Raw genomic sequence first — 70,171 nt, forward strand, 5'->3', positions numbered from 1 at the left:
TCGAGGCTTTATTTTGATGGGTTGTATGTTGGGGTTCAATATGAATGCAATTGGTGGACCTGTGTATTTTCCCAGCGTTCCATCGAACACGTCTGCAAAAGCCTTGCACACGGATTCGATGCTGTGCGCTTGGGACTGTGTCTGGTGAATTCTGATAATGCAAATTCCCAGCGTTTTGAACCAGCTCAACCCCAGCAAGCTAGTCCTTTGTCCCTTGACCACTAGGATGTCCAAGGGCCCCTGGAACTCCCTGTACCTCACAGGAAAGGTAGCCTCCCCCCGGACTTGTATTGGGGAATTCTGAAAATCGGTGAGGGTGATGCTAGATGGTCTCAGGGGAACCTGCTGGCTGCTCTGGCTGCAAATTAACTTATAGGTCTCATACGAAATGACTGAGACAGCGGAGCCGGAGTCCAGCTCCATTTTACAGAGAACCCCTTGGAGCTGCACCACTAGCTTAATTTGGGGGGTGAGTGGTTGACGAGCCCCCGTATTACACACCGCCCTTCTGCTCTGTGTGGCTGATGGACACGATGCGTTTCGGAGCCCCAGTACCTGACGCCAGGTGAGCTTCAGCATCCACCTCGTGCAGCGTGTCCCGGCTCCGGCAAATGGACGCGATGTGTCCCGTCTTGCTGCATGCTTGACATTTGGCCGTTCTGAACTTGCAGGCGGAACTATGATGGTTTCCCCCACAGCCGGCACATTTCTACTTGGTCAAGCCGCACTTGCAACCGGAACACTTCCTGTCCTGGCCATTGGCCGCAGCTGTGGTCCGTTGACCCCTTGGGCTATCACGCTGTCCCGTCAGATGTGGGGCTCTGAGCTGTAGTGCGTCCACCTCCGACTCCAGACCGTCCATGCTGCTTTCTCCGTCCCCGTGCATCTGATGGACGGTGATGCCCTGGTTGCTTCGGTTGGTCTCAGTTGGCTCTGGCTTCTCAGCTAACTCCCAGGACAGTACTTCCTCCTGTACTAGCTTGAGGGTCAGCCCTGGTCTGGTCAGCAGCTTCTGCCTCAGTTTTCGGTCCCTGAGGCCGAAGACAATTCTATCCTGCAACCTCCTTTCTAAGTTGTCGAAGTTGCAGAGGCGAACCGCCTGTCAGACTGCCGCCATGAATGCTGACCCCAACTCACCCGGCAGCTGGTTCCTCTTTACAAACTCGAACGTCCATGCCATTTCCAACATGTGCGGGTTAAAGTACTGATTCGCTTTGTCAATGAGGTCGTCGTATTTCACCTCCCCGATGGCCGTGGGTGAACACAGACCCACTGCCAGTTTATAAATGTTCTTTCCGCATGTGCTGAGCAGGGCTGCCACCTTTATCCTGTCCTCAGTAATGCGGTTTACTATGAAGTAAAACTCTAGCTGCCCCATGAACGCTTCCCATTCTTCGGGCTGGGCGCTATTGAAAATGGGAGCTAACCCAACCGGTGCCAAGGGAGCTTGATCAACCTGAGCCGTGGGAGCCTGACCGTCCTGAGACATCTCGAACGATCCGATCAATCCTGTTTCGATTCAGGCGATGATTCCCCTGCCAGACGGGGTGTCCTACCACCCTTCAGAACAGAATCCATCCTTGTCGCCAATTGTTGTGTCAGTTCGGGAATCAGAGAGACTCAGACTTCAGGTGTGCAAAGACTTTATTAGGAGGAAGCATGGTCCAGAACTGGGGAACAAAGGTTACCTGCCTTATTTTATACCTGAGCAGGTGAATGCCTGGCCAATAGGTTTAAACTCAGGTTTCCCGCTGGCTGGGCAGCCAATCCCTTTAAATCTGGCTTTCCCGCTGAACGCTGTTCCTGCACAGAGCTGTCCAGCTCCATGCCTCCTTATTCAGCTGTCACATGTGTATGCTATGCCAGCATACACTACAAGAAGAGGTGGCAAAATTATATACAAGAACGAGCTTAACATCCCTGATAACCACTATGAGGTGGTCACTGACCTCGAGCCAGACATCTTAGAATGTGAAGTGAAATGGGCCTTAGGAAAGCTGAGCAACAACAAAGCTAGTGGAGGTGACAGTATTCCAACTGAGCTATTCAAAATATTAAAAGACGATGCAAATTTGCCAGCAAATTTGGAAAACTCAACAGTTGGCACAGGATTGGAAAAGATCAGTTTACATTCCAATTCCAAAGAAAGGCACTGCCAAAGAATGTTCAAACTATCACACCATTGCACTCATTTCACATGCTAGTAAAGTTATGCTTAAAATCCTACAAGCTAGACTCCAGCAGTATGTGGATCGAGAACTACCAGAAGTACAGGCAGGATTTCGAAGAGGCAGAAGAACTAGAGATCAAATTGCCAAGATATGCTGCATCATGGAGAAAGCTAGGGAGTTCCAGAAAAACATCTACTTCTGTTTCATAGATTATGCTATAGCATTTGATTGTGTGGATCACAACAAACTGTGGCAAGTTCTTAAAGAGATGGGAGTACCAGACCATCTTATTTGTCTCTTGAGAAACGTATATGCGGGTCAAGAAGCAACAGTGAGAACTGGACACGGAGTCACTGATTGGTTCAAAATTGGGAAAGGAATCCGGCAAGGCCGTATACTGTCGCCTTCCTATTTAACTTATATGCAGAGCACATCATAAGAAAGGCAGGCCTAGATGAATCAAAAATTCGAATTAAGATTGCCGGGAGAAATATCAACAACCTAAGATATGCAAATGAAACCACTCTAATGGCAGAAAATGAAGAGGAACTAAAGAGCCTCTTTTTGCGGGTGAAGAAGGAGAGTGCAAAACGTGGGTTGAAACTTAACATTAAGAAAAACAAGATCATGGCAACCGGCCCTCTCAATTCCTGGCAAATAGATGGGGAAGAAATGGAGGTAGTAACAGATTTTATTTTCTTGGGCTCCAAGATCACCACATATGGGGACTGCAGCCAAGAAATTAAAAGACGCTTGGTCCTGGGGAGGAAAGCCATGGCAAATCTAGACAGCACACTAAAAAGCAGAGACATCACCCTGCCAACAAAAGTGCGTATAGTGAAGGCTATGGTCTTCCTAGTTGCAATATACAGTTGTGAAAGTTGGACCATAAGAAAGGCTGAGCGCCAAAGAATTGAGGCCTTTGAACTATGGTGCTGGAGAAGACTCCTGCGAGTCCCTTGGACTGCAAGGTGTTCAAACCGGTCAGTCTTAGAGGAGATCAACCCTGACTGCTCTTTAGAAGGCCAGATCCTGAAGTTGAAACTCAAATACTTTGGCCATTTAATGAGAAGGAAGGACTCACTAGAGAAGAGCCTAATGCTGGGAAAGATTGAAGGCAAGAGAAGAAGGGGACGACAGAATGAGGTGGCTGGATGGAGTCACTGAAGCAGTAGGCATGAGTTTAAATGGACTCCAGAAGATGGTAGAGGACAGGAAGGCCTGGAGAAATGTTGTCCATGGGGTTGCGATGGGTCGGACACGACTTCGCAACTAACAACAACAGTTCATCATTGCTTTCTGGTAGGCATTTGCTTTAGCTAGAATGGCTTTTACTTATGATCACTGAGAAAAATATTTTTGGCAACCACTCCCAACATTCTTTATTTCTCCCAAGAACACTCTCACCGCCACAATGGGGCAACATGTTACAATTATGATTAATAAAATTATTCCCCATGTATTTAATAATTTTACTTTGTCTCATTTACAATTACAGTGGGGTAGCAAATTTTTAAGCATTTTCAATGCTTTTGGAAATGAAATGTAAATGGTGGGATAACTTTAAATATCTGTTTGTATTAAAGCTGGAGAAATGGCAGAATTAATTATAGGAACAGGAACTAGTTTTGCTGCTTGTTGAATACTATTTTGCATGCGTGCTTGTACAAAATGGAAGTATATGTCAATCATTCTAACTGGCTTTGAATGTTTATCAATTTTACAGAATTAGATATTATCAGATATTTAAACAATGCCATTATGCAATTGTGATTTACAAAGAAAAAAATCAATCATCAATAACTTTTAAATTTGTTATTTTTATTCTTAAAACCTGAACACATAAATAATTCTAAGTGTTACAGGTCTTTTCAAAATTTCATTTTCTAGCAAACAAAGATTTGGTGCAAGTGTAGAATCAGTGATTTTCCTTCCCTATTTCTACCCATGAACATATGGGAAGAGAGAAAATAGAGTTTTCATTCATCCGGAAATAATTCAAATATTGAACACATGGATAGCGCGCCTTCCGGTAAAACCAGTCTATCTGATCTACCCAAATATGGGACGGAGCATACTGCTTCCGCTTTCGCCTTTCAGTCCCAATCGAGGAGCCTTCCTAGGCAGTCGCTTCTGCGACGAACTATTTCTGTATTACATTTAAATTTACTGACAAAGAATTAAAGGGAGACTAGTATGGCTATTTCGAGCTAGCTGATGAGAGCTAAATAGTTCGAAATAGCTAGTCTCCCTTTAATTCTTTGTCGGTACATTTAAATTTAAGACACGGATAGAAAATTTTTAACCTTGAGTTATAACCTGCTGCTGAAGCAGAACACTCAAGCACCTCTTACATCCAACAGGAGATCTCCGGGATTTGTATCTTATTTCCCTGGGACGGGCTCCTGTTTCTTCACCCATTTGGAAAATCCTTATCGCACCCTCCCCTAAACGACCACAGGAAATTTGGTGTTAAGAGAAGGCGCCCATTAAAGACCAGTTTAGAGATGAGCTCTACCCTCTGCTTTTTTGTTTCCTTTCCTTTCCTGTACTGTCTGGACCAGGGGTCGGCAACCTTGGCTCTTTTATGACTCGCGGACTTCAACTCCCAGAATTCCTGAGCCAGCATAGCTGGCTCAGGAATTCTGGGAGTTGAAGTCCGCGAGTCATAAATGAGCCAAGGTTGCCGACCCCTGGTCTGGACTGATAGCTCTGCCCCGCCTATTTTCTGCACAGAGCTCCCCTTCCTTATCGCCCTGTGAAGCTAAGAGCTTGCATCCGATGCTGCTGCAGAGGAGGCGCAAAACAGCCCTCTATTTAAACCTTGACTTCCGGAAGAGAAAAACCGGAGAGGCGGTGCTTCCGGCCATTCATTCAGCACTCGGTCAGAAGCGCGCCAGTGGCTTCCCTTCGCGAGTAACGGAAGCGGCCTAGTTTGGGGTGGCTGCACCAAGCTCAATTTTTGATCATTCCTTTTGGCTTCTCACCCTCGGGGAGGCCTCTGTCTCTGGTTTAGCGGCTTCGAGTTGCGCCTCTTGCCTTTCCGCCATGAAACTCGTGCGGTAAGTGTCAGCTCTTCGGGAAAAGCGGGAACAATTCGGAAACACGTTTGGCCAGGCCCTGGCTTTCTTTTCATGGCCGCCTCTCGCTTCACTAGACTCGCGTTCCTCCCGACGCGCTTGAAGACCTTTTGTTGTTCCGTTTTGTGCTCTTTAGCTTTGGCTTGGTTCTGCTTGGTCTTCAGGAGAGCAAGAATTTTCCCTTGGTTTTGGCCATCTGTTCTCAGAATAAAAGCCATTTCATCAGTTCCTGTTTTTCTTTGATACTGATAACCGATAAGGATTTGAGATCCACTCCATTTTGAAATGGAGAATCAGTATTATTACCCTGAAATGTCTTCAGAGACGGGACTTTGCTTTCATTAGGTGGCCGTTCACAAAGGACGGTGAAGCTATTATTTTTAGTACAGAGTAGATAGCGAAATCCTAACAGATGCAGGTAAAAATAAGGGGAAAGCTAGAGCTGCTCAAATAGCAATATTTTACTGATCTGATTTTAGACAACCTTATTCAGAAGTGTGACTGATTAGTATCTGCTCATTTTATATATATCATAACGCGCTAAGACTCAATCTGGTAATTGTAAACTGCAACTATTAATATTACTGGGCAAGTACAATCGAGGTTGGGACAGATTGTAAACAAACTGTATGTAGTAGCTGTATCGTGAATGCTCATTATGTACCTAATTAGACAATGTCAAGCAAGCAATTAAAACTGCATTGAGGACATGCGTATTATAATTTGAAATAGCCAAACCACCTGACTGTTTATTATATTAAGAGAAAGTCTAAAATGCTGTCCTGTGAACCACCAATTTATCTACTCTAAATATAGCTAGACTTTTTCCAAAGATTTTTAATGCCTTCAAGAGGTCTTAGAAGGGTGACATTTTTCCAGGCACACAGACGTTTGTCCATGCAAATCTGGGGAATTTGAAACATGTTTTTTAAATCAAGTTTTATATTGATATACTTATTAAACATTTATGAATTATGGACTAAGACTTCAAGAAAACATTGAATAGAATAGATAGCACTGGTGATATTACCTAGTTGCAAGAAAACCACCAAGCTTAGAGAACACCAAGGATTCCACAGTAGAACAAATATTTTGCTATTCAACTAAAACCTATTTTTATTTGTCACAAAATCGAAGAGAACAAGACAAAGCTGTCTCTTCCTCTCCTTCCTTATTTCTACTGGCATTAGATCCATTGGTTGAGAATTTATAACAAGAAAATAAAATTTTAGGAATCAAACTAGCAAACCAAAATAAAATTAAGATCATATATAGATGATGTACTTAATACTCATTGAAAGGATTTTCTAAAATTGACAACAAAACATAAGTAGCATGGCATGATATCTGATTAAGACTCAGATAATGATAATAGAACTTACCTAAAAGAAAAAAGCTGTATTTGCAGTAACAAAAATGGTATTTAACATTTCTGTTGAAAATATTTGGTACTTGAGAATTTATTTAATTAAATTTAAAAAATGAATTAAAAAAAGTAAAACATTTTTAAGAATACTTATTAGCAGACTAGCTGATAGATTATCTGATTTCCTTAGATGGAAACATTTTAAATTATTTTGAATAAGAGGAATTGCAGTGATAAAATGAACATTGTCCTATTTTTTTTTAATTTCAAATTATTTTGGAAAGAATTGAAGACAAAGTTTAAACAAATGAAAGACAACTAACTTTAGTTATAGTTATTTGTCTAGTAAAAGTATCAAGCTTACATTTTACAAGACCTGAAAGGTGGATTGAAAGTATCAGATTCCAAACTATTACCAATTAGTTCTTAATTTAGTTTATAGATTGGATTATATGTTTATGGCTGGATTCTTCTGTCAAGGAAACAGAACATCTGACTAATTTACATAAATATATTTGGCTTGAAAAAATATAAAAGTTTAAACAATAGCCATTTAATAATAAGCAGCATATTTAAACAGAAGAAGAAATTGATCCACTCTTACCATGCTTTGATAATAAATATGGAAGCAACTTGAGTGTTCATGATGTCATACATATTGCACAATCTAATTATTAAAAAGGCAAGCTGAAATACTTTTGAGATTCTTTCTTCAGAATTATCAAAATCATATCTCTGATTTCAGTATGTCCAAACAAATAATACAGTTGTAAAGAAAGTTCAAAAACAAGTGGAACACTTAGGTACTTGGCTGAATTTCAAAATTTATAACACAAAATTCTGAACATTCATGGCATGAATGTTATTTGAGGAACTGCCTCTCTCCAATTTCATCTTCCCATCCTACCAGGTCCAGCAGAGAGGGCATGCTATGGGTTCCTTTGCCTAGGGAGCTATGTTTCATAGGCCCTAGGTAAGATAATTTTTCTGCTGTTGTGTCCAGGCTGTGAAATTTTCTCCTCCCTGTAGTGATGTTGTCCTGGTCACTACTGAACTTCTGAAAGTCCCTCAAGACATAGTTGTGCCAGCTGGCTTGGGGCCCTAGGGGATGAATGAACTAGTGAGATGGTGCCACTCTTTTAGCATCGCTTTAATTGTTTTAATTTGATTGTTATACTTTTTAGTCTATTGTTTTAGTTCTATTGTTTTCTGCCCAGGGTCATTTGTTTGAGATGGGCAACTATACAAATTGATTTAATAATAATAACATGAAGTCATCGAGAGTTGATCTGAGGCAGACTTTACTTAGTGGCAAATTAAAGTAGCATTTATAACAGGCCTTAGTGTTGTATCTTCAAGAGCCTAAATCAGGATTTCTTACACAGGATTCCTCATCTTTCTGGGTTGACTTTACTTGGACTCTAGAAGGTTCCCAACTGTTACTACAAAGAATTACCTGCCTTTGCTTAATATTATTCATCATCCCATAGAATGAATCAGATGTCAAATGGTTGTTGACATTTGCTTGTGGAGACACTTGCCTTTTACATGAATTTCAGCTTTTATTGTCATTGTCTCATGTAAAGAAATTCATTTACATATAAACTAACATGTTTGTTCCAATTATGCAGATTTCTTATGAAACTTAGTCATGAAACTGTCACCATTGAACTGAAAAATGGGACCCAGGTACATGGAACCATTACAGGTATGAGGTTCTGGATGAAGAAATTGTCAAAAAGATTTGTAACTAAATAAAATTCTTAACATTTGGCAGAATTCATGGGTATCTTTATCTTTCACTTAAATCACGATTGTGTACATGTGGTTCCCATTTTATTGATGCAAGTATGTTTTGAAACAAAACTACATCAGTATGAGCACTGGGAAATATCTAGCATTATTAGAATTGCATTCCTGGATTAGACTGAAAAATCCGCTTACCCAAGCTCACTATTTGAATTTTTCTATAACTTCTAAAATTTTCCAGTATTTCCAGCTATTCTTTTGGAGCATTGCTTTCTGTATATTTTATGTTTCATAGAAATCAATGACAACATTTTCACAAAAGTTTTCATTGTCAAAATAAGGAAGAAATTGTCATTAATGGTTTGGACAGTTAGGCAAACATCCAAGTAAAAGATCTGGTTATATCTAGCAAACATTTATTTTTGATCTTATGTAGACCATTTGTGGTCAGTAATTCTTGAAAATAAAGTTTGGTTGTAACACAGATTTTCCCAACCTTTCTGGCTTTGCTGACCAGCCCGGGGGCGGGGAATGGTACCGTGCAAGTGGCATGCACACACACCTGTGCTTGTGAAATGAAGTGCATGTGCTCGCCTTGTGCTCGTGCAAGTGGGAATGTGTGTGCTCACCCGCTACTTCCATGGCCCAGTTCTGAATAGCTCAAGGCCTGGTAGTAGGCTGCGGCCCAGAGGTTTGGGACTGTGTTGTAGCATATCTGTGTTCCTTTTTAAAAGCATTTTTTAATTGAAGGACATTGGGTAGAACAAAAGGGAAGAAGTGTGGCCAGTTGGCTTACTTGTTATATTAGAGACCATAGTTCTAGTTAGAGAAAGTTTGTGATAGGGAAAAAAGTTTTGAATGACTGGAGGATAGGTCAAGTACATGAGTAGTGTATGGAAGAGAGAATTTCTGTATCTAGGCAATGTAATTGAGAATATTAAAAAAGAAAACAAATTACATGTTGCAAACGGCAGACAAAAGATTCTAAGAAAACGCAGTGTTTAAAATATGTCTTTTATGATCATGATTTTTTTAAGCTCTATATAGTGATGATCAAATATATAGCATTCTCACTTATCTTACACAAGGTAATTTATGCTAGTTGTATGACTATAGATAGGCAATTTTGGAATAACATAGCCTTCCATAAGATTAGGAAATGTTCTATATTTTATTTTCAGGAGTGGATGTCAGCATGAATACCCATCTTAAAGCTGTAAAGATGACTTTGAAGAACAGAGAACCTGTCCAGTTGGAGACATTGAGCATTCGAGGCAATAATATCAGATATTTTATTCTGCCAGACAGTTTGCCTCTTGATACTTTGCTGGTGGATGTTGAACCAAAAGTCAAATCCAAAAAAAGGGAGGCAGGTTAGTTCTTGATTTCAGACTTCAGCAGTAAATATCTGCTTCATTTAAGAACATTTTAATTTAACATCCTTGATGATGCCTAAATTGCAGCTTTAATTCTGGTTTTAAAAATAAATTTTAACAATGAAAGGTTTATCTCACATTGATTTGTATCACTTCAAAAATTGGAAAGTTGGAAGATTTCTCATTCATTTGTTGTTATTTTTGCATAATCATGTATTCATAATTTCTATAGTGATCTTTTATCATCACACCCCTTCAAATCAGCTTTGATTCTATAAAATTAAGTATAGGTTGTTTGGTACCTGGCTAGATATCATGTAAGACTAATTTTTGAATAAAGGAATCACATACTATCTTTCATTTCAAAAAAGTTAATTCCAATCTTAAATTCTCCATCTCTTGTCTTGTAATTAATGGAGCAATAACAATTGCTTAAATAATTCTTAAGTAGCAAATACATATTTCTTAAGTTACTTAAACAGTTAATTTTCCTTGGTGAGAAACGGACTAAGAGTAAATTCCGGGGCACAGATCACCAGACATGTCACTAGAAGGCAAAATCACAAAACTATCTCCCTTACTTTGGCCATGTCATGCAGGGGATTTCACTGGAGAGAGCAATTATGGAAGAGTTAGTGCTAAAAGGAAACCAGGATGTCAAAAGAACATGGTGACTGGACACCATCAAAGCTGACATCAGACAGAACATAGAAAAAGAACTAGTGCCAAATTAGAAGATTGGAGACCTGGCCCATATATTTAGAGTAACACTGTCAAGTTACATATTTTTGAGCATTGTTTCTTACATTTCACAAAACCTACTCATTTTCGTATTTGGAAGCAGATATAAGTGATGATCAGATCATTGTAAGAAAAGAGAATAGTTTAACAAATTTGTAACAAATAGTGATTTTTTTCACTTTTGAGTTATTTGGAATAAGTTTAAAAATAAAATATACAAAATACAAACACACAGTAAAAAGTACTATGGTATGATTGCCTTTTTAAAAATAAAGTTTTATTTCTTTATGTTCAGTTGCAGGAAGAGGACGTGGAAGAGGAAGGGGACGTGGAAGAGGACGTGGAAGAGGAAGAGGGGGTCCAAGACGATAACTTCTTTATATCTGTTATTAAAAGAAAGCCTCAAACAACCGGGTTTTTTTTACAGGTTTTGTTTTGTGTCAGTTTTAATAAACAAATGTGGAAAATGTATCACTAATTCTACATTCATACATTACATGAAACCCCTGATTACACATGTATTATCTTTAACTTTGACAGCCAAAACTTGGAAATTAACTTTAAATAGAAATATTTAATTCTGAATTCCAGAACTGTGAAATTTGCAGTCTTATCTTTTTTTCTTATATCATCTGCTGAAACCTGAAGCATTTGTGAATATTTCAGTTTATAGAGAAAATTAAATATAATCCTCATTTAGCAGCCACATTTGGGATCAACAGCTCTGTTCTCTATCCTTTGAAATTCTCACCATGACACGGGGATAATTGGCAACAAGAGAATTAACACTTGTATTTATATCTGCTGGACAGGAGGGGCTTACAAGAGAGTAAGCAAATACATAATGGGAAATGCACCAGGTTTGCATAGTGCATTCTTAGCTGCTGCATTGACAATATGTTGCTTTCAATATGCATTCCCCATTGTGACCTCCTTTACTCTTGTAATCCCTTTCCAATCTCCACTCTGCAACGGGAGGGGACCAAGGAAAAATAAGATCTGTGCTGACTGTAATGGCACTTGTGACTGAGAGAATGCTGTGGAGACTGCAAATATGGTAGTTGCTTGTAAAGTTCTTTTCTTTCAGCACCATTGTAATTTAAAATGGTTTCTGAACTAGATAATAAGGATAATCTGTATTTTGAAATTACTTTGAAGAGTGGCATAAGGAAACAAAAACATTTTACTGAAATCCCTTTGTCTTAAAAGCATTAAAAACTAAGAAATAGGCAAGTAAAACAAAAGTTACAATTTTCCTCACATGATTTTCTGACTTAGGTTTCTGTGATTTGATAACATTAGAAATATTTCACAGTAACTAAGCATGATGCCACATTCAGTATATAATTAAAATTTGTATGTCTTTAGTTTCTTAGTTCATAATTCCAATGTAGCCCTTAAAATTTTCCAACCCTGTTGCTCATTGTTTTTATAGTTCTTTTGGGAATTATGGACATTCATTAGATTGCTACAGCTCTGGTAGGTAATAAAGAATTTGACAATGCTTTGTTCATATAATTACAAATAACCATGAAAATGAATTGCATGATCAAATGATGTATCCATATAGAAAAATCAGTTTCTTGTACTACATGACTTGGATGTTTTACAACCGGACTTCATATTCACATATGTCAGATTTCCTTTGCGTAATTGGACAGAACCAATGTTTTCAAGTATAATCTTGTCTTTATCAAAACCAATCTCCAGGTATCTTCTGCAAAGCCATTTTCTGGATAAGACTATTTTGGCAGGAATATTTGGTTACCTGGGATTTGCTTTGTTGATTGCTGTGACTTAAAATGTATAATCTTCAAACTGAGATGTGAAAGCTGCATTGGTTGCTAAAGTCCAATTATTGGCGATTTCTTCTGAGCTTTATAAAAGTTACTAATGCTCCTAATGGCATGCATAATGATGTTGATGCCACAAGCAGACCAATAACTGCTAGGCCACTTCTTGGATAATCTTTTGTAACCAGCTGTCCCTACAAGAAACATAAGCGAATTATGAAACTGCCTACAATAATGCCAAGGAAATATGTTGCTGTTTTAATCTTGGGGTTGATGGTCAAACATTTCTGTTAGTAAATGATCACACTTTTTCACTTGCATTCTTTTCATGGTGATAATTTTTCATGCTTCAAATTTCAGTAACGGTAATTATAATGCTAGTAGCCTAGAATGGCAATTATATAGATGCTATCATAGTAGCCTAGAATCATTTGAAATTCAAAGGCAGATATTTTTCACCATTTTTCCAACTTGGCTCCATTTTATTGAACTGCAATTCCTGGAATTTCCAGCCAATATAATTTTTTGCTATACTGACCAGCAAATTTGAAAATTGCGTTCTATAATATTGGAAAACTGCCATGTTAGGAAAGGATGTTTTATAATAATGTGTTTTATGAATTATTTATTTTTTATATTTCTAGATCGCCTGTCTCCCCCAACTGCTAAATTTAAGCTGCAAACAGAATAAAAACAAATTCAGTAAAATACCTCTGTTGCATCCCAGGCTTGATACTGGAATATCCCTGCCCTGATGTAGTCCGTGATGTAAAACACAAACAGGCTTATGATTAATATTGGACTGATAAAAGCCCATAAAATTTTCCAATACCAACTTGGCTCATGTCCAATCATCACGCAAAGGTCTTTACTAAATCTATTAAAGAAAGAAAGAAGCACCATATTGGCATCTATCATTCTAGTTATAAAGCAGTTGCTATGAAGCATTATGGTTAGAATGCTATCTTAAAATGCTTTAAAAAGCTCTTGACATCTTGGAAGAAATTGGTATATAAGTGCAAAATAATAAATTATACAATGGCATGGTAATGATGTGATAAGAAAGAAGCATTGTTACTAACTTACCTTTTTAGCCCATATATGTAACAAACAGCAATAGTTTCCACCAGTACAATAAGCAGCAAGGAGAGAGTAGCAGCATAATCATTGAAGATATTAAACCAATAGTTACCAGCCCTTGTAGTAAATATTAGGCCAATGACACAGCCGATGACGCACACACTACCTATAAGAATAACATGCTTTCAACCTCAATGTTTAAAAAAGCTTGGATCAGAACAAATTTTATATTCTTTTTACTGAATATGTAGTCCTGCTAGAAATAATAGTTGCTTTAATTTCAAGCCAGACAAGATGTACTGCAGTTTTTTTCAACTTACCGGTGATGGTTATAATTGGTGCAGTCACAATTTACAGAGAGAAAACTAGCTTATAGCAAAATACTCTATACTGTTGAATCTCAGTCTTAAAAAAATAGAAAACACATTGGGTTGAATTTATACATCAACAACATTAAGTCTGATTTGCATTGTCACAAGATTATAGGTACAATTGGAGTTGGAAGATATCTTTAAGTCAGCCTTGACTCCTGGTGACTGAACAAGTCTGCAATTTTCTTGGCAAGCTTTTTGGGGTTAGGGTTTGCCATAGTGTACTTCCTAGGATTCAGAGAAGGACTGGCCCAAGGTCACTCAGCTGGCTTTGCGCCTAAGGCAGGCCTAGAATAGATGGTTTCGCAGTTTCTAGCTCAGGACCTTAATCACTACACCAAATTGTCTCCTTTTTAGAAATAAGGATGCTCACATTTCTAGTCATGGATATTTTGCTGATTAGAACTGCCTGCAGTTGGCATTCACATATAACCATAAGAAGGATTATGCATTATTATGATCAAAGCCATACAGGTAATCCTCAAGTTATGAATGTAATAGAGCCTGCCAATTACATTCGTAACCCGAGGATTCATTAATTGGATTACATTAAATGAATGTGATCCTTGTTTTACCCAATATGTTCACTAGTCAAACGCATAAGTCATTAAGTACACATGAGGTATCTCGGGGGGGGGGGAGACCATGGGGGGTGCTACTGCATTCAACTATCCAAGGCCTCCAATCCACTGAGATATATCATGCTCCCCCCCCATCTTGCCCACCAGGTCTCCACAGGCATTGGGCTGTGGGGATTCACTTACCTTTCGAAGATCATGATGATCAAGCAAGCTGCCTCCACTCCAGCCTCTCTGCTGCGATTTCTTTGCCTGCTCCTCGCACTCCAAAAGCAGAATGGTGAGAGCAAAGACAACAGGACAAGTGCACCCTGCTCAGCTTTGTTGACTCACTGAAGCTGCTTGCACAGGACACTCATTCTGCTTTTGGAGTGGCAGGCAGCCTCAATAAGTCTGAAGGAGTGCGATCTTGCGCCCCCCCCCAAAGGCCTCTGTTCTCCTCACCGAAAGCTTTTGCAAAGGGATGGAAGTTTTGGGGGGAGCGATCTAATGTTGCTCAAAGCCTTCTGTCACTTTGCAAAAGCTTTCAGCGTGGAAAATAGAGGCCTGAAGGAGTGCAATCTCATGCCCCCAAAGATTTCTGTTCTCCATGCCCAAAGTTTTTTCAAAGGGAAGGTTTGGGGAGCGATCCTGCACTCCTTCTGGCTCAACGAGGCTGCGTGGCACTCCAAAAGTGGATCAGGTGTTGTATGCAGACAGCCAAGCTGAGCAGGCCGTGCCCCTTCTGCTGTTCCTCCGCTCTCACCACTCCATTTTTGGAGTGCAGGGAGCAGGCAAAGAAACTAGGCTGCCATGCAAACCCCACAGCAGAGAGGCTGGAGAGGAAACAGCTTGAGGAGAGAGAAGGAGCAGTCAGCTGGTGACTGCTAACATAGCAGAGCCATTGTCTGTTAAGTCCCTGTCAGGAAGGAGGAAGAGGCAGGGGGGAGGTTGCAGTGTCTCTGTGGTTGGTCATAAGGGTGACTGACTGCCGTGATGCTGCAACATTCATAACTTCGGGACTGTGTTGTAAGTACTTTTGGCAGGGTTGTGTTGTAACTTTGAACCATTGCTAAATGAACTATCGTAATTCGAGGACTACCTGTATTGCAATTACAATCATATCATGATATCTTCTAATTGTACTGCTAGTCTTGCCAGGCATTGAAATTATTCAATATCACTGTAGCTATCAAATTTACCTGAGATAATCTCCCTGGGTACATGAGAAGAGAGGAACTTGATGTCAGTCAGAGGAGTAAGAATGGCTGCAGTGTTTCCCAGCATGCTCCCTATTCCAAGTGTCAGCAACATGACAAAATACAGCACTGAATACAATTGTGAGAACTCCATATTTTTAATTGCTTCAGAATATACTATGAATGCTAGCCCAGTCCCTTGCACAGCCTGATGAAAAAAGAGCAAAATTATTATTATTAAGAAGAACAAATTCAGTATCTTGTATACAAGAACCATTGGTTAAAGGAAAAATCATTTTTCCCCAGAGCCTAACCATTGCCTTAACAATTGTAAACTATTGTTTAAAACCTGAAAAAATAAGATGAGTTGAACTGAGTCTATGAATTAATTTATTACACTTAGAGGACAAAAAAAATTGCAAGGCAGTTAGGTCAGATGGCTGTTGTATTTGGCTATGATGTAAATATTTTCGAATGTGGCTGAACTAAAATAATATGCTGAATATTTTTAATTTATATGTTTGCAAAAAATATGAAGAAAGTTGTTTTAACGCTATTTTTTTACTTGTTTGCTGCTGTTTGATAGATCTTTCTGCTATCAGATCTCAACCATTTAAAAAGTTATAGATAAGGAGTAGCACTTTCAAGTGAGCCTAAGAATGAACTGGAAGCCAGTGAGAGCCATTTATTGACTGTGTTTATGTCATATCCGAAGCCATTGGAGGAAGTGGTCCTGTATCTCTTCTATTACTTCTATGAAGAAAAGCAATATATAAAGTGAAGAGATACAGGTAGTCCTCAGTTAGCCATCACAATTTGGATTGGCATGGTTTTTAAGCAAACCATTTGCAATGTGAAACTGACTACTTAGATTCCTAGTCACTTAATCTGCTAAACAAACAATCATGTTCAGCATATCTTAAGGGCTATTTCTAAAAAATCTAATTTCCAAACAAGCAAGCCATATTTCACCATGTGTATCCAGTAAAGGACATTGAAATTAATCTCCATCCCATTATGTTTTATCTACCTGGCCATATATGGACTGCAAAATCCATATGACAACTAGATGGCAACATTTACTCAAAAAAATCTTAACCTAGTTGTCAACTGTTGATCATCTGTGTTTTTCTAATCCAGAGCAAATCACACATCAATTTAGGTGGCATGCTAGAATCCAATAATATGTGAGATATAAATCTCACTATGAGTATTTCATCCAATCTAAATGATTTTCATAAGTGCTTCAGAGCTTAAGATGATACCTTTCAGTCAAAATTGGTATTAATTATGATCTAGATGTTGAAACAAAACAACAGTACGGGATTGTAGAAGAGATGATGAAACTGAACAACGGTATGGGATATCCGAAGTGACATTCATTCTGGATAAGTGCACAATGATCTGTGAAAAGTTTCTTCGCACATTTTGCAACACTGTGAATCTTTATGGTTACTAATTTTTGCCAAATCATATCTAGTACTATTGTAATGTCTTTCAGAAGTTATATTTTGCCTTTGTGAGCATTGTAAGATATAAAGAAAACAACATTGATTGTAAAACAACTGAGACATAGCATTATGAAAAAGTCTTAATACTGTTTCCCAGTGCTTTTTTTTGTAAAAGAAAAAGGTGCCGGAACTCACACGTCATACAACCTGCCTTGCCTACCCTACAAGGTTCCATCCAAAAAAGGTGCCGGAACTCCGTTCTGAGCGTTCTATGAGAAAAAAAGCCCTGCTGTTTCCGTTGCAGCATCAGTTACAAGCCTCTTTGCAATTTGATCCAGATTACCAGATGGGAAAACTATTATATAGCTTCAGGGTTTTAAAATGAACACAAACACACACACATACAGACACACAAAATTTTACCCTGACTTTCAAGGTTTATCATTCATTCATTCATTCACCACAATGTAGGTAGTTATAATTACAATCAACCCACTTCAAAGGATTGTTGTTCTAGGTCCACTTTATTATTTATTAATAATATTAATTATTAGTATTAATTAATCAAGTTGATGAAGCTTTGTTTACATGGAAGTGTAAAGAACTTAACTGCTGGAAAAATGTTAAGATTCAACAAGTTTCAATACCCAAACAAACCCCAAATATGCATTGCTATAAAGATAAAAATGGAGAACTGACAATCATCTGAAGTAAGACTAAGAGGTAATTACTGACTTCCCCCAAGATGGCGTGCTGAATGGCAGGCAATTTTTTTCTCTCCCACCGACAAATTGCTGGTTTGTCACCAAGGCTGGCTATTTATCAGCTTTGCTCCCTACAATCAACAGGAACAAGAAGGAAGGACAAAGAAAATCTTTGGACGTTTGTTCATCTGTTCACCGCCCTGAGTCCTTCGGGAGAAGGGCGGTATATAAATAAAATTATTATTATTATTATTATTTAAAAGAGAGGGATCTTGAAGATTGCAATTCTCAGTAAGGAGCAATCAGAAGGTCAAGTCTTTTACCCATCTTTACCATTCAGCTGATCATTTTTTTAAGCATGCCTTGGTTTTAATTGCACTTTAAAAATTACTTTACTTTTCTATCTATACCAGGGTAGGCAACCTTGGCTCTTTTATGACTCGTAGACTTCAACTCCCAGAATTCCTGAGGAATTCTGGGAATTGAAGTCCACGAGTCATAAAAGAGCCAAGGTTGCCTACCCCTGATCTATACTTTAATAGACTAGTGCAGGGATTCCTAACTCCCGAGCCACAGCCCAGTAGCGGACTGGGCCACAGAAGTGGCAGGCTCACACGTATGTGCACATCTCCACTTGTGTGAGCAGCAGGCAAGTCCATGCATGCATGCTCCATTTGTATGAGCGGTAGGCGCCATCCATGCTGTTTGCACAAATGGAGCTGCATGCGCACGTTTGCCAGCCGCTTGTGCAGAACCACTCCTGTCTTCTCCTCCTTGCCAATCCACAAAGCCAGAAAGGATGGAGAATTCTGGACTAGTTGACTGCTGACCTATCTTACAACCCTTGCTGGATCTTTACAACTTTTTTCTTTGTTCTTTCATCATTTGCCATTGAATTACAAAACACTTTCATTTTCTATAGGGGAGCTGGCGATGATAATTCACTCTCTGGTAGTAAAAGTTACCCAATTGGACTTACACTTACATTGGATTATATTATAAGGATTTTATTCTTACCAAAAAAAATTGAAAGAAAAATGGGAAAATTCTTTTGATTACGTTTTTATCCTGGGGAAAAAAATATCTTAACTTCTCTCTATGGACATTTTGTAATGATTTATCTGTTTCTCTTATCCTTGAAAGGAACTGTGTGTTTTTCAAAATGTCTACAAAAGAAGACAAAGCTTTTCTGGGAACCTTTTAAAAAAGAATGCTTTCTATTTTACTGGCTTTCTTTCTAAATAAAAAAAATGATGGGTTAACCGTGGTTTAGAATCAAACTCAGGATAACACCAAAAAGCAGAAAATAACCGTTGGACTTTGCAATTTGATGAATTGGAATATGATTTGTTGCTGTAAGACATGAAGAAGGACAAACCTGGTCTGAAAATTCAAATCTGACAGAAAAGTTTGACAAGGACATGAATACAAGAAATTCAGAAATAATGGAATTTATGAGTGATGGGTTTTTTTAGGATGAATCCTGCCTTTTTAGAGAGATTTTTTGAACAGTGGACGTTGCAGAGATACTGTACTTATAACAGAAACTCCTGGCTCTGTGAAATGGAATGCAATTGTTGGGAAATATCTCAATTAAAAATCTAAAGAATGGTTTTATTATCAAAAGTCAAACGAGGATCCTGGCCAGATTAGAGATAAGGATTGAAGTGATAAGAAACTGTTGTAAACTTTGTATGAGATTTCAATAAAATTGTTAATAAAGGGCTTGTAAAGTTTAACATAGTTGTTGATTAACGTGTTAACTATTATTATAGCTAGATGTGTAACAGGTCAGGTTGGTTGCAAATAGATGTACAGGCTTATAAATCTTAGACCTGACTCATAAGGGGAGAAAACTATTATTGTTGTTATATATTTGTCAGTGCTCAATTAGGGGGATGATACATATTTTTATCTTTTGTTTTCTAGTATGTCTTTTTAATGTCTTTATTTAGTTTTGTTTTTATAAAATTTCCAATTCCCCCCTCTTTGGAGTTTGTATTTTAATTTTCTGTATTAATTTTTTTTAAAAAAAAGACAGAAGTAATTACTGGTTCATGGTGAGTTTATGGCTAAGTGAGAATTTAAACAAGGTCTCCCATTCTCAATAGATCAGACATTGCATATTCAATGCACTGACCAAATTTCTTGACGTCAGCAAGTGGGTGTCATCATATTCTTTCTAGAAAAAAGAGAGGAAGGAAGGAAGGAGGGAGGGAGGGAGGAGGGAGGGACTCACAGTGTTTAGTTCAGTTTCCAAAGAGCAGTTCTTGATCTGTGGCAACACTTCTGCATATTTTCCAGGATAAGCAGATTCCAGGTACTGCTTCATATTCTCAAGGTTTTCTGTTGTCAATAAACCTTCTTTCAGATCAAAAACATTAGTCAACAGCAAGATCACCCTGAAAGGCAATTTTTAAAAAAATATAACAAAACAAATAACAGGATTCTCAATACTTTTCAACATTTTAGAGTTTTCAGAAAGTAAGAAGGGGAAAGCAATTCAAGGAAGACAGAATTACTGTTCATTTACCATAACAAAAAGATATATTAAATTTTAGACAATTGTTAGCAACACATTAGCTCTGCTTACAAGTATTAAGATCCATTGTTAATGAGATTTCATACTTAGTTGTCATCTTATTTCAGAAATCTTTCTAAAACCAGACACCTTATATACCATAAAAGAGACTTTCCTTGGAGTATGAATCAGGAATTATTTATTGAAAAAAATCCTAACTTCAGTAAATCATTTTTAAATGTGTATGTTGACTGAGCAGATTTAAAAGAGAAAAATAAATCTGGATTAAAAACCAAGCTTACTTGTTTATGCAGCTTTCATAGTTAAAAGTTGCTTTAAAACCATAAATGGAGAATGTGACAATGCTGGCAAATATTGAGGTGGCACTATTTATTAAGGAAACAATGATGGCATGTCGCTCACAATTGTTGTTTGGCTCATTGTAGCTGGCAAACGCTATCAAACTACCAAAGCCCAGGCCAAGAGAGAAGAAGATTTGAGTAGCTGCATTAATCCAAGTCTTGGGATTTGCTAGTTGCTCTAGCTGCAAGGCATAATTGATGAGAAGGGATTAATGGTGTATCATTTTCAGAAAGTAGCTATATTAGTCATATTACCCATAGCAAAATTGCAGAGGCATCCACAAATTTCTTTGTTTTTGTAGTATTTCAAAAATTCTACTTCCTTAATGGAACTGAAAGTCAGCTCATTACCAGTCTGTAGTCTATGATATAGATCAGAGGACCCCCAACCTTTTGAACACCAGGGACTGGTTATGTGGAGAGAGGTATTTCTCCGGACCAGAGGGGGAGTGGTTTTGTATGCTGCCTGCTTCCTATGGATGGGGCTTTCTTTGTTTGTGTGGACTGGTAGCTGGCATGCCACGGCCCGGTACTGGTCCATGGACCAGGGGTTGGGGACCCCTGATATAGATAGCCCTTGATTTACAATTAGTCACTTAGCAACCGTTCAAAGTTGCAACTACCTGGATTTGAAGTTCTGACAGTTTCCTCTCCCCCCCAGTCATATTACCAAACGTCAGGCAGTTTGAAACCAGGCAGCATTTGTGGCCTAGTTTTACAAATTTGGTTGAAAACTGGCACTTACTTCTGGTTTTTAGCAAAACTGCACCCATAGGAAATCACTGGATTGCTTAACAACCATGGCATTCACTTAACAACTACAACTGCCATTTTACAATTGCTGTATTTGTTTAATGACTGCTGCAAAAAAATGTAAAATTTTATGACCGTCACGACTTACAACCGTGATGGGCAGGCTCCATTTTGATTATAAATTGAGGGCTACCTGTAATGAAAAAGAATGCAGCATATTGGCTCAGCTTTAAACACAGCCATTTTCTGCAGTTTAATTAAATCCAAATGCATAAGGTCATATTTACATCAGATTTAATGAATTTCTTATTTTTTTAGAAATACTCAAAGCTTAATAGGATAACTGTGGTTTCATTATTACTAAATAAAGTTGGTGCCAGGCATTTGAGTATCAGGGATGTTGTCCTGCACTTGACCTCCTTTTCTGCAAGTGTAACCAACTTCGAATTCAAAGTTATTGCTTGAATCTGTAGTATTGGGAATAATGCAATAGGATATCTTTACTGGCAGAGAAATATCTATAACCAGAAGAGATTATATCTCCTCTCTCCCCCTAGATAAATCTGTCCTAGAGGAGTGGGAGATGCCCACTTATGCTATACAATTATTGATAATCAGGGCATTCTCAGCATGAGAATGAATTTATTTATTTATTTAATTTGCTGTGGGGTCACTCTGGGCAGCTAACAATAAAATATAAAATTATAAAAATGTATATAATTTTTCATGCCATCTTGATGGCATCCTAGCATTTTTTACACCCTGTTGGGGCATCTTTAGGGGGGAAAGTTTTAAAAAAAGTCAAACATCAAAATTCTGTCCTTTTTGAAAGTGTTGCACATTCAATGAATGCAAAAGAAGGGGAACCTTCAATTGCATGATTTTGGTACCATCTTGATTTTTTGACCTCTTCCATAGATGTGCAATATTGACTGTACCTTCAGCAAGCTAATATTAGTGTTCTATTTTAAATGTACCTTTGGAGTGAACATATATCGCAGTCCATTAGTAGCTCCATGAAGTGTTAAGACTCTGATTAAATATATAATAAGGACTATATAAGGTAATGTAGCTGTTACATAAACAACCTGCAAAAAATAAAATAAAAAGGTATACTTATTAGAAGTGGAAAATATTCTTATAGCTGATAATTAATATCTTTATTTTAAATTCTAAATGAATTTCAAGAATATTATTATTTAACATTAGAGATTGAATTCTAAATGGTATATGTGTACTCATACTCAAGTCTTAGTGATGAGCTTCAATCAATAAAATAAATAATTCAATGTTATGGAATATTATTTGGAATGGCCATAATTTCTGCTTCCTTATGACAAATGAATATATTATTGGCATTAATTATATAGGTAGTTGCTGACTTACAACCACAACTGAGTCTCATGCTTCCATTGCCAGTTGTTAAGTGAATTTTGCCCCATGTTGATTTTTCTTGACACAGTTGTTAAGTGAATCACTTAGTTGTTAAATTAGTAAACTGGTTGTTAAGTGAATCTGGCTTCCCCATTGACTTTGCTTGTCAGAGGGTCACAAATGGTAATCACATGACCCCAGGACATTGCAACCATCAAAAATACATGCCTGTTACCAAACATTCAAATTTTGATCATGTGACCTTGAGAATACCACAATGGTTGTAATTGAAAAATGATCATACGTCACTTCAGTGCTGTTGTGACTTTGAAAGGTCACTAAACAAATGGTTATGTCAAAGACTATCTGTAGTTGGCTAAAAATTGTAATATTCTAATAGTCATTGAAATAACATTTGGTAGGGCAAGCTTTCAAATTTCAAATCTTTCTATGACAACTGAATTAAGATAACTAAATGTTTAATGTTTCAGTTCTGCATCTACATATGCATACATGCAAACATGCACATGCATTTACTGCCTATTTCATTTCAACTATGCACACTTCTATTCATATGTTTATAAAAAAAACCTTTCTAATAACATAAATTTTTGTGATAGAGAAATTCATAGAACTCAGAGCCTATTTCTCTGTTAAAAAGTCACCACACCGGTTGTGTTTATTCATACAACTAACTATAATTTCCTGGCCAAATTAAATCCCAAATTATTTTAAAAAGTTTCAGGATTGTTTTTCTTACCTTCAGTTATATTTATGAAACCCCAGTATGTTCAACCCCAGTACATTTCTTACCTTTCCAGTGTGTTCTGTTCCACGCAAAATACATAAATAGACCACTAGCCAAGCCAGGATGAGACAAGCTGCTTGCTCCCATTGGATGCTTCCACTTTCCTCAATGGATGGAGAAATATTGAGGGTTTTCCTATACCAGAAGTACTGAGTGGGTGTTGCTTTCTCACATTCTTCCTCATAGTTTGTGAGGTTGATACTCAGTGGACAGCTTGCCCATGGCAAAGGATCCTTTAAGGGTGAATCAGGCATTAAATCCATATAGATCATTCCCAATACTGTCAGACAATCCAAATAAAAAGGCTGCAGTGCAAGATATGGGGGAGATGGCTATGTGGTAGACCACATGCACTGAGTTTAATCCCCAATGTGAGTAATCACCCACAACAATTTTCAGGCCAGAACTGATAGTTCTGTAAGTACTCAGCAATTTCAAAGCAGCATTTATTGTACAAAGAGCCAGTTAACTGAAGGGGCATAAAGAAAAAGCTATGGGTTTGAACCACTATCTTTAGAAGAAGCACCTCAACATTCACTCTGGCAGTGGGCAAGCTGCTGCTTGATCTGCATCATTCTTGTTTACAATAAAGACTCTTATCTACCCATGCTGTTCCTGGAAGACTTTTGCCAGATCATAGCCATGTAAAATGTTAAATCTTGACAGTAATTCACTGCCAAATCTGGGGCAGAAAAGCTGGCATCTATGTATAATTACATTTATTATTATAATACTTGTAATTAAGCATCAGAAAAGTATTTGAGAAACTGGAGAGCTGCTCCTATTCAGTGATAAACATACTATGTTGCATGTACATGGACCTAAGAAAATAGAAACATTTCTGGGGCAAAATACCGTGGTTTGAGGGGTTTTTTTTAATTGTGTCATGGATGAGAGGAGATATTCAGCCAGCATTCTGGGGATCAATTTATATGAAAATCTATGAAATACTAATGAAGCTTTGAGAGATTAAGATATTAAGTACTTTAGAAGAATTTTATCAGTTCAGAGGTATCTCAGACCTTTCCAAATGTATTCAACTTTGCTACATTTATTTATAAAATTTATTTGCCACCCATCTTGTATCCAATGATTCTGAGAGGCTTACAACATGAAAAACATTACAAACATTAAAAATTTCCATTATAAAACAGCAAATAAAAACATTAACAATCATAAAGACAAGCTGCCAAAGAAGGGCACTGGACATAAGGGGGGAGGCAGGTGGCATTGAGCAATATGAAGCTCCATCCATGGGACCTTAAGTCATTTGAAAGAGTCAGGTCTCCAGGCTCTTGTGGAAGGTCAGGAGGGTGGTAGCCAGTCTCACCTCTGAAATAAGATGTACCAGAGGTCAGGCTCTTCTCCTGGATCTTGCCAGGCTGACAGGATCTGCAGGGTGAGATGGTTCCTCAAGTAGCCTGGAGCCATGCCATGAAGGGCTTTAAAGGTGATGAACAGCAGCTTGAACTGCACCCAAAAGCAGACTGATAACCAGTACAGCTCAGGAAGCAGTGATGTAACATGGGCCAATCTAGAGGTCCAAAGAACTGCCCGCAGCGTCACATTCTGCACCAGCTGTAGCTTCCAAATACTCTACAAGGATAGCCCCATCTAAAGCGCATTGCAATGCAAAGTCCAGCTGTGAGATGACTAGGGCTTGAATGACAGAGTGCAGAGACTCTTGATCCAGGAAAGATTGTAACTGGTGCACAAAATGAACTTGTGCAAAGACTCTCCTAATCACTCTTTTGTTTTATCTTTGACATATGTGTCACATGTCCCATAAGGTTTTATATTGTTCACAATGTTTTCAATACTTGCCAGAGATAATAAGTGCAAGAAGGAGGACTAAATTGTTATATGTTCACAGAGCCTTGGAGCTCTCTGAATTTGGTTGTTTGCTTGTAGACATTTCATTATTCAGCAGATAACATCTAAAGATATGAATCCAAAATTTTGCCAGTAACTGACCATGTTGTAAGAACTGTTGCACATTTGCTGTTGTCCTAAAGAGAAAAGGATTGTCGCTTTTCAAAAGCTAGTTCTTTTCTATTAAGCTAATGTTGTTGTTAGTTGCGAAGTCGTGTCCGACCCATCGCGACCCTATGGACAATGTTCCTCCAGGCCTTCCTGTCCTCTACCATCTTCTGGAGTCCATCTAAGCTCACGCCTACTGCTTCAGTGACTCCATCCAGCCACCTCATTCTCTGTCGATTAAGCTAATGACAATAGCTTAAATATTTCATTAACCATTGATGATACTATCTAGTTGGATAATAAAATGTTTACAAATAAACAACCATGCTCAGAGAGCATCAAGGAATTCACAGCTTAGCCATTTGTTATAAGCTTGCTAATAATAAGCAGTTATGTTTTATTACAATATTCCAAGGAATTGTTATGAATTATGAAGTCCAAGAAATATTATGCAATTAGAGTGCTTGTGTGGAACATCATAAAATGTTGCCATAACGTATCAGTAAAATCTAATATATGATTTCAGGGAGAAGTTATTTTGCTTAACTGCAAAAATGTATTTATTTCACTGTTATTTCAGACAGCACTGATTATGCATTACATGGGCAGACGTTGAATACCAGATATTTGGTGTCTTCTAAATCAACCCAAAAAAGCAATGGAAGGCTATATCCTACAACCAGAGAGATAAGATATGCTCACAACAGCCTAAAATGCTCTGCAAGAGCTGGACAGAGTCCCTACCCCAGATCACATCAGTAACCACATATTCAGCTAATTTTGCTATAACCAGTGGCATCTGTAATAAACCACAATGACATCAAACATGAGGTTGTGTGCAATGATTCCATCATGCAAATACAATTATGTACCTGCATCACAATATCTGCTACAAGTAGATAAATCACAGAATGTCCACGATGGACAATTGTTAATTGTCCCATCATTGTCCCTCATGAAGACATATAGTTAGATCACATTCGTGGGAAAAATTGTGCCAATAAAAAGATGGGCAATAATACTTTAAAAGTGAAGTGGTAAAATACAACATTAAGCCTCAGTTGTGGGCTGAAGAGGCATAACATAAAATAATTATTGCTAACCACAGCACGTTTATGCGAGAAGGTAAGGAGAAATAAGAGAAGAAGCCCTTAGATATACAACGGACACGTGAGTCACAGGGTATTCCAAACACCCATGTACATTTGTTCAGCCTTGCCCCATCTCACATTACAGGAAATCATTACTAGTCATGTTCAAAAGAAGGGAGATGTTGGTAGGAGGGGAAGTGAAACTGGGGGAACTCACCAGTTAAGATGCTGTCCCATCACAGAACAGGAAAGCTTGGCCACAAAGACAGCCAATTTTATGTTGGCTTACTAAAGGACTGGTGGATAACACTTGAAACCAGTTGCTGGTTTTGTTCAATCAGAAAAGGAAGATAAAATCATTGCTTACCCTCAGGTGTCACGCATTTTAAATAAGCAGCATTTCCACCCTTTATCTCTTGAGTCCTTCAAACAATATTTTTGCATAACTGGGAGCCCATTAAAGTGGCAAAACTGTGTTTGATAACTGGATATAAAATATTTATCCCAACCCATCCTTCCCACCCCACTTCTGTCTCCCTCCCTCCCTCCCTCCCTCCCTCCCTCCCTCTATCACTACAGTTTCTGAAGTTTGTAGGAGATGGAACACACACATACACATATTCAACCTCTTCAGTCATAACACCTAGCAGAAAGGGAGGTAAGTTCAAGGTATTGTTTGACCCACCTGAAATGAATGGAAAAGATACCAGAAAGCCCAGCCATTTATAACATTGTAGTACATGGAGAGGAAAAATGACACAACAACACTGGCAATTCCTGAAAACAAGAAAACTATATGTCAGGCAAACGGGAATTAATTGATCATTGTTATCACCCCCTCGGAAGTGTTAATGCTTTAAAAACAATCCTAAGGTTTTTAAGGTCTCCATACAAGCCTGAAAAAATGCTACTGACTTAAGAATTGCTTTAATAAATTAACTGCTTAAAGCAGCTTATCTTTGTACAGCTCATGCAGAAGCCTTAAAAAAATAATGGCTGCTTTAAGTGGGGTGGGAAGGATGGGTTGGGATAAATATTTTATATCAGTAGCCCAGATGCAATGCTTATACTCCTGTGAAGGTTTGATATGTGCTGGCACTGTTATGAAGCTTGCAGCACTTCTAATGAATCATTTTTTGAAGATGCACAGTCTTACTCATAAATAATCCCCTCCTCTATGTACATATTTTCCTGTAATTATTTCCATGAAGCTCTTCACATGAACAGAATGCTCAAAGTGAATTAGACTATTAAAACAGTAAATTCTTCTCTATCTATTTTCTGGGTTTTATTGCAAATTTTGGTAGCCGTTAACTACTGACAAAGAAGAGATTTAGCAAAAATTTGAAATAGTGAGGCAATAGAAGAGGGAAACACTTTCAGTAGAGAAGAAGTGCATTATCCTTCCTGATGGAAATGACAAAAAAACAACAACCCAACAACCTCAACATTTTTCAGGGGAATTGAATGGACTAGATGGAATTTTGAACAAAGAGCTTTCCACATTGCAACAATTAGTTGATCAAATTGCATGGAACCTCTTTACTTTTTTCCAGCAAATCAATAATTTCTGTAAAATAGTAACCTTGCTTCATGGGTGAGTTGACCTGGCCATAAGAATCTCATTCAACACCTTGTGGGTTGTGTTACGTAATGTTTATTTTTTTTATTTTATTTTAATTCCATTTATATCCCGCCCTTCTCCGAAGACTCAGGGCGGCTTACAAGCTTAGCAGTAGCCTTCATTCTATGTATATGCCTGCTTATTAGGGCTTTCACACACACCCCAAGCGGCATTATTACAAAGTCAGCTTAATTGCCCCCAACAATCTGGGTCCTCATTTTACCTACCTCGGAAGGATGGAAGGCTGAGTCAACCTCAGAAGAAGGCTAGTAGCTTAGGGTAGGAAACAACATTTTAAAGATAAGAAAGTTGTACCTAATCTTAATCTCTCCTCTTCATAATTTATATTATAGTTATAGTCAGGCAGCTCAATTGCTTCCCTTAGCCAGTCTTTCCTGTATCTTTTAATGACATCTCAGTTTAAAACGGTCTACTGCTCTTATCCATATCTTAATTACTGTGTGCCTATATTGATTTAGAGTTAATTTTCCCATTCATTAAGCTCAGATGTTAGTTTATCAGGCAGGATTTGTTATTTTAAACAACATTTCCTGCTGAATATACATTTACATTCTTTGATTTCCTCAGATATAGAAACTATTTTTGTTAGATGGCCTTGTTACTCTTCCAAATGATAAAATTCCCTCAATGTATGAGGAAATAAAAGTAGGCAGGCTGCTTCATGTTTTTTTATAGACAACTGGATTCTATAGTGCTATATATCTATCTTTGGGTATGTAGCAGTTGGGAAATGCTTGACTTCCCAGCCTTTTCTGGCTTTTTAAACAAGTAATATTTGATGCTGCTGTCATGTACTGGAGATGACAAAAATTGCGTATTTGAAGACCTTTCAAGTTTTTACTGAATTAACAATTGGCTTGCATTTGCAATTTAAAATTTTAAAAGGATTGATTTTGTATTTGTAACTTTACAGGATTGAAATTGTGCATGTAGATTTTTTTAAAAGAAAAAAAACATTTGTCCTTCCTTTCATTAAAGCTTGTGATAGAAAAGCGAGAACAAGATGTCTACAAACTTATTACAAACTTGTCTTACAACCACAATAGAGCCCAAACTTTGTGTTGCTAAGTGGGACATTTGTTAAGTGAATGTTGCCCCATTTTACAACCTTTCTTGTCACAGTTGTTAAGTGAATCATTGCAGTTGTTAATTTAGTAACAAGTTTGTTAAGTGAATCTGGCTTTCTCATTAACTTCGCTTATCAGAAAGTCACAAAAGGCGATTATATGACCCCAGGACACTGCAACTGTCATAAATGCGAGTCAGTTGCCAAGCATCCAAATTTTGATCACCTGACCAAGGGGATGCTGAAACAATTTTCACAATGGTTGTGAAAAACAGTCATAATACATTTTTTGATGCAGTTGTAACTTTGAATGGTCACTAAACAAAAGGTTATAAGTCAAGGACTATTTGTAGAATCCACAGGCAGAACAATAGATCTCTAGAAGGTATATTTAAAAAGCAATTGTCATTTTTATGTAAACAAGAAAAGCAAGCAACAGATGGACAAAAACCCACCAACTCCACAGAGGTAAGGACTTATAGCGCTCCATGTGCCAATGCTCCCTTGGTGCATATGTTGTCCTATTGCCAACTCTAAGAATAACAATGGCATTCCTTCCACAACTAACATAATCAAGTATGGGATTAAAAATCCACCTGCAAGAGAAACAGAAGCATATGTGTATCACAATCAACTATCTAGTACTTAGGTAAAAGCTTTAAATAAGTGCTGGTTATAGTGGGGTTGTTTTTTTCAGCTTGACAACTTTAATATGCATGGGCTTCAACTCCCAGTGTTCCCCAGCCAGTATGCTTGCCAACGTATCTTTCATTACTTGTTTCAACAAATTTCTGCAGAAAATATATGGATAAACAATAAAAAACACCATAATACAGTTCCTAACTTTGACAGCAAGAACTTTTCCTTTCCCCATTATGAATAAATGGAATGAGAATTATGTTTCAGAAAAGATTACATACCCAATCCCAGGTGCAAAATGCAAGAATTGGTCTATACTGTATTCTCAATATCGTTTGTTTTTTTAAAAAAATCTGTATGCTAAATCAAAATTTTCTTAGCTATGTTTGAAAAAATAAAGTACTCTTGATTCGTGTCATATGCTAAGCCAAAACCAAGCAGCCACGTTACAGCTGAACATCATGTGTGAATCTATCCACAGAAATGGAGTCACATATCTTCATGGCCACCTCTTTTCATAGATATCTATTCCAAACTACACCGATTCCAAACTGCATGTCATGATGTTATAGCGCAGGTGCTGCTCTTTCACACTTGCAATGCAACATCACATCTTTGAATATTAAAAAAAATCTGTGTTATAAGGCACATTGTGCCCCTTGCCTCCTTCACTTGATTGTGCTTCAATTTTGTTATAATATCTAATTGCTCAGGTACACTCCACAAACATTAAGGATGTACGTCCATCCAGAAAGAAAATCTAACAACTTCAGTGTGATTTATCTTCAGGGAAATGGATTTAGTCGTGCAGATTATAGCATACAATATAATAGTATATGAAACTGCTTAAAATAAGTCTCAGTGGGGCTTTTTCTCAGGAAACAATTGTTTCTAAATGAAAGGTATTCATATCTGGCTTTGTCTGATCGTTTATTTCTTGCTATATCTTCCTTTTCCTAGAATTGGAGCTTGATAATTAGCCTATAGACTGGATGGGTTTGCCAGAATAATTTTCTGCAAGTCACATAGTCTAGATGTGATTTAGTAGAATCTTTCAAACAGTTCAGATAGAGTAACTGTTAAAGTATAACTAATTGCTATAAAAAGCATTAAAGTATAACCAAGGAAAGTGAGAAAAGATCAAAAGTACATAACGTTTTGGTGTAATGGGTAAGGTGCTGGCCAAGAAACCAAAAGATATGAGTTCTGATCTTGCCTTAGGCATGTAAGATGGATGGGTAACTTTGGATCTGTCACTCTCTCTCAGTCCAACCCACCTCTCAGGGTTGTTGTTGAAGAAGAAAATAGGAGGAGGGAAGAGTACTGTGTATGTTCTACACCTTGAGTTACAGAGTAAACTAAAAAAATAAAATAGAGCCAAAACTAACTCACATAAATAAATATTTCCTAACTGAAATCAGTAGAACCTTAAGCATATATAATTAGGATTGAGCTGTGACTGCAATTGACAAAAGCTAGCTTAAAGCTATACTTTTTCAATTTTCTCCACCCACCCCACCCCACAAAGAGGATTAGTGAAGCCTTCTCTTCAACAGAACCCAGATTGAATCCAGCTTGGCCAAGCCTTGCTGGTGAAATGAGGTTGTTGGTCCATCCATCTGTCCATCCTTCCTTTCCTCATTTACGCAAAAACATCTCGAGTAAGTTATATTTTAACTTTGAAATGCCAAATGTCTACTATTGAAGAAAGGCTAATGATGAAAACATGTGATGTTTATGGCTAATTCATTGGATAAAGTGAGGTGGCTGCATCTAGTAGATGATTATTGGCATTATGAAGAGGCTGCAATTAATTATCATTGGATATTTATTGTAAGAGAGAATATTGCTGAATATTCTGCCTCAGAAGCCGAAACAATTTGCATGGCCTTGGGTATGATGAACTATAACCAAGACTGGGATGAAGAAGTGCTGCTAATTGCTAGTCTTTGGGGAAAGAAATAGCAAACTGAAGATAGCTCTGCTGAGAATCGATCCAGTGATCGCAGCTGAATAAAGAGCTAATAAAACCTGTTCTTTATCATTTTTCTCCAGACAAGAAGAGGAATTAAGATTGCTCACAAGTGCTGTAACACCCCCACCACCAGTTGTTCTTCGTGAAGAGACTGCAAGATAGCAATCTCAGGGTGGTAGTGATAGTGATAGAATTTCTGGGAGATGAGGAAAAGCCATCTTAACTAAAAACATGTTTGGCACCTTACCAATGGACACTAGGTTTGTAAATTCTATTTTTAATCACTTTTGTAAATTATTTGTTAACTACTTCTCAACTGTGAGGAATAGAATAGAATAGAATAGAATAGAATAGAATAGAATAGAATAGAATAGAATAGAATAGAATAGAATAGAATAGAATAGAATAGAATAGAAATTTGGAGGTCCTCTAGTCTTGCCCTCTGCTCAAGAGGAGACCCTATACCATTACTAAGGAACCCTAAGACTGTCAGTTTTTACAGCAGTAGGTGATTTTCCTTCAACCCTTAGCAAAATTTTAAATACAAGTTGAAATATATATTTTTTTCATAATAAATAGAAAAATGGTGATTAGAACTTTGATTTTGAAAGGTTACAAATTTAATAAGGTTGCAGAAAATGCATTTCTTAGTATTCTTTTAAAAATGAAAACATGATGGGACGGGACTTTGAAGGTTGGACACTAGAGGAAATCAGAAGATAATGAGGGGGAAAACAATTAAATTTGACCCAGAATGGATCAAAATGGGTACACTGTATATTTTTGAACAAGGACCCAAAAGTCAATTTAGACAGTTTGACTTTATAGACTGTTCCTCTTATGGAAGAGGAACATTTTTACCAGACAAGACTGAGACTGATCTGAAAATAGATTTTAAAATGATAGGCTACAAAAATGAAATGGAAAAAGATGCTATACTGAAAACACAAATAAAATATCAATATTATTAAAAGTAAAAGAAAGGAACATAGGTTTGGTTTATTTGATCATGGGTAAAATAGATATGTTATTATGTCTCATAAACTTTAATGGACTTTTGCTGATGAAGTCTGAACAATGAGGCTCTAGGATTTATTTATAGACAAAAGATACGATATGGAAGAAAAGATCACTTCTTGAATTTTAAGAGAATTTTAAAATTGTACTTGTAATTGAAAGGAGAAGTCATTTATATATTGACAAATACTTAAACATACATTTGCCTTGCCTTCCAGCTAATATAAGAGAGAAGGAACCCGTGGCTCAGGAGGTTAAAACACTGCCTGATATATAATCAGCCCGGGTTCGAATCTCAGATAAAGGGTATGACTAACTGATGAGAACATAAAGAGTTCGAAATGATCATCTTAGCCTCCCAAATTCTTTATTAGCAATTTGAATAATTTGCACAAATAATGAGCTGTCATAAGTTGACTAGTTCCTGTGGATAAGCCCTGAGCCGGGCCAAAACAGGAATGAAAGAGTTAATTAGCAAGGTCCATTCAAAAAGCCTTGACAAATACTTAAACATACATTTGCCTTGCCTTCCAGCTAATATAAGAGAGAAGGAACCCGTGGCTCAGGAGGTTAAAACACTGCCTGATATATAATCAGCCCGGGTTCGAATCTCAGATAAAGGGTATGACTAACTGATGAGAACATAAAGAGTTTGAAATGATCATCTTAGCCTCCCAAATTCTTTATTAGCAATTTGAATAATTTGCACAAATAATGAGCTGTCATAAGTTGACTAGTTCCTGTGGATAAGCCCTGAGCCGGGCCAAAACAGGAATGAAAGAGTTAATTAGCAAGGTCCATTCAAAAAGCCTTGACAAATACTTAAACATACATTTGCCTTGCCTTCCAGCTAATATAAGAGAGAAGGAACCCGTGGCTCAGGAGGTTAAAACACTGCCTGATATATAATCAGCCCGGGTTCGAATCTCAGATAAAGGGTATGACTAACTGATGAGAACATAAAGAGTTTGAAATGATCATCTTAGCCTCCCAAATTCTTTATTAGCAATTTGAATAATTTGCACAAATAATGAGCTGTCATAAGTTGACTAGTTCCTGTGGATAAGCCCTGAGCCGGGCCAAAACAGGAATGAAAGAGTTAATTAGCAAGGTCCATTCAAAAAGCCTTGACAAATACTTAAACATATATATATATATATACATATATATATATATATATATATATATATATATATATATATATATATATATATATATATATATATATATATATATATATATATATATATTTCAATCTATTTTTCCTGCATTTTCTATTTTTTTCTATTTATTTTTTTAATTTGTACTAGTTTTTATCTCTTTAATTGTATTTTCTAATAAAATTACTATATAAAAAAGAAATGCTGCTAGTTGCTCACTTCAGACTACAAACTATATTGGTGGTTTTAGATTAGGAAGAACCAGGTTCTAATTCTTTTTCAACCTTGAAGCACATTGTTAGTTTTTAAACTCCAAATCCAAAGAATTGGAATCAGAAACTTGTCTGTCACTGATTTATGTATTTACAAATAAAAGGAAGATTTAAATTACGTAGATTTTTAAAACTTATGGATTTGACCTTGCAAAAAATGAATCTGAAATTGTACTGCGTGGTTAATGATGAACATGTTATTGCCAAGTTTATAAACTTAACTTGAAGAATGAGTACATGAAACATTATATGACCCAAATGGGCAATATATTTTGGGTATAATGCAATGCTTGGAAAATGGAAAACGTGCATGAAGGGTTTAAAATTTACATGAAATTATAACTTAAAAAGAAAATGTTTATAAGATGATATACCATTAGTATTTAACACCAGATAAACTGTCATAATTAATAAAGATATTTTAAATGTATGTTGGAAATATAGAAGGAACTTTTAACCATCTTTAGTGGACCTGCAATAAATCAAAGAAATATTGGAGTAGGACTCATATCTTAATACAGAAGAGACTTAACATGAATATAAGGATAAAACCAAAGACTTTTTTTGGCTTAATGGAGAAAGAACTTGGGGAAAAAATACAGAACTTTGGGACCTCTGGTTTTGCGCGGTAGCACACAGTTGCGGGATTGCGAAGCTCTGCTTCCCCTGGCTCTTTTCATCCTGCCAGGGGAACCTAAATGGGTCTAAAGCCACCCCAAAGAGGCGGCAAAGAAAGAGGGGCGCCCCAGCAATCTGGGAATAATGGCAATCATCCCAAATTCTGGCCCCACTTCAGTAACCAGCCCAAGTTACTTGCAGCCGAAGTCCACAAGTACTCACCAGAACATCAGTGAACAGTGTGTTGAAACTGCGTGAGAAATTTGATCTTCTCTTTCCTACTCTATATCCTGAACTTTTGGAAAAGATACCCCATGAAGCAAAAAAGCCTCCAAAAGTGAAAAGGAGAGGGAGCTTAGCTCTACCCCGCCCCCACAGAAGGAAGCGGTGAATTAAACTATTAAGGGGGCAAAAAACATACTGTTGCTGACATCTAGTGGTGGAAGAGAATATATAACTTTAGCTGCTTTCTTATAAGTATTGGCAGGATGCCCAGAATGAAATAACCTACTTCTTTGATCTTTAAAAAGAGCTAAACAAAACATTCTGGGCCAGCCAGAATAAACAAAGACCATAACTGACCTTCCTGGATGATAAATACTTATTGATTGTGCCTTTAAAGTTGTTTTAAGAGAAAGAAAAATTTTTGAGTTTTAGTTGTCATGGAATCTCAGGAACTTGCAAAAAGAACTTGTCAAGAAAAACCAAATAATTTCCAGGAGGAAATGCTTGCTATGTTGCAACTAATCCAAACAACAATGGCTCTATACCACAATGAAATTAAAAATAACTTGTCTCTATGTTAACCTTATAACATAAGAATTTTCAGAAAATGAAAAAAATCTACCAGTGGAAGGGATTGTGATTTAATGCAGATGAAAGAAAACATACAAGACATGACTGAAGCACTGGACTGGAAGAGATAGTCACAGAATCACAAAACAAAGCTGAAGATAAGAAGAAAAGCCTGATGAAATGGATCACAGAGATACTAAAAAACCTACGACTTGAGAGACAAAAAAAGATAAAAGAAATCAACATCTTACCTGATCTCTACCTTTACCATTCTTAACAACATCCAGAAGAAAATGGCAAGACTTTTTAACTAAGTGGAATAGATGGATGAGAAAAGCCATTTGGTGAAAGAACAAGAATAAATCAGATCCAAGGGATCAGAAGATTGGACCTAACAGAAGCAATTTTTAAAGATTAAGCATTTGTTTGAATATGGTTAAAATACAATGCAGACTACTCAACCAGTAACTATTGAATGGAATAGAGTTAAAAAAATTTTTATGATATGACAAATATAACTGTCTTATCAGATGCAACTTTTAAAAATTAAGTATCTGTTGTGTAGTGGGTTCTTTGGCGCAGGAATGAAGATGAGGTAAATGAGTACAGGAAAACTCATGGTTTATTTCATGCAGAATCAGAACTGGGAAAAGGCTGTAATTAGCTGCAATGTATAGCCTAGCCCCTAGGCAGCAGCCAATAGGTTTGAAGCAACCATTCCCACCTAGGGATAGCCAATAGCAGCACTGGAGACTTGTAGTCTGGGTTGCTGGAGAGCCATTAGCTGCTTCAGCAACCCATGTGGTATTACTAATGAGCCCAGTACATAACACCCTCCCCTCTTAGATCAGACAATATTAACACAAGTTAATCTTAATGCAATTATCAAGACTCATTATCAAAACAACTTAAATAATAGTAATAGAAAAAAACCCATATAGGTTACAATGTTATTAAACAATGTCTGAATGAATAGGCTTCATTGACAGCACACTAGACAGTTACATCATAGCACCTGACTGAATATGCCTTCATTGACAGTACGCCAGACAGTTAACATCATAACGCTAGTTTCTGTAGTACAGTGGCAAGCTGCAATGCAACAATATTATAGCTCCTTATTTTACAAAATAATCAGCAAGATAAGGAGGCTTGTGTGCCCTCGTGGAACATCTTGGAGTTCTAGTCACTTTGTGGTCTACTAGCTTACCCAGTGAGCTGGGTAGACCTGTGTCCCTTGGTGCTCCTGAGTCAAGGGGATTAGATGCTCTCTGGCTGGCCTCTCCTGGTTGGTCCACCCCAGAGTCAGACTGATCAGTAGAGTAGGCACAGCGGTTGCTGAAGTCCGGTTGGCTTGCTCCTTCAGGAGATCCATGTTGCATTCCTGGACTCCCCACTTCTCCCTCTGGTTCCTCCTCAGTTATGAAGGAAAAGTCCTGAGACTCCATGTGAGGACTGGCTTGACCGCAAATTTGAGGACTTTGGGAGGGACTTAGTGGCCGTTTTGGAAACCGTTTTCTGAGTTGATCAATGTGGCGTCTGACAACTCACCCTCCCTCCAACCACACTTCATAAAACAGGGGCCCGGAAGCTTTGGTAATTTGACCAGGAACCCACAGATTCCCATGACCATAGTTCCTGGCCCAAACACAATCACCCATTTGAAGCCCCCTAGGGGGTTTTGGTTGAGAGGCTTCTGCTGCCACTCTATCTGGATGCAATCTGTCCAGTTTAGTGATCAAACGCCTCCCCCAACGTAGTTCTGCAGAACTTTTGCCTGTAGCAGTGCAGGGTGTAGAATGCTGGCAGAGTAGAAAATCTGCCAATCTGTGATGCCAGTCACCTGTTACAATGCGGCTGAGTGATTACTTCATTGTCCTCACCATGCGTTCAGCTTGACCATTAAAAGACAGATGAAAAGGCGCAGACATTGCATGTCTGATGAGATTAGCTCTAAGGAAGGCCTGAAATTCAGCAGCAGTGAATTGGGCCCCATTGTCTGAAACTGGCAGCCCACTGCGACGTGGCCTGTTTTTACGCAAGCTCTGCACGTGGCTGATCGAAATCTGCAATTGGTGCGAAAATGGTTGCCTCCGCACCCCTTACATCTTGGTAAGAGAACTGCCTTGTAACCGTCTTCTCACTGCTGGCTGTTGCGGTGTTGCACGTTGGGTTGCTTTTGGAGTTGGTTGCTTTCAGGTTCTTCTTCCTTGGAAGATTCTTCGGTGCATTTGTTATCCTCAAGGTGGACCGTTTCTTCAAACTTTGTCAATCTAGCGGGCTGGACTGTTTAAACTGCACCCCTGACAGCTTTGTCGGCCATCACCTCGTCTTGTGCTTCAGCAAACATTAAATTTGGCCTAGCAAATAGTCTCTGCTGAAGCGTTCTGTCCCATAGGCCGCAGACGAGCCAGTCTCATTGTCGCTCTTCTAAATTTGAAAATTTGCATAGGCGTGCGGCCTGCCTTAGGCCCGCTATGAATTCTGAAGCTAACTCCTTGGGTAGCTGCACTCTTTGGTCGAACTTGAACCGCCAAGCCATCTCAGACATTTTGGGCTGGAAGTGCCAGGTTAGCTTCTTTTTGAGATCTGCGTAGGAGACAGCTTTGATTGGTGTTGGCACAAAAAGGTTCTCGGCTAAATCAAAGGTTGCTGGGCTGCACACGCAGAGTAGTGTTGTGGCCTTCAGTCCTTCTTCTGCGATTGGCCCTGCAATTGGCCCTGAGGTAGTTGTCTACTTGTGATAAATATGATGGCCATTCCTCCGGGTGTTTCACATTGAATTCTTGCAGTTTTCCAACCTCTGACATTCTCCCTTGCTGGTTCCTGCATTCTTTAGAATCCTGCTTCTAGGTTCAGGGAATGGGTCCACTGAGCACGAGGTCGTTAGCGTAGCTTGCTAGCCGACCTTGAGAGAGGGGGGGGGAAATGCCTTTTGCCACCGGCATGCGCTGCATTTCCCTTGTAGACTTCCACTCTTTATTCAGTGAAGCAGGATCCCACTCTCGTCACCACTGTTAAATAGCAGGTTTTTTGGTGCAGGAATGAAGACACGGGATGGAGTACAGGGTAACTCATCATTTATTTTGTGCAGGAACTGTACTGGGGAAATGGCTGCAACTAGCCGCAATATATAGTCTAGCCCCTAGGCGGCAGCCAATAGGTTTGAATCAACCATTGCCACCTGGAGATAGCCAATTGCAGCACAGAAGACTTGTAGTCTGGGTTGCTGGAGAGCCGTTAGCTGCTCCAGCAACCCACGTGGTATTCCTCAAAGAGCCCAGTACATAACAATAGTCATTATGAAGTCTGAAGGCGTGGAAGACAACAAAATTGAGATTATCAAAATGATAGTATAAAAGGCAAATCAAGAAAAGGATCTGGAAATGGATAGCTACAACAAGAAATCCTATATGTGGTGCCTTTTTATGGAATTTACAGAGGAGGCTAATAAAAGCCTACTTAAACACTAAAGAGTCATGAAATATCAAATCCTGCAATGCCATAGGTAGGATTTAAAGGTCAAATTGTGCAGAGCAAAAAAGAAAGAAAATAAAGTTTGACTATTTGACATGGTACAAACTATTTTATATTTCTGGTAAGGCTAATGCATTTTTTTTACTGAAGTAGGATTGAAAAGATTATGATTTCTGGAAAATCAGACTATGGAGAGAAGTTTTACTTGTAACTTTAAAAGAGGGCAAAAAGTTAATATATTAACTTATGCTCACTGTTAGATGGATTGGAAGTAGCTTCCTTATTATTGTCTTTGTTGTTGTTTTTTTACTTTTCTTTTCTGTTTTTCTGCACCTTCCAACTTTTCTTTTTCTTCTGTCTAATTTTCTTTGTATTAGTTTTTAATATATTTATATTAAATATATTTATTAAAAACTTCAATACAATTATTAACAACACAAAAAAAGAGATAAATGGTTCTAGATTTCTATTTGCAAGGGATATGTCTAATAGATTTATTACATATTATTGGATGGAGAAATACCTGACTGAAACAATCTAATCAAATTGATGGACATCATTAGGTACTATTGGAAAGATTTTTCTTTGTTAAATTGTTGTGACCTGGAGATTTGAAGTTGCCATACTACACAGGGAGGAAAAATATTTCCCTTTTATATTATCTGCAGCTTCCTTCCCTCACAAAAAAATATCCTTTGGTATGACAACTAAATTTAGAAACATTGCAGAGTTTCTTTCATAACTTAATTTCTTAAACTTAATCCTAGTCTGGGGACAGAAGATATTTGGGGCAAGGGGATTACAGAGCACAGCACACAAGAAAGAAACATTTTACTTCCACCATTTTTTGATCCCCAGCTTTGAAAATTTCTCCCACTAGTATGCAATTATGCTCAAAATAATAACTTCCATTTGGTTTAATGAAAGGTTTTGTCCTCCTACTCTATCCCAAGCTTAACTGATCACAGTGAACAATTCTGGAGGCTGCATCAAATGGAGACAATTAATTCAGTAGACCCCAATTAAAATCCCATCACTTCCTCTCTAAGAGTTATTTCCTAAAGGAACGTGAAGCTTCAAAATATGTCTTCCACTAAGCTTTCCTAATAGAGAAAGATTAGTTTTGGAGTAGACCATTTATACTGAGGTACTCACAGTCCAGGAAATTGATCCAGCCTTCTAAAACAGATTCATTGCCCAAGGCTATGGACTTAGGCCTAATAACATCTGTGCTTGGAGATAATAGTGAAAGCCAAAGTCATACGAAATAGAAATAGATGGACACATTTGCAATAAGTGACTATTCTATTGGGCAGATAAACAGACTCCCCCCTTCCATAATTTAATCTGCGATTGTTATACTTTCTCAGTATAAATTGTCTACTCCAAAACTAATCTTTCTCTATTAGGAAAGCTTAGACAAAGTTTTCTCTTACAGGAGATATAGCATGTACTGAGGTAGAGTGAAGATTTCATTGGAAAATTCCACAAGAGATATAGGTAGTCCTCAGCCTATTGCCACAATTGGGACCCAAACTTGCCCAGTCACCAAAATTGCTCATTTCAAGAAATAGAAATGATATATCTGAGGCCTCAGTTTTCTTTGTGATCCAAGGCTTCATATTCAAGCAAGGCAAAAATAACTTCAATGCCAAATGGATGAAAGCAAATTATTACCTTTTTAATTTACTCGTACTCTATAGGAAAAGTGGCATAGGGGAGGTTTTTGGCCTTCATTGACAACTTTGGAAACCTTGGATAACATTTTCTTTGACTTTACAGATAGAAGTAGAGTATGATTTGCTGCTTTACTTCAGGAACAATATTGCCTTAGGTCAGCCCTGGTTACAGATAGCAATAAATTTGCTCCATTGTTTCAATTCCATCCAAATAACATAATTCACATAATTTTATTTTTCCTGATCTAAATTATTATAACAATGTAAAGCTATTATCTGTTTCAGTAGATTGGGTCTGGATTTTTAAAACTAGGGGAAATGGGTAGAGGATAGAGAGAATGAATCTATCGTGTCATCACATGGCATTTGATCCTTAGTAGCATGGCTCAGAAGTGGCATGGTTCAAGTTTAAGCTGCTACCCACCAGTGCTTATCCCTGAGACTTCATAAAAGGGAGAATAATGTTCTGCAGATGATGAAAAGACTGAAATGAGAACATTATGACATTGGATACAAGCAATAGCCACCATTCTTGAGCTTTGGTAAGTGGAAAAGTCTGTTTCTGAGACTTCATTCCAAGAAGTGACACAAAAGGGGAAAAAGTTGCCACTATATCTTCAATTTGCTGCAAATTTGCTGCAGTATGTCTTCTTGTCTTGTATCTCTATAAAACTCTGGTTTTATATATAATATATACAAAAGTAATTTGGATAACAATACATAGCCTTTTAACTCCATCAAGTTACAACAAGAGTAATAATAGCCCTACAGGTAGTCCAAAATAATTAAGCCTGGAATTAGGGTTGCAAGCTTTTGCGGTCGTAAATTGAGTCATCAGATGCCCAGATTCAATTTTACAACAATTGGTGAGCAAACAATATGGTTGTTAACTGAATACATTTTCCCCAATAGACATTTTCCCCAAGAAATCAGCAAAAACATTACAAATCTAGATCACATAACTGCAGGATGCTTGAAACAGCCATTAGAATGAGCCAGTTGCCAAATGCCCCAAATGTGATCCCATGTGCATAATGTATGTATGTGTGTGCGCGCATGTGCATATGTATGTTTGCAGCCACTGTAACTTTGAAAACAGGTCATCAGTAGCTTTTGCTGGATCCATCATAAGTTCAAATGATTGTTAAGCAATAGGTTGTAAATCAAGGTGATAGCGTCTTTTATGCTAAATTAATATTAACAGTAGTTTTTGGTTTAGAAAGTTACAATCTATTAGGTGCTAATGAAAAAAAGAAGCAAAGGAGAATATTTGTGTGTGTGATGAAAAGCAGAAATATCTCATTTGTACTATTTCTTATTGTTGCTTTTTTCTCCTTTCCAACACCTGAGGTTACTCTGACAAAGACAACAGTTTTAAAAATGGCAAAATGAGAAGCATAAATTCCACTCACCTCCTCCATGCATCTGGCATAAATAAGGAAACCGCCATACATTCCCCAGACCCACTGCATAAGAAATACAGGCAAATATAAACTGGAAACGATTGTCCCATAAAGGTCTGGATTTCTCCATTTCTGCTCTTAGGCACTAGCAACAGTCGAATGTGTCTTGCTTCACTCTTCCAAATACTCATCAAAGCCTGTTGGTGACACAGCGCCAACTCAACTCTGAAGAGAGTCTGCTTGCCAATTGCCATTCGAGATTTTTAATTACTAATCTTATTAACAGCACTTTGTGAAGCAGGAATGAAGTAGGTTAGATAAATAAAGAAGAAAACAAATGGTAACATAGGCATTCCAGACAAATCATTTAGATTTCAGTTGCATTTCTGGGAAAAATCTGAAATGGCATGGTTTAGTTTGCCCTTACGCTAGCCTTATGCCAAAAAAGATTTGAAGTTACAAGATTACATTATGACAGCTACATGGGGTTCTGGGAATTATTTCTACCTGTCAGCAACTCACATTTAATTATTTGTTGGGGAAAACATAAGGCCCAGTAAGAGTTTGAATTAATGCTTTTGTCACCTCACAATAGAGGTAAAGACCTGAGCTGCAAATATCCAGATGACCACTAGAGGGAAACAAAATCATCCAGAAAGCTGTAATCCTTTGATGCTGTCAAGTGGCCTACTAGATTTCAGTAACTTAGAGATTTGGTAGCACCACCTTACAAACATTTCATTTAATTTGTCAATTAACTTCTTAAAGGGGATTGGGAAAGATTTTTCTGACATAACTGAAACATTCTTTCAGGGCTTTGTGTAAGAAAAGAATAACACAGTAGGTACAGGGTGAACCTAAAAATATGTCTTGTTTTCCAATAATCATACCAATTAGACTTTAAAAGAGTGACATTTTTTAAGATTATTTTAATTCTGGAGATGTAGATTCAGCTTTGCAAACTGTATGTGGGAGAGAATGACAGACTTGAAGAATAGGTGGTGGCAATACATATCATTGGAGCAAGGCATTCTAGGCTAGCAAAAGCCATGCTTCCAAGAAGTATAGGTGTGCATCTGAATGTACTATGGAGTCTTTTGATTGGGTTTATTTAAAGCTATCAGTTTAGGCTGTACAAATCCAGGTATCACTAACTAGGGCTTTTTTCCTCATAGAACGCCCAGAACGGAGTTCCAGCACCTTTTTTGGATGGAACCTTGTAGGGTAGGGAAGGCAAGTTGTATGACTTGTGAGTTCCGGCACCTTTTTCTTTTACAAAAAAAAAAAGCACTGCCCAGAATAATTAGCTTTTTGTTACCATCCATATTGCTGTACAGTAACCCAGAACTGGTAGTCTTATGGGTATTCAAGAGATCCATTGACTTGCACAGGAATTACAGCATAGTGTGAAGGTTACATTAAAAAGCTGTGCTCCAGGCTGCAAGCTAGCAGAACACGACTGCATAAATTGTGCTGCCCTCATCATTATTCTAAATAATAGACCCAGCAAATGGAGGTATCCTTAGTGTAGGAAAGTTAGGGAAAACAGCTAGTTTTATTTTCCTTTCCATCAACAATCCCTTGAAGATAAGAAAAAAACACTACCAATTGCTCTAATATAGGGTGAGAAGGGGATGGGCAATTGTTGAGAGGTGCTTAAAATGACTAGTTTAATGAACTGCTCAACCAAGATATTACCTATATCTTCATCTCTTACTTATCAATTTGCTATTTTTTAAACCTGGGTCTAGAAAGTGTACCAAACAAAGATACAAAAATAGTTGAGCTGACAAGTCGAAGATGAAGACGAGAGGCATAAGATGCAGCTGGTAGGAGCAACTAATAAGGGAGAGCTCAATGCTCAACAAAAACTGTATATGATCTCCTGCTTGAGCAGGGGGTTGGAGTAGAAGACCTCCAATGATCTTTCTAGCTCTGTTATATTATTACTGTTGTTGCAAGGAAAGGACACTGAGCAGCTATTGCCAGCAGGACTTATACATAGCCCATAGAACAGGCAAATGGTATCTCTTACCACAACTGAACTGATAAAGTAAAATGAACAGCCACATGAAATCCTTGTCAGGAGTGGCCAACCTATAACTGCATTCGCTGGTGTCCTACTTATCAACATGAAGCTCTCTTTCCCTGTTTAAACTGACCTTTTGTGAAGCACTGGACTAGCACTTTTTCAAAAGAGAACTAAACCCACAGAGAGAGAAAGTAAGTGTTCAGGTGAGATCTGATAAATGTTTCAGAAAATTTTGGTCAGACATGATTTGCAAGATCCAACCAGGGTCAGTCACCAGGACCAAGGTTTACTCTTCTGATCTTTCAGACTCGTGCTGGAGCCCATTTTCAGGGAACTTCTCTCAACTGGAATATGTACTTTGGGCCATTTTATGAATCATATTTATGAGTGTCTTCCTATAGATAAGTTGATGGACAGTGATTGGCTGTTGTTTTCTTGTGCTGCCAAGCCCTCAGCTCCTAAGTATTTCATAAGTTGGTAAATCAGCACTCTGTTAACTGACAAGGGGTCCATTTCCCAGGCTTCAATCATTTCCCTGGCTATCTTTATACCTGCCCAGCCAACAATTATTATTTGGGCAGATACTTCTGTGGAAGTCAGACATCTACCTACAGTGTTTTGTATGAGAGGGGAGGAAACAATCTCCGGCAGCCTAAAGTGACTAACTAGAACTGAGCACAACTCAAGACCCCAGAATTAATCGTTATTAAGAAAGCATGCTAGATCATATCCACTGAGAAATTATGTGGGGAAAAGAGCAAAACAGTATTTTAAAACTTGAACAGCTGAAGACAACCTAAACTGTCTATGTTAAGCACCAGAATGGCCTACAGTAAGGCAGTAGCAAAAAGATCTGAAAGAACGTTACCTGGACATATTTGTGTTGCAGTTAAGCAGACGTAAGGATGAGTTTGTATGTAGGATATAGAATTGTGGTCTTAAACTAATTTAAGCCTTATTGATTTTAATTTGTTTATATCAATGATGATTAAATCTCGGTCAGACCTGCAGACTTATATAATTTATTAGATTCATCTAAAATGGATTTGGGTATGATTCAGCTTATTATGGGAATTGAGCCACTAATTTTGCTGTTATATGAACTAGGCCAACACGTTATGTGACTTCAGCAATTGTGTTTATTAACTGGAGTCTGAGTCACAGTATTTTATATGGATCAGCCCGAAGTCTGATAAAATAAGCTTTATAAATAAACTTTTTTAGATGCATGTTTTAGTTGAATTTGGTATACTTCAATATATTTGTAATAACCAAATTAATTGCCCTAGATTGTTTTTATTGATTGACTACCCACAAGAATTACTTGACACAGATTAGAGCTGCAGGAATCATGTGGAGAGGATTTAACCTTTGACCCCCTCCAGATCTTTTTCTCCATCTCTGGCTGTTATTTGCATTGGGAAGAGAGCTAATAATTGACACCTGTACTCTTAAAAATTGAGAACTTGCAGTATGATCATATAAGGCCCTCAGAATATCAAAATGATATTTAAAAAGCCCATGGAAAGAATGCAGCATGATATGCACAACGTTTGGTGATCCCTATAGAAAAAAATAGGTCTTTCCTAATGAATTGGCAAAAGTTATTGGGAAGCCCGAGGTGAGGGGTCCCCAGCCTATGGCCTGTGGGCCACTACCGGACCGTGGCCTTCTGGGCACCGTATCATAGGACAGGCTGGCTGGCATGCACCCATGTGGGCCTGCACTCCCACTCATGCTAACACTTGCAAACCCATTTGCGCCTGTGTGTGTGGCTAGCGGAGGCAGCTAACACCTGTGCACCTGCACAAATGGGCCACTAGCACCGTGTGAGTTATGCGTCCCATTTGCTCAAGCACACAGGGGCTAGTGAGAACGGCTAGCATCTGCACGCATGCACAAATGGGGCTACTAACACCATGTGGATTGCGTGGCCTATTTGCACATGCATGTGGAGCTAGCAGTGGTAGGTAACGCTTGCATGCCTATGCAAATGGGGCCACTAGCGCCATGTGGGTGCGCACAGCCATGTTTCTGCATGCACACATGCGTGCGCGCAAATTTCCCAGATGCTCCCTTTCCTTCCAGGCCACCAGCATGAAAAGTTTGCTGATCTCTGCTCTAGGTTGTGAATAGGAAATCTTGATAATTCCCTTGACCGGTTTTGTAGAAATTTCCAGTTGTTCAAATACGAAAAAGAGACATTAGTTAATGATCCTAGGTTAGTGAAATATATTCAATTTTACTGATGCCATTTTGAACTATAATCATTTGGTGCTTAAGCTATCAGTTGTAAAATATACAGGGTGTACTAAAAGTCAGGCTCCATAATAATTGATAATATAAATTATATTAAATTTGAATGGATTGTTTTTTCTAAAGAATTTCTTACCCATTTGGTGCATGATGCTTCTAAGTAACATTTTATTTGAAAAAATATTAATAGAGTAAAATATTTGAATTGGCCTATGGGGCTTGACTTTTGGCACACCCTGCCTAATAGCAATTCTAAAGTTTGAGTTGTTTATGATAAGTTGTAAAATAAGTCTATAAGATAAGAATATCACTAGCTTCTACTTAAATGGAACATTAGATAAAACAAGGAAGAGTAATATAAGTTAAACATTTTTTTGGTTCCGTATATTCCCCATGTCATTTTCACTTGTGTTATAATTCTGTATATATTCATTTAATTTAACAGGGGGAAAAATCCTCTGAATTCAAGGAAACATAAGGACTGTTTTACCCAGCAACAACTGTGTTAGAAAGAATAGTATGAAAAAAATGTACCATAAATGAATATGTTATTATATAATATAACCCGAGGTGATTAAAGATGACAAATATGGAGATGTTACCTATTTTGATCAGAATGCAGGTTCACTGATGATAATGACTGTAACATTGTGTGGTTACTCACTGAGCTCATGTTGCTAAGGTATAAAGTTGGTAATTCTAAATACCCTTTTGTGCATTGCTTAATTTTCTTATCACTTCTACTTTGTTTATTAGGGGAAGTAGATAGTTAATCTAGCTTTCAGACACACTGTATATGTTTCACTACAGCTATGCTCCATACAGAATCTCCCTACACAGAGAGTGTAAAATAGCAATATCCAACAAATTTGAGAGCTCTGGGAACTGGGGGAAAGTCAACCTCCTTAAGCTGTGGTTTGATGCACCAGAAGCTGCCGTATGTATGTTTAATGTTTTTGAAAATTTAAGAAGTCATATGGACTTGAAAGAATATTTCCCGTGGGGTGTTCAAATTTTTACAAAAGAATATATTAAGATTTTGAAAACTGTAAGAAATCTTTTATTGATTGGAAAATAAACAGATGATAAGAGAAGATCTGAAATTGACTATGGAAACTAAAGAGAACTAATAATTATAAATACCAGAGAAAAGACCTATTAATACAATGGAGCTATTTACAAATGAAATCAACTGATGTCCTAATATTTAAAAGGGGACATAGAAATAACAAATAAGAGTACTTGAAAAGTCTTCTTATCTTGCCTAATAAAGCTGTTTCTGAGAAGAGACAAAGAAAAAATGGTAAGAAATCAGCTTGTGGAACATTACCTCATAAGATTAAATATTTTTAAATAACACTTTTATTAAAATTTAAAGATAAAAAACTCATATAAACTAAGAAAAATATAAACACGAAAAATTGTTAGGTACAAAATGGGAGGGTGAGAGGAAGAAAAGTGAAAAGGTGGTAATATTATTCTCCATTCTATATTAGTGGGAACTGTCCTTTAATTATAACCTTTATTTTTTTCTGGTTGTCTCTAATAATCAACCTTCAAGGCCTCCTCTTACATTTTTCTCTCATCCAGAATGTTTCCCAAGAAGATATTTCTTGCACATAATTCATATATTTAGATATATATTTTAGTAGTATTTTAAAAATTAAGAATTATATCTTTTTCAAAGTCTTGTTTCCAGTCAGTCTGACCCTGGGCCTGTTTAAAATCTTCCCAAAATCAATATTATAATCATCCTTTTGCTGCTTACTTCCAAATTTTAAAACTTTTTTCTTTTAAATGAATATAAATCTTTCGCTGCAACTTAAAAAAAAATCCAGTGATATTAAACTTGTCCTCCTGAATGCTCTTAATGTCCAAAAAGTAAATTATAAGCATTTCAAATAGAAGTGATTAAGAGAGATAGTGACCCCAGTGTATTTATGAAAGACTCTGATCACAACTTATGCAAAGCTATTTCTTTCTTATCTCCCAAGATCTAAAACTCACTGGAAACTGCTACTTAAAGGTCCAGCTGTGGGGAGCAGGTGATACATTGGCACATGGCAGGTGGTACGTGGCCCTGCTCAGCCCAGCCAAGTCTAGCAGGAGAGGGAACAAGTGGCACTACTGTATACAGGACTTGCTGTGAGAAAGTCCTCAGGAGCTGCAAGGTGGCTGGAGCGAATTAAAGGCCACAGGATCTATTGTGTACTGGGTTCGTTGCTTGAGAGAAGAGACGAGGCAAGTGAATTCAGTCAGGAACATTCTTTATTTGTTTGCAGGAACCGAATTGCAAAACAGGGCTGCGAATGAAGCTATTTATACCCTGGCCTCTAGGTGGCGGCCAATAGGTTTAAAGCAACCAATGGCGGCGCTGGAGACGGGTTGTCTGAGGAGCTGGGAGCCATTAGCCATTAGCCAGCTCCCTGTTTAAGCAACCTTCCAACAATCAAAACCCACGTTATGCACTCACTAAAACAAAGCCCATACATTACACCCCTCCCCCCCTAGAATGTACACACATTATAGTAACAAAAGAAATAAGTACAGCAATTACAGTTTTACAATAATACAGAATAGTAGTATGCATACTACTATACATATTTTATAATACATACATATGTTATACATATTCACTAATACAGAGGCTCTCCTGAACTAGCAGCAATTTCAGTGACAAATACAACATTACAGCACAATTATTTTAGGACAAAATCCTGTAAGTATGCAGGAGGCTTGCGAGCCCTTGTAGATTGCCTGGGTGATCCCAGCAGCTCCCGGTCTACCAGCTTGCCCACCGGGCTAGGTCCCTGAGTCCAAGAGAGTCTGGCTGACTTGTATTTCTCTGGCTGGCCATTCCAGGTTGGCCCACGCCAGAGTCCATTGTTTGCGCAGTTATCACAGTGGCTGTATTGTTCAGGTTGACTTTGCCCATCAGGAGACCCATGTTGCACTCCCGAGCTTTGCCCCTCTACGCCCATCTCCCTGTTGCTGTGACTGCTATGGTCCTCAGAGTATGTGAATTGCTTGGCCTGTCTGCCAGTTTGAGGCCCTTGAATTGGACCTGGAGCGAAGTCCTCGCTTTGTGGCCGTTCTGGAAACCGCTTCCTCAGCTGATCATAATGGTGGCGCACAACTCGCCCGCCATCTAAGGTTACTTCGTATGAGAGAGGGCCCAAAATTTTGACAATTTTGCCTGGCACCCACAAGTTCCCATGCCCATAGTTCCGGGCCACACCCCATCACCCACTTGCAACCCCCTTGGAGGTCTTGGGCGAGAGGCGTCTGCTGCCACCCAGTCTGGGTGCAACCTGTCCAGTTTCTGCTGGGCTTTTGCCCGTTGCCATGCACGGCACGGTGTGCTGGCAGAGCAAAAAATCTGCCAGTCTGTGGTGCCAATCCCCGGTCACCATGCGCTTCAGTGGCTCTTTTGTAGTGTGCACCATTTGTTCAGCTTGCCCATTGCTAGACGGATGAAATGGAGCCGATGTCGTGTTCCTAATGAGGTTAGTCCTCAAAAAGGTCTGAAATTCTGCTGCTGTGAAACTGGGCCCCATTATCGGACACTACGACGTCTGGCAGCCCGTGCATTGCAAAGAGTTTCCTAAGCACCTGAATGGTCCTAGCATTAGTCATATTCTTGATTGGAATAACTTCCAGCCATTTAGAGTTGCTGTCAACCACTATAAAAAAATAACTGTCCCTGAAAGGGCCCAGCAAGTCTATATGAATCCTCGACCAGGGAGTATGTGTCTCCTCCCATCTATGGATGGGAGTGTGTGGCATTTCAGGCCTAGACTGCTGACATGTGTAACACTCGTGTACTTGAGCTTCTATGGCTTTATCTAATCCTGGCCACCATTAATAGCTTCATGCCAATGTTTTCATCTGGACAATACCCGGATCACCTTCATGAAGCAATTGCAGTACCCTGTCCCTTAATGAAGTGGGGACAATGACCCTGCTCCCCCATAGAATACAACCCTTGTGAGCTGAGAGCTTGTCTACGTGTGAAGTACCTCTAGAACTCGGGTCCAGGACTGTTTTCCAGCCACCCTGTGTGAACCCAGGATAGCACTATACTTAGAATCTTGTCTGCAACAGTTTCTGCAGCTACGTCCCCAGCATGGAGTGGAAACTCCGGTAAGTCCTGAATAGACAAAATGCGGGCTGCTGGGGCCGGATCTGGCTCGATTTGAGGCAGCAGAAGCCTGCTGAGGCCATCTGCATGGCCCATATCTTTGCCGGGTTTGTGAATTAGCCTGAAACTGTAGGCCAACAAAAGGATAGACCATCTTAACATCCTAGGGGATAAGATGTCGGGTGTCTGTCTGTCTGTAGTGAATAACTCCAATAGCGGTTTATGGTCTACCATACAAGTACTCATGGATTTTATTTTACTTCAGCTATGATGGCCAATGCCTCTTTATCAATTTGTGCGTAATTATGCTCTGCGAAGGACAGGGTTCTGGAATAGAAAGCAATTGGGACTTGAGTCCCATCGCTCTCCAAGTGGTTTAAAACAGCCTCCATCCATATGGGGATGCGTCACATGCAAGGCACACCGGCATTGACCCTTTAAAATGAGTGATTGTTGAATTAGCAGACAGTAGGGCCTTCAATGCCTTGAAGCTGCTTTCATGTACCTTGGTCCATTTCCAAGCAGTGTTTTTATCCAAGAGCTGGTGTAACGATTCTGCCACTGCGGCCTTGTTAGGAAGGAATGCATGGTAAAAATTTAGGAGGCCTAGGAATGCCTGAAGCTGTCCCTTTGTCATGGGGCTGGGTACCATCTGAATCCCCTTCATGGATTACTGCCTTGTCGTGGCGAAGGGGCTTGCGAAATTCAATGAAGCTATGAACTATGCTGTGCAGGGCCACCCAAGACGGACAGGTCATAGCTGAGAGTTCTGACAAAACGTGATCCACTGGAGAAGGAAATGGCAACCCACTCCAGTATCTTTGCCATGAAAACCCTATGGACAGTACCAAAAGGCAAAACAATATGACGCTGGAAGATGAGCCCCTCATGTCAGAAGGCGTCCAATATGCTACTGGGGAAGAGCAGAGGGCTAGTACTAGTAGCGCCAGAAAGAATGATGCGACTGGGCCAAAGCCGAAAGAACGCTCAGCTGTGGATGTGTCTGGTGGGGAAAGTCCGATGCTGTAAATATTTTTTCTCCATTGGAACCTGGAATGTAAGATCCATGAATCAAGGAAAGCTGGACGTGGTCAAACAAGAGATGACAAGCCTGAACATCGACATCTTAGGTATCAGTGAACTAAAATGGACAGGAATGGGTGAATTTAATTCAGATGACCATCAGGTATACTACTGCGGGCAAGAATCCCTCAGAAGAAATGGAGTAGCCTTCATAGTCAATAAAAGAGTAGGAAAATCAATACTGGGATACAATCCTCAAAATGAGAGAATGATCTCAGTTCGAATCCAAGGGAAACCATTCAATATCACAGTAGTCCAAGTCTATGCCCCAACCACCAGTGCTGAAGAGGATGAAATTGACTGGTTCTATGAAGCCCTACAGTACCTTATAGAAGTAACACCAAAAAATGATGTCCTTATCATCATGGGGGATTGGAATGCTAAAGTAGGAAGCCAAAAGATAACCGAAATAACAGGCAAGTTTGGCCTTGGAGTACAAAATGAAGCAGGGCATAGGCTGATAGAATTTTGTCAAGAGAATACGATGGTCATAGCAAACACTCTTTTCCAACAACCCAAGAGACGGCTCTACACATGGACATCACCAGATGGTCAACACAGAAATCAGATTGACTATATGCTCTGCAGCCAAAGATGGAGAAGCTCTATACAGTCGGTAAAAACAAGACCAGGAGCTGACTGTGGCTCAGACCATGAGCTTCTCCTTGCAAAGTTTAGGCTTAAACTGAAGAAAGTAGGGAAAAGCACTAGGCCACTCAGGTATGAATTAAATCATATCCCAGTTGAATATACAGTAGAGGTGACAAATAGATTCAAGGAATTAGATCGGATAGACAGAGTGCCTGAAGAACTATGGACAGAGGTTCGCAACATTGTACAACAGGTAGCAACCAAAACCATCCCAAAGAAAAAAAAGAAATGCAAGAAAGCAAAATAGCTGTCTGAGGAAGCTTTGCAAATAGCTGAGGAAAGGAGGAAAGCGAAAGGCAAGGGAGAAAAACATAGATATGCCCAATTGAATGCAGAATTCCAGAGAATAGCTAGAAGAGATAAGAATGCCTTCTTAAATGAACAGTGCAAAGAAATAGAAGAAAATAATAGAATAGGGAGGACCAGAGATCTTTTCAAGAAAATTGGAGAGATGAAGGGAACATTCCAAGCAAAAATGGGCATGATAAAGGACCAAAATGGCAGGGACCTAACAGAGGCGGAAGAGATTAAGAATAGGTGGCAAAATTACACAGAAGAACTATACAAGAATGAGCTTAACGTCCCAGATAATCACAATGAGGTGGTCACTGACCTCGAGCCAGACATCCTAGAATGTGAAGTGAAGTGGGCCTTAGAAAAGCTGAGCAACAACAAAGCTAGTGGAGGTGACAGTATTCCAGCTGAGCTATTCCAAATCTTAAAAGACAGTGCAGTAAAAGTGCTACACTCAATTTGCCAGCAAATTTGGAAAACTCAACAGTGGCCACAGGATTGGAAAAGATCAGTTTACATTCCAATTTCAAACAAAGGCAGTGCCAAAGAATGTTCAAACTATCGCACCATTGCACTCATTTCTCATGCTAGTAAAGTCATGCTTAAAATCCTACAAGCTAGACTTCAGCAGTATGTGGATCGAGAACTACCAGAAGTACAGGCAGGATTTCGAAGAGGCAGAGGAACTAGAGATCAAATTGCTAACATACGCTGGATCATGGAGAAAGCTAGGGAGTTCCAGAAAAACATCTACTTCTGCTTCATTGACTATGCTAAAGCCTTTGATTGTGTGGATTACAACAAACTGTGGCAAGTTCTTAAAGAGATGGGAGTACCAGACCATCTTATTTGTCTCTTGAGAAACCTATATGCGGGTCAAGAAGCAACAGTGAGAACTGGACACGGAACCACTGATTGGTTCAAAATTGGGAAAGGAGTCTGGCAAGGCTGTATACTGTCACCCTGCCTATTTAACTTATATGCAGAGCACATCATGAGAAAGGCAGGGCTAGATGAATCAAAAGTTGGAATTAAGATTGCTGGAAGAAATATCAACAACCTAAGATACGCAGATGATACCACTCTAATGGCAGAAAGTGAAGAAGAACTAAAGAGCCTCTTGTTGCGGGTGAAGAAGGAGAGTGCAAAAGTTGGGTTGGAAACTTAACATTAAGAAAACCAAGATCATGGCATCTGGCCCTCTCAATTCCTGGCAAATAGATGGGGAAGAAATGGAGGTAGTGACAGATTTTGTTTTCCTGGGCTCCAAGATCACTGCAGATGGGGACTGTAGCCAAGAAATTAAAAGACGCTTGCTCCTGGGAAGGAAAGCCATGGCAAATCTAGACAGCACACTAAAAAGCAGAGACATCACCCTGTCAACAAAAGTGCGTATAGTCAAGGCTATGGTCTTCCCAGTTGCAATGTATGGCAGGAAGGCCTGGAGGAATGTTGTCCATAGGGTCGCGATGAGTCAGACACGACTTCGCAGCTAACAACAACAACCATCTGAATGGCTTTCAATTTGGACTCGGCAGGGTGGATGCCATTGGCATCAATACGGAAACCCAAGAACTCAGTTGAAGGGACTCCAATGCTACACTTGTTTTTCTTAAGGCCTGCTTCGCGAAGCTGTTGAAGAACAGCTCTGAGCCTCCTTGCAAGCACCTCAATGGACTCACCAGCAATGAGCACATCGTCAAAACAGGGGCAGACCCCTGAATGCTCCATAATGCTTTGAAAAATGCCAGGGGCTACACTAACCCCGAATTGCAGACGTTTTACCTTAAAAGCCCCTCTCTGAGTTACAATAGTCTGTGCCGTGGCTGTGGCCTCGTCCACATGAAGCTGTTGGTAGGCCTGAGCCAAATCTAACTTTGCGAAAACTGTACCTGCTTGCAATGATGCCAGGATGTGGCTCACTACTGGCACTGGGTACGCATGCTGTTTGAGTGCACGATTAATTGTGCACTTGTAATAAGCACAAATTCTGACCTCTCCATTGGCTTTTAGTGGCGTGATGATTGGGGTTTCCCATTCACCCCCATCTACAGGCTGTAGTACCCCTTGTTCGACTAGCTTATCCAATTCAGCATCTATCTTGCGTTTAAGAGCAAATGGCACTTTACGAGGTTTAATCCTGACCAGCATTACAGTAGGATCTAGTTTAAATGTTATTGGTGGACCCTTGTAAGTTCCTAGACCTGAGTCAAACACATCTGCAAACTCCTCACACACTGTTGCTAGACTTGCGACTTGCGTCTGGTTGATACCGGTAACTTGGATGCCTAATGCATCAAACCAATCGAGCCCAATCAGGCTCGTTCACTCACCCCCTACAATGTCCAGGTTCCCAGAAAACCCCTTAAATTTGATGGCCAATGTGGCCTCACCTTTGACTGCGACTCTGGCATTCTGGAAGTCGGTCAGAATAATGTCAGATGGCCTGAGCTTGGCCCATCTCTTGCTGCGATTGCAGATGAAATGGAATGTATCAAGTGATATAATGGACACGGCTGAGACCCCTTGCAGCTCAACCTGAAGTCGAAATTTCAGCTTAATGGGGCAGCAAGCTCCCGTGCGGTAAATGCTTCTGTGGCTGGAGCAAAACCCTACACTAAACTGCCCTGGGGCCCTGGTACCTTTCCTGATCGGAATGTCCGACTGGCGGTTCGATTGTCAGTCCTTTTGGCAACCTCTGCAGACAGTTGTGATGTGGCCAGTCTTTCTGCAGGCCCGGCATGTGGTTGTCCGGAACCTACAATCCATGCATTGGTGGTGGCCATCACACCCTGGGCACCTAAGGAAGGGATCTGCCTTGTAAGTCATCCCTTGTTGCTTGTCGCTGATGTTGCTGGTCGTCATACCTTTGTAGCTTGTCAACTTCTGTGTTGTCGTCGGAGTCTTCAGCGTGTTCGGCATCCTTGTGGTGGACGGTCTCCTCATGCTGTGCTGTTTTGGTGGGCTCCATGGCTCTTACAGCCCTGCCAGTGGCTTCGTCTGCCGTGATCTCCTTCAGTGCATCTGGAAATGACAGAGTCTCTTTGACAAAGAGTTTTGTTGCAACTCTCGATTCCAGAGGCCACAGACGAGCCAGTCGCGGAGCCTCTTCTCTACATCAGAGAACTGGCACAGGCATGTAGTCTGCCTCAATGCCACAATGAATTCAGACACTGTCTCACCCGGCTGTTGAACCCTCTGTTCGAACACATGGCGCCAAGCAATTGCCGACAACTTGGGCTGGAAGTGGTCGCTGAGCCGTTTCTTCAAGTCCATGAACGTTATAGACTCCAATGTCGTTAGCACAAACAAGTTCTCCGCGATGTTGAACATGGCTGGGCCGCAAACACACAGGAGCATAGCAGCCTTCAGGCCATCCTTGGTGACTTGGTTGGTGCGGAGGTAGTTCTCGACCCCGGACAGAAATGAAAACCAACTTACTGGGTGAGCTATGTCTAATTCTTCCAGCTTTCCGACCTTCGGCATTTTGTGTTGGTCTTCACAGCTGGGGTTCGTCGTCTTCTTGTCCTGCTCCTCTGAATGCCCTGGGACTGACCCTCAGGGCTCGTGGTCACTAGCGTGGCTATGCTAGGCCAGGGGTGTCAAACTCAATTTCACTGAGGGCCGCATCAACATTGCGTTTGCCCTCAAGGGGCTGGGTGGGTATGGCCAGGGTGGGCGTGGCCTACTGGGTAGGCGTGGCTAGAGTGCATATGGCCTACTGGGTGGGCGTGGCCAGCTCTACATCGTTGGCATCAAGGGTGCCTATGGGGGCCTGGGCAGGAGTGGGACAGATCTGGGGGTCTCTGGCAGAAGGAGGGTCTCTGGGCCAGGGCCAAGGCAGTGGGGGCCGTTCCCTCACTGTTTGCAGGATGGCTTTGCGGGCCACATGAAACCACTTCGTGGGCCGGATCTGGCCCCTGGGCATTGTGTTTGACATGTCTGTGCTAGGCCAACCGTGGGGGGAAGAAAATTGTTTTCCCACCAGGCACGTTCAGGTCTCACCCCTAGTGACTCTCAGCTCTGTTGAAGGAGCAGGATCCCACCCTCGTCACCAGTGTTGTGTACTGGGTTTGTTGCTTGAGAGAAGAGATAAGGTGAGTGAATTCAGTCAGGAACATTCTTTATTTGCTTTCAGGAACCAAATTGGGAAACAGGGCTGCGAATGCAGCTATTTATACCCTGGCCTCTAGGTGGCGGCCAATAGGTTTAAAGCAACCTATTGCCACCCTGGAAGCAACCAATGGCGGTGCTGGGGATGGGTTGTCTGAGGAGCTGGGAGCTGTTAGCCAGCTTCCTGCTTAAGTAACCTTCTAGCAATAAAAACCCACATGATGCACTCAGTAAAGCAAAGCCCAATACATTACAGGATCGGCACTTCTGGCTCACCTGGAAGAGAAAGGAAGAGGAGGGGGGCGGAGACAGGAGAGGCTATAAAAGAAGGCGGTTTGTGCGGGAGAGGGAGAGGAAAAAAAAGATGCAGCCTTGGGAACAGGAGTCAGCTGGAGCTGCACTGAAGGGAAAAGGAGGAGGAGGGGGTGGAGAGAGGAGAGATCAAACAAGCCTGCTGGGAGCTGATTTACAACTTCTATGACAGCCATCCATGCCGGGCACGCACACAGGTGGCAGTGACAAACAGGCAAGAAACGCAGCAGGGGAGGGGTCACCCTCCATGAGGAATGAAGAAAGGCAGCATCGGCTGGAGGTGAGGCATGGAGGGAGGGAGGAAGGAAGGAGATGACAATAAAAGGGAGGTAAAGTACAGGAGGGAGGGAGGGAAACGGAAAGGAAGTGTTGGAAGAAAAAGCTGGGGCCTTGCTTTCCAGCCGGGAGGCAATCCCTTTAAGAGAAAAGAAAAAAAAAGGATTTTGCCTGAAGCATTTGTTTACTTATGAATGGAGCCATTTGGGGAGGCTGCCTTAGCGGCAGCCAGTACTTACTACATTTATTTTTGTTTTTTCCTTAAGTGCCAGCTGCCAGGTCCTTAATTTTCCTTTCTAGCTAGTAGCTAATTCTTAAGGGGAATGCACCTTTTAAGTTAGTTCCCTCCGTGGCTTGCCATGACAACAACAATAACAACAACAACAACAATAATATAAAGTTGGAAGGGACCTTGGAGGTCATCTAGTCCAATCCCCTGCTCAGGTAGGAAACCCTATCATTTCAGACAAATGGCTGTCCAGTCTCCTCTTAAAAACTTCCAGTGTTGGAGCATTCACCGCTCCTGAAGGCAAGTTGTTCCACTGCTTAATTGTTCCAACAGTCAGGAAGCTTCTCCTTAGTTCTAGGTTGCTTCTCTCTTGGATTAGTTTCCATCCGTTGTTTCTTGTCCTGCCTTCAGGCATTTTGGAGAATAGCTTGATTCCCTCTTCTTTATGGCAGCCCCTGAGATATTGGAATACTGCTATCATGTCCCCCCTCATCCTTCTCTTCATTAAACTAGATATACCCAATTCCAGCAACCATTCCTTATATGTTTTAGCCTCCAGTCTCCTGATCATCTTTTGTTGCTCTTCTCTGTACTCTTTCTAGAGTCCCAACATCTTTTTTACATCATGGTGACCACGATGCAGTAGTGTAAGTGTGGCCTTAACAAGGCATTGTAAAGTGGTATTAACACTTCATCTGATCTTGATTCTATCCCTTTGTTAATGCAGCCTAGCACTGTGTTGGCTTTTTTGGCAGCTGCAGCACACTGCTGGCTCATATTTAAGTGATTGTCCACCAAGACTCCAAGGAATAGCCAACACTCCAGAAGATAGGCTTAAGATACAGAAGGATCTGGACAGACTCTAACACTGGGCACTATCTAACAAAATGAAATTCAATGGTGAAAAAAGTAAGGTTCTACATTTAGGCAGTAAAAATCAAATGCATAGGTATAGTATAGGTGGTACCTTGCTCAATAGTAGTAACTGTGAGAGGGATCTCAGAGTCTTAGTAGACAATCACTTCAATATGAGCCAGCAGTGTGCTGCAGCTGCCAAAAAAGCCAACACAGTGCTAGGCTGCATTAACAGAGGGATAGAATCAAGATCAAGTGAAGTACTAATACCACTTTACAATGCTTTGGTAAGGCCACACCTGGAATACTGCATCCAGTTTTGGTCACCACGATGTAAAAAAGATGTCGAGACTCTAGAAAGGGTACAGAGAAGAGCAACAAAGATGATTAGGGGGCTGGAGGCTAAAACATAAAGGGAACGGTTGCTGGAATTGGGTATGTGTAGTTTAACGAAGAGAAGGGTGAGGGGTGACATGATAGCAGTGTTCCAATATCTCAGGGAATGCCACAAAGAAGAGGGAGTCAAGCTATTCTCCAAAGCACCTGAAAGCAGGACAAGAAGCAACGGATGGAAACTAGTCAAGGAGAGAAGCAACCTAGAACTAAGGAGAAACTTCCTGACTGTTGGAACAATTAAGCAGTGGAACAACCTGCCTCCAGAAGTGGTGAATGCTCCAACACTGGAAGTTTTTAAGAAGAGACTGGACAGCCATTTGCCTGAAATGGTATAAGGTTTCCTGCCTGAGCAGGGGGTTGGACTAGATGACCTCCAAGATCCCTTCCAACTTTATTATTATTATTATTATTATTATTATTATTATTATTATTATTATTATTATTATTATTATTATCCCTCTCACAATTGCTACTATTGAGCAAGGTACCACCTATACTATACCTGTGCATTTGGTTTTTCTTGCCTAAATGTAAACCTTACTTTTTTCACCATTGAATTTCATTTTGTTAGATAGCGCCCAATGTTCAAGTCTGTCAAGATCCTTCTATATCTTAAGCCTATCTTCTGGAGTGTTGGCTATTCCTGCTAGTTTGGTGTCATCTACAAATTTGATGAGTTCCCCATCTATTCCCTCATCCAAATTATTGCTGAAGATGCTGAAGAGCCCGGGGCACCCCCACTACATACTTCCCTCCATGTAAATGCAGTTACATTGAGGACCACACACTGATAATGGTTGGTCAGCCTGCTACGAATCCATCTGGTAGTGATGCTGTCTAATCCACATTAAGCTTAAACTAAACTTAACAGTTCTGCTCACAACGTATAGATTAGACCCGAGGAGGAAATAGGACAATATTGTTTCAGATCCCAGTGAGCTACTCTTTCAAGTAGGGATGTTAACTATCTAAGTCTAAGGAGGTATAGAGTTGACAGTCAAATAAAACATAAGCAATATCTTCAATGGCTGGGATACAGCAATACATGCACCTCATGGCAGATGGTAGAAGTGCCCATATTTGACTAATTAAAAATTAGAAACTTTTAAGAGAGTTTTTAACAATGCTATTTCTACACCACCTTCCTGGGTTCTTCTCTACATATCTAAGCAAGTTATGATGTCACTACTTCAGTTAATATTTGTTCTTAAAAAAGTACCAGCACAGCTAGCAAAAAAGCACATATTCATTGTCTCAGAAAGCATTACTCATTTCATCAGTAAATAGCAAATACGAATTAAAAATATTGCAATAAATTACATGCTGACAGTTCCAGATACAGAAATTAAAAAATATAAAACAAATTTTTTGAACATTCAAGTAAACCAGAGAGATGGCTGGCACCTAAATTAAGAAAACAGACTGAAAAGAAAATAATAACTAAAAATAACAAAAATTTACATAGATAGTAAAACATTCAAAGACTTTTGGAGGATTATTGCTCTCTATATAAGAAGCATTAAGTTCCACTTCAACTAATGGACTATTTACAAAATCAAAATTCACCTAAACTATTGGCAGAACGAAAGAAAATTATGAAAAATCAAAGTGATTGAGGTAACAAAAGAAATTTTAAAAAAACTAACATAGGTAAAATGCTGGGACCAGATGGTTTACTCAGTGGATTTTGTAAGATCTCTGAGAATATTATTATGCTGAAAAAGTAATGATTAATTCTATTTTACAAGGCAACCCTATTACTGCTTCATGGAAGGAAGCTTACATTGCCTTGTAAGGAAGAGCAGGATTTAACTTCAATGAAAAATTAAAAATTAATTTCTTTTTTAAATAATGGCTATAAATTTTTCACATCCATATTAGCTGAAAGACTAAAAAAGTAAAGCTTATCCAAGGCAGTGTTAGTAGAAATATGATCCATTTATGAGCTGGGACTAAAGAATGCAAAGATTGGAAATTTCAAATTCCACGCAGACTTGCAAGAAAAAAGACAATTAAAAGGATAGTATAGAAAATAAGCTGCTTCAGTGTTTGTAACACATGAGATTTCAGAATACATTCTTCTTAAAACTAAACAAAATATTCTAATATAAATTGTTCTAATAATTACTTTAATCTCTTTGGGAATTCAATATAATGTTCCGCAAAGCTGGCACCTAAATTACACACTATTTGCAATGAGCTGTTGAGTGCAACAAATTACAGTAGAGGCATTCACTTAAATCATAGGTTAATAACAAAAAAAATCTTATCCAAGTTAAACATTAACTGGCTTAGAGACAGCTAATTTCTACAGTAATGTAACATACAGCTCTAGAAGAATGCATTAGTCAATCATATTTCCCACTTAAAAGCATGCTGGAAAGAAGTAAGACCTGCAGGTGGAAAAAAGACCTGGAGGTCCTTAAAAAGCAGTGTGGAATAAATGGGAAGACAGAACACATAAAACACCCTTCCTAGCAATTTCACTGCAATCACTGTGGGGTTTTTTACACTGGAGTAGACTCCCCACTCCTTCAAGTCTGATATACTAGGAAAAAATTGTTTCAGGGCTCTTGCTTTCAGAGAATTAAAGCTTCAAAAATATTGTCTAATGCCTTAATCATTATACCAAACTGAATCTCTTTAAATATAATTGTTTGGCTTTCTTTCCTTGGGTTCAAGAGAAAGGAAAACAAATTAAGTATACAATTTTAACAATTATCTATATAACCTTCTTTGCAGGGGCAAGTAGTTCCAAATGCACATCCTGGGGGAAAAGGGCTACGTTTTTAAAATCCAGAGAATGTTTGGAAGTGACTCTGAAAAATGCCATGCTGATTCATAATATAATTGTGTCACAGTTCTATAATCATGTGAATCTTTAATCATATGAGAAGGAAGGTTTCTGGAAGAGTGGGTTCATTAACCTCTTCCATGGATTACAACTTCTTTAGTAATTAATGGCAATAAGTTAGCATATTTCTCTTTTATATGTAAGCTTTCCATTTAACCAAAACAAATGTTGTGTTAACCCTTTATTTTTCTTGTTTAAATAAAAATATTACATAATTACAAAAAAAAACCTTCATTAATTTTTCAATAATTTTCTATATAAGCACTTAAAGCTGGAAAGAAGAAAAAGTATTTTACTTTTGGAGTATTTTAAAAGTCAAAAATTGTTCAAATTTTTTAGATAGTTCTTGGATTCCATCAGTCCATTGAAGCTCCCTCAAACATTGCCACAAATCAATACAAGACAAGACAAGATAAAACTAGACAACTCATCATGTACCATGTTGAGGGACAAATGAATCTCTCCTAAACTTTTCTTCATAATCCATTTAAAATATTATTGGCTCATCTGACCGCTCACTGGTGTTCTTGGAAAGTGGTAGTTAGCTTCCTCCCCATTTGTCTTATCACAGGGGCAATCCACACAAGGTATCTGGTAGATTACATTGGGAGTATTTCCCACCGCCAAGCAATCGTTACAATTCATAATTTGTCCTTGTATGATAGCTTCTGGGTGGTGTCCCACTTGCAGATCTCAGAAGTACGTTCTACAGTTTCCAAAATATTTTTGATGAAGGGCAGAGTGTGTCATGTAGTTGGTCTTGTACCTTGTTTCTTCCATTTTCTCCCCACTGTGTTGCACAGACATCTTCTAACAAATGCTTATTATTCATATAGGTACCTGCTCTCCATTTGTTTAGCTTTCTGAGTATTGCAGTGGAGTCTTACCTTGCCATAGAATGTTCTGATGCAACTCTTTAATAAAGGTAAAGGTTCCCCCTCACACATGCGTGCTAGTCGATTCCAAGTCTAGGGGCCGGTGCTCACCTCTGTTTCAAAGCCGAAGAGCCAGCGTTTGTCCGAGGACATCTCTGTGGTCATGTGGCCGGCATGACTAGACGCCAAAGGCGCACAGAACGCTGTTACCTTCCCACTGTAGTGGTCCCTATTTTTCTACTTGCATTTTTACATGCTTTCGAACTGCTAGGTTGGCAGAAGCTGGGACGAGTAACAGGTGCTCACTCTGCTATGCGGCACTCGGGATTTGACCCACCAAACTGCCAACCTTCTGATTGACAAGCTCAGCATCCTAACCCACTGAGCCACCACATCCCTTTTTGATGCAACTCTTTAGGTGTAACAATAATTACTGTTGAAATTCAGAATGTATGGAGTGGTCGCCTTGCGATACACTGCTTTCTAGGCTTCCATCTTGTTTGTTGACAAGCACATCTAAAAATGGTAACTGTTTACCTGTTTTTTCTCTATTGTGAACTGTATGTCCGGGAAGATGGAGTTCAGTAAGGCAGGGGTCCCCAACCTATGGACCACGGCCCAGGCTGTGGGCTCTTGGCTAGTGGGCTGTGGAAATGGCTGGCTGGCTGGTGTGTGCATGTGTGGACCTATTCTCCAAACATCACTTCTGCCGATCAGCTATTAAATTATAATTACCTTGATAGTCCTCCCATTTAGAGCTGAACAGCTGCTAGACTGAACGCCTTTACCCAATTTTGATACTTGTCTGAACTCAAACTCAGCCAAATTATCTTCAGAGGAGCCATGCTTTAACTCTATTATTCTTTACTGCCTTTCTTACATTGCAATTTATTATTTTGTAACATCTTCTTTTTATATACCCACTTACATCCCACGGCCTTCTTTCTTTCTGATAATCTCATGGACGAGAACAGTTGATGGACATCCATAGATTCCATTTCCCTATCCATGGCTTCTTTCCATTTTTCTCATTGTTTTCGGTAAGGACATCATTTCTTGATAACTGCAAGGTTCATAACGTACATTACATACTCTAACCTCACTTGCCTTGTATCTATCAGTAGGTACTCCTTTATTAATTCGTTCCAACCTGCTTGGCTAGCAACTGTTCCTGTGCTTCTGTGTCTTCACTTTTCATGTCAGGTCTCTCTTCCTTTATGTTTACAGTTTCTAACCTGCTATCTATTTTCTCTGATGATGGGTCTTCTGTAGTTTCTCCTCCCTGAGATCTATTACTATGTGATGGAATAAATACCTCTGTGTTGGCATGTACTCTATCCCAATTAGTGTGCTGTGCAAAGCTGGCAGAACGTGAAATCACAACTTTCTGAGTTCCCTCAGTAAACCTATATTCCTTGGATCCTGGCTCATGTCCTATAAACCTCAGTTTTCAGGTCTTTTTCTGATCCTTCCATCTAGTGCTCTTAGGATTATGGACCCAGTCATAACTACCAACAGTTCTTAGGTGAGCCAATGAGGGTTTCTTACCGTATAACAAAAAATATGGAGTTTCGTTCAAAGCAGAACTCCATAATCTATTTATTAAATAGTTAGCCATTTTTATAGCTTCTCCCCAGTACCCTCTACTCATGCCTGCATCTGCAAGTAGTGAGTCCTTCATTGTCTGTATTAAGCCATTTCTCCTTTCAGGTACTTCGTTTTCAGCTGGTGTATATGGGTTTGTTCATCTGTGTCCAATACCTAGACTCCTAAGCCAACGTTGAAAATTGTCAGACATAAATTCTGCTCCCGTCTGTCTGCAATTGGCATATTTTACCGCCATATCTGCATTCCACAAATGTCACCCATTGTTTAAATTGTTGCAATACCTCTGTTTTGTGTTTGAGTAAACAACAAAATCCATATTTGGTATAATATCTACAATTACCAGAGCATACCTTGCTCCCCCAATAGATGTTGCCATAGGATCTATTAAGCCAGCATGTACTAACTGTAAAACTTTTTCTTAAGGTTTTCTTGCTTACAGGATAAACCCTAGATTTTGACTCTTTACACATGGCACAATCTAGGTACACATCACAGTTCTTCACTTTTAGTGCTTCCGCTATTTCTGGCATTTTATGTATCATCTAAAGCTGGCATGATCTAATCTCCTACACTTTCGATGCACACAGTTATCGTGTGTGGGTGTGTTTGTCAGAATACTTGCAAACATTCTTCTGTACTCTTAATAAGTATAAACCATTCTGTCCAATGCCCCGTACACAAATCCTCCCATCTTTCTTGATAGTATATTGCCCTCTAGCAAACATTACTTCATATCCCTCGTTATATAGACATGCAACATTTAGTAAATTATGGTCTATGTCTGGCACATGTAACACCTTTTTCAATGTTACCTCTAGTTCAGGTAGATGGACATTTCCTTCCCCTTTAACTGTTGACCGTTGTCCATTAGCCAGGCTGACAAAATCCTGGTTAGTTGGTCTTAAACCAATAAATGCATGTGGGTTTGCTACAACATGCTGGCTTGCCCCACTGTCTAGTAGCCACTTGTTGAGCGTGTTTTGTTGCTGCCAGGGTAAATACTGTTGGAAAGTTGGTACCCAGTATTATTGCTATGCTAGAAACAGTACTAGAAAGAGATTTACATTCCATGGTGATTGAATACGAAGCTCTAAATGTTATCATCCGGTATGTGTCAGTTCTCTGTGGGCGTTCTCTGTGGGCGCGCCAGACCTATGGAGCCGCTTGCCGGTTGAGCTCCGGATGGCCCCCAACCTTCGCTCCTTCCGACGCGATCTAAAAACCTATCTATTTGAACAATCCGGCCTGGTCTGATGGGTTTGGGGTTGGGTTTGGTTTTAACATAGTTTTTAATTATTGTATTATATTGGGCATAATTATTTATTTTTTTAAAAAACTTTTGTATTTTGTATTTCGATATTTATTGCCCTGTACACCGCCCTGAGTCCTTCGGGAGAAGGGCGGTATAAAAATTTAATAAATAAAAATAAATAAATAAATAAATAACATCCCATCTTTGGTTGGTTGCGTAGTTCTATATCCTTGTCTTGCTGTACCTGTTTTTCCTTTCTGGACAGCATATTTGGAGATGTTTTATAGAACCACACGTGCAGCAACGTTTTATAGTGCAAATGGTCTCAGCTCCTTTTTTCTTTCTTTGATGATGCTGTCATAGGTCTGGTTTGGGCATTTTCTCTTCCCTTTCCCTGGTGCCTTTCCAACCATTTCTGTTCTTCCTCCAGTAACCGGCCAGTTAAATATGTCATAGTTAAATCCTGTTCATTCATGGATAAACTTGTTACAAGAACATCCCATGAATTGTCCAATGAACTGAGCACAACATATACTTTGTGTGCCTCAGTAAAGGTCATTCCTCTTTCTTCTAACTCCAGGAATGTTTTTCTCATGTCTTGCAAATGCTTAGACATTCTTTCTCCCTGTATAAGTTGTGCTTTATAGTCTCCTTGTCAACATTACTTTGTTGCCCACAGTCTCTCTTACATACATATTGCGCAAAGCCTCCAAGCACTCTTTTGCAGATTGGAGACCTCTTACATGTATCAATTGGTTATCTTCCAAACTCAGGATAATGTTAGCTAATGCCTTCTCAGTTTTTCTTTGGTCCCCTTCATCGTGTTGGAGGATTAGTAACTATTATCCACAGCTCCTCTCTTCGTAGATACATTTCCATTTTTAAACTCCAGGAGAGAGAGTTTGTTTCATTCAACCGGGATACTACAAAGCCTCCTCCTATAACATCTACAGAGGCCATTTTTTTAATTCTACCTTCTCTGGTCAGGTTCTCACTTATTTTCTCTTGGCTTTCCTTCACTCTGGGTTTTACTTCACATTGGGCTTTTCTTCAAACTGGGTCCATAACCTGTTGTTTAAAATATATAAATTATAACAGCCTTTTTCCTGTTTTGATCAAAAACATCTGACAGTGGTTTAATATTCAACATGAAACAACATTCAGGGAACATCCAGAATACAAGGCAGTCAGTTATATACAAATGGTTCAAGAGAGTTAAAGATTCCAACTGTCATTCCTCTCAGACACAGTCTCTTAATGGGGCACTACCCCTAAAATACTTTGTTCACCTATTCTCCAAACATCACTTCTGCCAGTCAGCTACTAAATTATAATTACCTTGACATCTTATTACATAATCATCCATTCAGACATTATATACGTTTTATATACTTTCTTATTTAGGTCCCTTCAAAGTGGGAATATTATAAAAACAGTCAGTTTGTGACTATTTGAACACTGGACTATGTTGGTCAATTCCTGGAGGACTTACAGGGCGGTGTTAATTGTTTGTCAAAAAAGATGGTAAAACAGTAGTCCACCAATAAGGATTTTGTTTAAGCATTTTCAGGAGGATCAAGTCCTCTCCAGAAATTTTGCCATTTTTAAAATGGACAATTAAATTAATTACATGTTGAGCTTGTGAGGTTTAAAAACCCAAAATTTGATACTCACAACTCAAAGACGTCTGGTTAACAAAAACAAAGATTTATTGAAAAGAAATTGAAAATAATAAAGAAAGCGTTTGCAAACGTGGCCTCTTAGACCCTTCCCAAATTGGATTGGGTTCAAAGAGCGCACTGAGCAAGTTTCAAACCAAGCATTTATACAGTATTTTCTTTTCTCCATACATGCCCCCCTAAGAAACTTAAGTTAAGTCTTTGAAGTCATTTACATTTCTAAAAGAACTTATTTGAAGCTTTTTACACTCAAAAGACTTATTGTAACAACTTCCTTACATCCGTCACTATCTTATCTTGTTTACTTGCAACCTTGGGATGTTCCTATCTTCTTTGAAGCTTTTTAACATTTCAAAAAAACTTTGATTACCATTTGTGAGTCCTCTGTCTGAGCAGGAAATAGGTAGCTCCACATCTTAGTGTTACATTTGATAGAATTCATTGCTGTTACATTTTATTCAATTTATAAAAGAATAACCTTTATTTACTTTCTTGTAAGCCTGTAAAAAAAAGGAATCAGGGTTTGTTGAATATATACTAGAATCTCTGGCTGTGGTTTCAAACAATGCATTCTAGTGAATATCCCAGCTCTTCCGTGAAAATAAATTCAATATTCTGGGACTTGAAGACATAGAACAGACATGTCAAACACAAGGCCTGGGGGCCAGATCCGGCCTGCGAAGTGGTTTCATGTGGCCCACGAACCCATCCTGGAAACAGTTAGGGAACGGCCCCCACTGCCTTGGCCCTGGCCCAGGCTGGCTGAGAGCCAATGTACAATTTTGTGGTGACCATCTATGCTGAAACGCATTCAGTCTTAGCTCCACAAGGCCATTTGGAAACAGCAAGGGACCAGCCCCTGCTGCGTTGGCCCCACCCTCTGGGCACGCCTGGAAAGGTATCACCCTTTGTGAGGAATGAAGAAATGCACCATTGCCTGGAAGTGGCCAGCACATGGCCCTGCCTACTTCGGGCAGGCCAGGGGCTGGGCAGCATTACGCTTCTCTTCAGATTCATGCCATCCGGCTCAGCCTCTCAGCACTGTGAGGAAAGCACCCTGCTGCCTACCAAAACTGGGAAGGTTGGGGGCCGGGAAGCATTGTGCAGGTAACATCGACTCATGCTGCTCATGGCATCCCCTCCCCCAAGGCCAACCAAGCCGGATATGTGAAGTAGGCGAGGGCCATGTGCTGGCCATTTCCAGGCAATGGTGCATTTCTTCATTCCTCACAAAGGAAGACACTTCTCCAACTGCTTTTCTTGTCTGTTTTTCTTCCTCCCTCATCTCAAATATTTTCCCACCGCTCAAAGGAAGGGAGGGAGGGAGGAAGGAAAGAAGGAGAGGGAGGAAGGAAGGAGAGGGAGGGTCTGAGGGAAGTCCTGCCTTAGTCCTTCCCTGCTGCCCTTTCACCATCCCCTTGCCCCCTACTCCTGGCCTATCCTGGGGGGTCTCCCATCCTATTGCTAAGGAAGCTTTGGATACAAAGCCAGGTCTCCTCACATGGACCTCATACCCATCATGGGCAACCTGGCTAAGGAGAGCAAGCACAGCAGCAGCAGCCTTGAGGAGGTAAGTGCAGCTGGTCTTCCCCTTGGGGAAGTGGGGCTGGGCTTAGTGCCACAGGTGCTTGAGGGCTTAGCTGGGCATTTGACCTCTGGACCACTGTTCAGCCCCCCTCCCCCGCATGGCCTGAGAGGAACAGTGAGGCTCCTCCAGTGAACCATGCCTTGGCACTTGTCCCAGTCCCATCTCCTTCTGCCAGAGACCCTCAGATCTGTCCCACTCCTGCCCAGGCCCCCATAGGTATCCTTGACATGAATGATGTAGAACTGGCAATGCCCACCCAGTAGGCCACACCCACCTGCCCCTCCCCCCCAGGGAAACCGCAATGCTGATGCGGCCCTCAATGAAATTGAGTTTGACACCCTTGACATAGAAGAAATAAGGAGCCACAACATTCTGTCAATTTTTGGCTGAGTGACTAAATCACTCTGCCCTACTCTATCAATTGACTAGCCTGCTTCTTCTTACTTGGGAGAGCTTTGTATTTCCAGGAATAGGTATCATAAAATTGTGAATCATTTTTAAATTATACAGCAAGACTACAGGGCCTATTGTTTTACTGTATTTCAGATCAATCTAGTATCTTTCACAGCTTCATTGTGAATGGTTTATCTTTTGTGAATAATTAGTCATTTCTCACTCAATTTTACATTCTGTAGCTTCTCCTTGTTCAGCAGACTAAAACTGTTTATCATGAAACTGTAGGTGTTCAAGTCAGGGTTTTATTTGTAACCGATTGCTTAGAGCCTTAGAAGGAAGCATTTATGTTTAGAGGTTCTTGTCCTTTGAATAAACGCATCGTATATATCGATGTAAAGAAACTACGCAGAAAAGAAACATTTGGGAGATTGAATCTCGACCCAGCCACGGTCGGACGCATTGATCTTAATCAAACCTTTCAAAGCAGGGCCAAATTCTCTTATTTCTACGTACCTTCTTTAACAATGAGGAAAAAAAGCTGCTAGATGATGACAACGAAAGCTCCTAAGTGTGTTATATTCTACCCCATGCTATTTTATCCCCGACAATCTGGGAGTGGGCGGAAAGAACAACAAGAACACAACGCCAGCGTTTTCGACTTCGAAATCCCTGAGCTACCGCACGGACCCCCTCCTTCCAAAAAGCCGTTAACCCGCCTTTTCGCCCACGCGACCACGTTTCCGTCAGTGCGAACACTCGATCAGCCAATGATATTTTAAAGAAGACGCTCGCGAGGTTTTCGTTTCTTCACCATGGCAACCATAGTCCGGTAAATCTTCGCGTCTTCTTCGTTGTGGGCCACCGGCGGTTCGTCATGGTGAGCAACCGACGCTTCTGCTGCTTTTCACCCACCCCGTTAATATTCGGTCGTGCTTTTGCTTCACTTCGCGGGAGAAATAGAATTTGGGATTATTCGCGCAAAATGTGGCGCTTCCCTCCTCCAACTGA

The 70,171-nt window shown here is 39.4% G+C and overlaps 3 protein-coding genes across 5 annotated transcripts in view; 2 read left to right on the plus strand and 1 right to left on the minus strand.

Annotated features, from left to right (window-relative positions):
* Positions 1–5,001: 5,001 nt before the first annotated feature.
* LOC310649113 (small nuclear ribonucleoprotein Sm D1-like) lies at positions 5,002–11,084 on the plus strand. The gene is made up of 4 exons (XM_083377397.1): positions 5,002–5,233; positions 8,249–8,325; positions 9,548–9,739; positions 10,779–11,084. Exons 1-4 carry the CDS (start codon positions 5,220–5,222, stop codon positions 10,853–10,855), a joined length of 360 nt encoding a protein of 119 aa, XP_083233523.1. The 5' UTR covers positions 5,002–5,219; the 3' UTR covers positions 10,856–11,084.
* An 899-nt stretch (positions 11,085–11,983) lies between these two features.
* SLC6A20 (solute carrier family 6 member 20) lies at positions 11,984–42,403 on the minus strand (the record flags this gene model as incomplete). 3 transcript variants are annotated; one of them, XM_083377394.1, is made up of 11 exons in its annotated part: positions 11,984–12,470; positions 12,988–13,153; positions 13,363–13,522; positions 15,487–15,691; positions 19,878–20,040; positions 20,462–20,703; positions 22,252–22,362; positions 23,462–23,689; positions 27,213–27,304; positions 29,694–29,834; positions 42,283–42,403. In XM_083377394.1, 11 exons carry the CDS (start codon positions 42,401–42,403, stop codon positions 12,339–12,341), a joined length of 1,761 nt encoding a protein of 586 aa, XP_083233520.1. In that variant the 3' UTR covers positions 11,984–12,338. The 3 variants fall into 3 exon arrangements, with proteins under 3 accessions (XP_083233520.1, XP_083233522.1, XP_083233521.1); XM_083377396.1 differs by lacking the exon at positions 29,694–29,834; XM_083377395.1 differs by lacking the exon at positions 22,252–22,362.
* Positions 42,404–69,961: 27,558 nt separating this feature from the next.
* The window catches only part of LZTFL1 (leucine zipper transcription factor like 1), a 13,635-nt gene continuing 13,425 nt past the window's right edge, over positions 69,962–70,171 (plus strand). The window contains exon 1 of the mRNA XM_083379373.1: positions 69,962–70,040. Coding sequence (XP_083235499.1) covers positions 70,038–70,040 — 3 coding nt within the window. The 5' untranslated portion in view covers positions 69,962–70,037. The remainder of the gene's footprint in view (positions 70,041–70,171) is intronic.

Source organism: Vipera ursinii, assembly GCF_947247035.1.
Source record: "Vipera ursinii genome assembly, chromosome: Z".
NCBI lineage: Eukaryota > Metazoa > Chordata > Lepidosauria > Squamata > Viperidae > Vipera > Vipera ursinii.

Coding starts and splice junctions, on each gene's coding strand:
- LOC310649113 (XM_083377397.1), top strand. Junction 8,326..9,547: donor GGTACATGGAACCATTACAG/GTATGAGGTTCT, acceptor TTTTATTTTCAG/GAGTGGATGTCAGCATGAAT. Junction 9,740..10,778: donor ATCCAAAAAAAGGGAGGCAG/GTTAGTTCTTGA, acceptor CTTTATGTTCAG/TTGCAGGAAGAGGACGTGGA.